The sequence below is a fragment of the Chenopodium quinoa genome, unplaced genomic scaffold (genome assembly GCF_001683475.1).
Source record: "Chenopodium quinoa cultivar QQ74 unplaced genomic scaffold, ASM168347v1, whole genome shotgun sequence".
In the NCBI taxonomy this organism is placed as follows: Eukaryota; Viridiplantae; Streptophyta; class Magnoliopsida; order Caryophyllales; family Amaranthaceae; genus Chenopodium; species Chenopodium quinoa.
In genome coordinates, this window is record NW_018743285.1 from 1,475,194 (window position 1) to 1,542,211 (window position 67,018).

Here is a 67,018-nt window from a genome sequence, read left to right on the forward strand (position 1 = left end):
TAAAAATAAATAAATAAATAAATAAAACCCCATAACATCCGAGGCAACACTCGGATCACACACTAGTTATACAAACAGTTGAATATAATTATCAAATTAAAGAGTACAAAGTACAAACTAGCAATCTGGGGCATCGTCCGGGACACACACTGGTTACGAAATTATATAGTTCAGGCTTCTAGTGTAAGACTGAGTGAGTAGGATCAAACTTTGGGAGTACTACTGCGAGTCTGAATATAGGATCGATTCAGGCTGAGCAAGTTACATACAGTTAGTTCTGGATTCCCGTTAGGAATTGTTATTAGCTAGACAAGTTCCGAGTGGGAACTTATGGGGTTCGATCATAGTAGGGGCCTAATTATAGTGAAATAGGTTTTTAGAAAACTCCCTAATAGAGAAAGACTATACTTCTAAAATGGCCTTGGAAGGTTTCCTCGTAAAATTTGTTGTTTTCTCATTTAGTTCGTTTACGCTTTTATTTTAATTCCATGAAAATTGGTCATATATGTGTTGTAAATAAGAGAGGTCTAATACAAGTAGTCAGGAAAGAAACAAGTAAAATAGTATAGAGGAAATTCGGTGTGGCGTGATAAATCACTGCCTTTGAAAACGAATTCTGGCAAAAGCGGGGTGCACGAAAAGGGAGTTGGTATGACTTTTTGAGTGGTTTAGCAATCTCTGTACATAGTTTGTAATATTTTTATTATGTTTTTAATTATTGAGCATATTTTAAAATAAAAACAACTTTTTTTTTACCAAATACCCCTAAGTTTTAACTTTATTCATCAAATACCCTCAAAATTTTTTAAATTCACCATATACCATTCTGTTTCATGAAAATATCACAACATGCTCTTAATGACTAACGTCGTTAACTTCGTTAGTCATTAAGGTTAATTGTGCCACGTGGTAGTCTCTGATTGGTTCTTATTAATATTATTTAAATAATTAATTATAAAATTATATAAAAAAAAAACCACCACCCTCCCACCCACCGCCCCAGCCAACCTACCCCTGCCCCCATCCCTGTCGGTGCCGCCTCCTTCCCCTAAACCATATACCCCATCCTGAATTTCCCCTCCCTCCCCTTAAATTTGCTGCCACTTTAAACAAGTTTGCTCACCACCGACAATAACATCTCACACAACCTCCCTCGCAAATCACCTCCTCAGAAACTATCAACACCAGACCCACAGTGTAACACCCCCAAATATCCACATACAGAAATACTAGTATAATACGTATAATTTTACCTTAGAGATAAACTTAGGCGTATTACCGCCGCGTGATTACGCAAGGCTACTCAAAATACTCAACTCAATAACAAACTGGCAGCAGAAAACTCAACTCTTCTTTTATTAATACTTATAAAATAGTAATCATTGTTATGAGTACTCAAAATAAAGACAAAAACCAACATTCCTAAACTAGGTGAAGAAAATTTCGGGACTCCCATATGCTCATTCATGACTCCACCTAAAAATAGTCAACATTTCTTACCATTAAGGTAAATAGGGCGAACCAAAACAAATACAAAATACGGATTAGCAAAATATGTTAAGTACGATAAGTGCAAGATAAGTAAACTCAATTTATTAGAAAACATGCTTTTAAAACCAATCATGAAATTCCAATATTTATTTCAATAACTAAAACCTCATAATTCAAAACCAATTCTCAAGATTCTCAAAATAATTCCAATAGCGCAGCTCAATAATAACTTGAGTAATAATTCAAGTGATAATAATCAATTCCTTTTTAAAACCCAATTCCTCTCCTAAGTGTGCTCACCCCCCCAAGTTAGTAACTTTATGTAGAAAGGCTATCCTTGAGGAAAGACTAGGTCATACAAAAGTCCATAGTCTTCTCAATTAAATCCGCATAGTGGGATTAATATAATCATGCTTGTAAAGCTTTAATAAATAATTCAATAATTCTCATGAAATTCCTCTTTGAATAAATCAACCTTTATAATAGGTCAACTCAAAGATCCTTTTTATTCAATTCAACATGCTTTCTAAATCAATATTTTAATAATATTTGAGAATTGAATCTCAGGTTAATAACTTTTCAAAAATCAATAACTCTTCCTTTTAAGATCAAAACCTTTTATTTAACTCAACAAGCTTTTCAAATCAATTCCTTTATTTAAACATGATAAGTAATTCAAACCATTCAAAACATGATATTAAAATCAATCCTTCAAATATACTTATTAAAACATATATTAAAATCAATACCTCCAAATATACTTTATTTTATAAATCATAATTCAAATCAAGTTAATTAAATCACCAATAAAATCATATGAAAACCTGCTATTATAACTTATCACTTTCAAAGAGCCACCTAAACGTACCTTGATTCCGAATCTCAATCAACACTTTGCACATTCAAAGTTCAATCACGAATACACCTTGCAATAAAGGTAACCATAACATTATCACAACATCCTTAGACATAAACCCATAACTAATGTGTATGGACTATAAAACACCTTTAAAAATAATACTTTACTATAAGTATTTATATTTAGAAAACTAACCATGAAGATAATGAAGGAATAGAATTAAAGATGATTGAATTTGCGCTGGAAAGAATAGGTAGAATTGCAGATGTCATAACTCCTTCAATATAACTTCGAATTGAGTGATTCTTGAGCCTAACCTCAAGGATTTTACAACAGGAGCAATCTGTTGTTAAATAAAAAAGCCCCAAATTTGACCAGAAGTGCCCGAAAATTGGCTTTAAAGGTATACGGGCTGATTATTTATAAAAAGAGTAGAAGAAAATAATGAAAATGTTTAGGGAAAATAAAATTAAGAGAGAAGAAGATAATTGGGTTTTGGTGTGAAGAATATGAGAGGTATGAGGGGGTATTTGTTGGCTTGGGCATGAAAGAATTAAGGTAAGATTTTGTAGGAAGAACTATGGTAAATTTAGTTTAAGGAATTACATGGAAAAGAGAGTTTAAGAGTTAAGGAAGGTTTAGTTTATGGTGATTAATTAAGAAATAAAGAATTAAGGTAAGTAGCTTGATCATGAAATGGAAGATGACAAGTGAGCTTACTTGGAGAATATAATAATCAAGAAGGATTTAAGGCAAATAAATTGTATGATCAAATCTTTGTGAGATGTAAAATAGGAATTAAAGACATAAGGAATTTAAGGAAGATAATTAAAATACAAAACTACCAAAATAATTAAACCAAAATTAGCATAAGGTGGCCGAAAACATTGAGCCTATCTGTAGACACCTGATTGTGACCCCAAAAACCAAACCCAGTGATGAGTACCTTTCACGTTTTGATTAACGAGTTTGGTAAAGAGTTGAAGAGTCTCTTGAAGTTTCCGTAAGCCTTGACCATGTTCCTAACCTCTCCTAAATTTTTTTAATCCAAAATCATTCATTTCGTGTCTTTAAACCCAAAATCATTCATTTCATGTCCAACTCATAAAAACGTCCAAACCTGATTGCTTTGGTCCATAATTCCGGTCCAATTATTGTTTAGTTGGATGGGGCTTGAAAAGGGCTTTCCAATGATATATTATAAGCCCAAATCCAAATTATAATGAATAAGTTATGGCCAAAATACTAAACCAAGCCCAAACCGGACCTAGGTACACCTTACCTATGACCCAATGATCATGTGAGGGTCCAAATACCTTATTCCCAATCCTAAACCAATTAGGATTCCTTAGGAGCTTCTAGAGTCCTCTAGAAGATTCTAAATTATCCTTTTTGAAAAGATAGAGATTAAAGAGTTCGAGATTGAATAAACTCCTCTTTTTTATAATCCTTGTTTTATTCGAATTTAAAGATGTTCAAGTATGATTTTCGTGCCTCATAATTTTTATCCAAATATTAGATTATTGGATAGACCTTGAAATTATCTTTCCAATGATATATTATAATCCCAATTCCGAGCTATAACAAAAAAGATATGAACGAAATACCAAATCTATCCAAAATTGAAACTATTGCACTATTTTGGTCATATATTTTAATCTACAAAAGATATCAATCTGATTCTAATTGGGTTGGAAATTAGACTTCTAGAGATTTCCAACAATATATTATTTATCTTATTCCAATTTCTGGATCAAAAGTTATGCTAAAAACAAAAACCGTAAAAATTGTTGTATATCGCGCCGCGACGTCCCGACACGCCGCGACAGTACCGACGCGCCGCAATGGACTCTGACGAGCCGCGATACTCTTATCGTGCCGCAATGAAAATATTTGTATTCCGATTTGAATACGGATCTTTTTCTAATCATTCGACTCTCTTTTTCCCCTATAAATAGAGGTCATTTTACCCCGTTTCAAATCATCAACAAGCTTGATCAATACCAAAAATCATCATCAATACCCTCTCTAATATTCTTTCTCTCTCTCTTAATTTCTCATATTATTAGCCTAACCTAAACACATCCCAAACACACATCCTTGATACTCTCTTCGATCAAACACAATACTTCCTTCACGAGAGATTCGAATACTCCTAGCCATCCTCGACGTGAAAGGTTGATAATTATGAGGGTTTGGTCCCAAATCTATATTTCAATTATTGTTTGATTTATTTATTTGATTTAATATTTATTGAAGTTTATTAAAGTGTGTATTGTTTTGATAGAAAGAAATACGAGACATCAAAGTAAGTAATTCGATTACTTAATTATTCTTTTGATATAGAAATCATGTTAGGATGTTGATTTTAATCCCTAGTATCATGTTAGGATGTTGATTTTGTTTCCTAGTATCATGTTTAGGGTTTTAACTAATACTTCTAATATCATGTTTCTAGTATTATGTTTAGGATAAAGCTTTGATTGTGATTTTTAGTGACATGCTAGGTGTTTCGGGGTTTTCTGATGTCCTGCGGGAGAGTTACAATTCTGAGATTGGAACCGGACGCCTGTACCTGCAAAACAAACGGAGACTCCGAGTGATTGGAGTTCCGCCTCCAACGGTCAAGTTAGTACTTGTGTAAGGAGTAATTAATGCGGAATAATGTTAATGTGTCTCTCTAGGTGAGAGTCTTAATGTGCGTAATCCCCCTTAATGAGGATTAATGAAGGTATTTATAACCTTGGGAAGCGTGCCAATTTCTAGGTTTGGGTTAAACCTAAGGCTGACTGGGCTTTTTCCAAGGATTGGGCCTAGGTGGCCGATTATCCCATGTGTCATGGGGAGGACACGTGTTGTGTCGCAATTGGTCCATGGTGGACGAATCACTGACTAACACGTGGCAGGCTCCTATTTGCCCATGTAAAGGACACGTGACGGAACCTGATTGGTCCACTTGTCAGATAGTGATTGGAGGGAAAAATCCCCTAATCATTTGCCCCTCACAGATGGCACGTGACTGGACACATGTCACCTGAGACAGGTGTCGGATCGTAACAGGCGACGGCCTGCTACATGTGTCATTTGGTGAAAGGCCGAGAGTCTTTCCCGCTCAAATTTTGAATTTGGAAGTGACCCTTCGTCTTCTCATTTTGCCTATATAAGGGCGTGTTGACTTCAGATATTTTCACACTTGAGAACATTTATAAGAGAACACTCGGATCCCTGAACCTGCTCTGACATTTCGGACATTTCCAGCCTACCGCCTGCTCTGACAAGTCGAGTGATACTCAGATTACTTTTCAGATCTTCATCAACTTCCCTCTCGTTCAGGTAACCGTCTGTTCTCTCATTCTTTTTCTTTTTATTTTTTCTTTTTGAAATGGCACCACGGAAGCAACGACACGACCTAGGTTAGTGATCAGCCGGTCCCCGGGGACGGCTGAGTCTAGGACTAGGAGTGCCGCCTGCCCCTTTTCGAACCAATCTTTGTCCTTTATACAAAGTCCGACTGTCTCTGTGTCTATGCAAAATATAATGGCCAGAACAAAAAGAACTGCTAGGATCACAAATTCAGACGGCTCCTCCTACCAGGTGCCGATTAGTGAGACACCTGACCAGGCGCCAGATGTTGAAGTGGACCAAGGCGGCTTGACCGCCGACAGCTCTGAGGGAGGGGTCAAGGTGATCCCTTCCCATTTTACCGTAGATATGTCTACATATTTTCCCCCTCCTGTTGAAGGAGAGGAGGCGGGCCCCTCTAGGAGAGGGGAGGAGTCGTCCTCTTCGGACTCTTCAGAGGACGAGTCCGACTCTAGTTCATCCGGCCATCCTTCTCTAGACACAGAGGAGGGACACAACCGCCTGCAAGAGGCGAGACTTTCTCATGCAGTAGAGAAAGGGGACAATTGGGCGGAGCCATCCGCCACCTATAGAGAGCAAAGCACCCCTTACTACTGCACGGTTCCAAAAGGCCGGATCAAGGCCATGCAGGAGAAAGTGGGGAGCTTTATTGCGAACCATATAATGGGCCCTGGATTTTTAGTTTTTATGCCGGATCCGGAAGACACAGTCGTCTGGCCGACTGGGACCAGTTACGATAGCGCCTGCTTCGGCTGCGATGAGGCGGCCATCAGAGCTGGGCTGCGCTTCCCCATACATCCGGCTGTTCAGGGGATCCTGGACGGTTATGAGTTGGGGTTATAGAAACTAGCCCCAAATTCCTGGTTCAACGTTCTCGGCTATGTAGCCGGGTGCGAAATGTACGGGGTGGAGCCAATTTTCGAGGCTTTCGCCCATATGAACTATCTCAGCCGGACCCCTAAGGCAGGCGGTACCGGCTGGTACCAATTGACGAGCCACAGAGGCTACCTCATGACGAGAGATAAAGAAAACAAATGGAAGGATTGGAGAAGCACCTTCCTCATCATTGAGAGTTCAGACAAGGAGCTGAACCAACGCTTTAACAGGTGGAACCGAGACCCGCCTCTTCTTTCAGGCGGTCGCAGCATGCCGCCTGTTCCCCCAAAAGCTAAAAAAGAGATCCTAGACCGAGGACTCTTTAAAGTAGAAAATAGGGTCGACTCTACTACAGGGGTACGAGAGCAAGTACCCATGCACTGTGTCCCGAGATTTAAATGGCTCTATGACGAGTACTTCCTGGCCGCTTGTGGCCTCAGCAGTCAGTGCTTAAGAGGTAGCCGCCCTGTTGAATACGCGCCTTTGTGGAAATTATTTTTATGAACTTTCCTAACTTTCGCATTTATTTATGCAGCGGAAGCCATGAGCAAGATTACCGCCTCCAAGACAACGGCTGCTATGTTGCGTGCATCCATCATGTAGCAACACTCTCCAGCTGACTCTCCTAACGAGGAGACGCCCTTAATAAGCTCCCAGCTTTCGCCTTTCCCCTTTTTTTTAAAAGTTGTGTTTATACACATACTAACCATTTGTGATGTTTTTTTTAGACGGGCACACCAAGAACTTCCTCCTCCCAACAGCCAGACTCCAAGGCCCGGAAGACAACTGTGGCGAGTACACCTGGTTCTGCCAGGAAGCAGGCGGCTGCGGACAAACAGCCGGCCACTCCTTCTCAAACTCTCATTAGGCCGCCTAGAAGTATGAAAATGCTCTTCTAGACTTTGACCTACTTTTCTTTCGACTTGTCTAAAATTCTTGCTCACTCTTGATTAGGGCTGGCAAAAACTGACCCGACCCGAAAACACGACCCGAATCCGACCTGAAAATAGCGGGTTTGGGTTGAGATTTCTGACCCGAAAACTTAAATGGGTCGACACGAACCCGACCTGATAATTAAATGGGTTAGGTTAAGGTTGAAATTTTCAACCCGAAAATGACCCATCTAACCCGAAAAAAAAAAAAAAAAAAAGAACGAACAAGAAAAAACGAAAAATAACTCTTAAGCCCAAGCCCAAAAATCCACCTAATAAAAGAGAAAAACCCTAAAACCCTCACATTCTCCTTCTGAAACAGGCAAACAGCCGTTTTTCAGTTTCTTCCTCTCTCCTTGTCTCATTGCCTCACTTGTGTCTCCTTCACTCCTTTCCTTCAGTCCTACAATCATTCCTTTAACCTTCTCCATCATCTCATGGTAATTTTCCTCTTGAATTTATTTACATGCTTTCAGGTTTTTTTTTTTTTCGTTTTTAACATGTTAATTTTTGTTTAATTTCGAAGTCATTTGCTGTTTATATTCGAATTCATCATTAGTTATTAATTTTTTTACATCTAGATGTTCTTAGCTTGTATTTTAATATCTAGATCTACTTGTTTGATTTGATATTTCTTATATTAAGATGGCTATTTATGAAATTGGTGAAAATTGCATCTACTTTCTACTACTTTGTCGTAGTGTTTATGGTTTGAATTGTTTTGGAATTGAATATACATATTATTGAAAGTTGATTTTGTATTTTATATAATCTAAATTGATGACTTGAATATTTATTAATGTGTTTTTGTTATTGTTTGCAGGAAAGAACGAACAGCAAACCAGCATGTGAAGGATTTTGAGAAGTTAAAATTTTGTTGTAAATTTAAGTTTCAAATCCCTTTAATTGGAAGTTTTGGTTGTAAATTTATTACATTTAAATTTATTTATGATTTACAGATTTAAAGTTGAGATTCAACTTGTATTGATTTCTTTTTGTTTTTAAGATTTTTATTGGTGATAAATTTTTCTTTAATCTACCCAAAAAAAAAAAAAAAAAAAAAAAAAAATCAGGTTGAATAAGGTCAACTTCGGGTTGACCCGAACCCGAATAAATCAGGTTAGGGTCAAGAACTTCGACCCGAAATGCTAAACAGATCAGGTTCAGGTCAGGGGGTTTCAACCCGAACCCGAAATGACCCGAACACGAATATGACCCGACCTGATCCGTTTGCCACCCCTACTCTTGATGCAGCCAGCCCTCAAGAACCGGACCTGGTCGAAGTGGCCAAGTCCATGATAAAAGTCGTCCCTCCAGCAGAGAGAGACGCGGTCAGGGGTGTCGGCACCCTTGACCTAGATGGCATTGCAGGGCTCCTTGCTGAGTTATACTTGGCATATTTTCGTTGTTTAATTCCAGGACGCCTGCTTTTCATTTGAAATCTGACGCCTGTTTTCTTTTATTCAGTCCCTGCTTCGAGTAAACAGCCTTCGCAAACCCATTAGTGCGAAGAATAAAGAGCTAAAGGCTGCTAAGGCCATGGCCGCCTCTAACTGTGATAAGGCAATGTTTCAAATTGCCCAAAATGAAATTTTGACAACTGATATTCTTTATTATCAGGCGCAGGCCACTTCTGCTATCAGGACCTAGTTGGAGGCGGCCTAGAATAGAAATAATGAGTTGAAGGCAACCATCTAGAACCTCAAAGCCGAGCTGAAGCCTCTTAAGCAAAAGATGCTCCACTACGACACCTTGGAGAAATCCTTGGAGCGTGTGAAGGAGCGCCTGGTAACCTAAGAGAAGAGCCTCACTGAAGAGCTCACGGCCAAAGCTGAGCAAGAGAAGAAGGATTTGGTTCGAGAAATGATGGAGGACTCGGCCCAAATCCAGCACATGACCTGGACTCGCCTCTTTCCAAACACCGACTTTGCTTCTTGGGAAAAACAACTTCGCCGATGCTCTGAAACGTACAACCAAGAAGTCCTAGCGGCTGCTGAGGAGGAGGCACTAGAGGAGGAGGAGGAGCCGGTAGTGGCCCTGGTGCCGAAGAGGGGGCGGCTGATGCCGAGACCAGCAATAATGCTTGTCAGAAGCAGGCGTCTCTTGATGATCAGGTGGCAGTTGTTGTTGAAGATCTGCCCCCATCTTAAGCTTGTCTTCTTTTTTCTTCGGCCTGCGTGCCGCCTGTTTCTGTTTTACCCGACTAAGGGGTCAAGGTCTGAATATTTTGCCGGACTTTTATGGCCGGCTTATTTTTGTGTCTTTACCCGGCCAAGGGGCCGGGGTCTTGAATATTTGTGCCGGTCTTTATGGCCGGCTGTTAATAGAATTTCGGCGACCATCTTTTTAGTTCGCCTTTTTCTGCCAAATTTCGAATTGTGCTCTTATTTTATTTTTGCCAAGTGTCGAAACTCTGATATCCGCTTGCATGTCATACCGACTGTTTTGCATGGCCGATAGTTGTAGACAGGTACAGGTACAATGTAGGAGCTGCCTGTGCCCCTGGACGACTGATTGGCTATTTCCAGGCTAGGAAATCAGTCGGCCATTTATCCAATCAGTTTATAACGTATTTTGATGACTGGTTCACCTTTAGACAGGCGGTTATTGTTTAAGTAGAAGAGGCACTAAGCGGCGTAGGCCGGCTGGTCCCCTAACCCAATTTTGTTGGGTTTTAACTTTGGTGTGCTAACTTAGTCAGAACAGGAGATATATGAACACCTTTATTAGTTTCAAACCAAGTTTTAAGGAGTGACTATAAGTATCATGAATGTTAGTCGCTGCCACTATTGTTTGAGTAGTAGAGGTACAGGCGGCGGAAGCCGATTGGACCTCTTTATTCGCCAATGTTTGTTGGCTATTAACTCAAAGGGTACCGGATGTTCTTATCCCAAGTAGTACAGTCGGTTATCTGACAGAGATGCTAACTGCAAACACTTGTTGGACCAGTGAGAGTTATCCTTGTCTTAGAAACGGCTACGTGGTTGTCTTAGTTAGACAGTCGTATAGGTGTCGTGTAATTAATTTATAGAACAATGTTCCACCCAAAAGGGAGCTGCTCTCTGCGACGAATTTCATCCAGATGGATGTCGCCGAACGCCTGCTATGATGTTGGGACAGGTCGGATTGGTTTTAAAGTTGGATCAGCTGGCCTGGCGCCTGGTCTGATCATTTTGGCCATAAGCCTGAACTATGTATAGGAGAGTAGGCGGTTGTATAGAACAGGCGGCATGCCCCTCTTAATTAAACTTGTAAATAAAAACTTGGAGAATAGCCGACTGTTTTACCAGTAGGCATGCCCCTCTTTGTACAAAATAAATGAAGTGAACTACTGGACTTATATTAGGTAATTCTCGGCTATTTACATTATTCAAAAATAATACTTTTTGAGATTATCTATATTCCAGGTTCGAGGCAAGGGCTGCCCGTCTGGTGTTTCCAGACGGTAGGTGCCGTCCCGGACTTCTTCATAGATTCGGTAGGGTCCTTCCCAATTGGGAGTTAATTTTCCGGACTCATTAGCCCTACCGACTGCTTCCATCTTTTTGAGTACAAAGTCCCCCACTTTGAGTGGATGCCTGTGTACTTTTTTGTTATATGATCTGGTCATTCTCAGGCGGTAAACTTCATGGCGCAAGGCTGCATTGCCCCTCTTTTTTGGGAGTGAGTCCAGAGTCAGACGCATGGACTCCCAGTTCGCCTCTTCGTCGTATAACATTACTCGAAGAGTCGGCTCGTAGTATTCAATTAGGAGAACAGCTTCCGCACCATAGGTTAGGAGAAATGGAGTCTCTCCCGTTGACCCTTTTTCAGTCGTCCTAATGGCCCAGAGAACAAGTGGTAGTTCATCTGCCCATAGGCCGCCTGCTCGTTCAATCTTCTTTTTGAGACCGTCTAAGATGATATTATTGAAAGCTTCTACTTGGCCGTTTGCTTGTGGACGACCGACTGATGCGAAGTAATGTGAAATACCTTGGTCCCCCAACCAGCCTTTGAGAACAGGCGTCTCAAATTGGGGACCATTGTCAAAAATCATGACATGGGAACCCCAAACCGAGTGATGATATTTTTCCAGATGAATGAAATCACATCCTTCGTCTTGATTCCCTTGACAGCCTCTGCCTCTACCCACTTAGTAAAGTAATCGACTGCCACAAGTATGTACCTCCTGCCGCCTGTAGCGGGCGCATAGGGACCCAGAATATCCATGCCCCACTTAGCAAACGGCAGTGGGCTATGGATAGCACTGAGATCAGTAGCCGGACGGTGAATTAGCTTGCCAAAATTTTGACACTTGTCACATTTTTTCACCATCTCCATTGCATCTGCTTCTAAAGTAGGCCAAAAATAACCCTGCCGCCTTTCCCGTTGGGCAAGCGACCTGCCGCCTACATGGGAAGCGCAGTAACCAGAGTGAAGTCTTTTAGGATCTCTCGTCCTTTTTCTGGAGTAACGCACTTCAAGAAGGGTTGGAGGTACCCTCTTTTGTGAAGCTCTCCCCTTATCATTTCAAAACTGGACGCTCGTTTTTTCAGTGTGGCCGCCTGGTGATGATCATCCGGCAGAATACCGTCTGTTAGATAGGCCCTGATTGGATCCATCCAGGTTGAGCTTCTGTCTAAAATTCCAATAGGGTCTTCCTCAATGCTTCTTTTCTCCATAACCTCCTAGAAAACGGTTCGTGGAGTATCACAAGAGGCTGAGGATGCTAACTTTGAAAGAGCATCCTCCTAGTTGTTTTCAGATCTTGGTACTTGAGTCAGATGAAAGTCTTCAAGGGATCCGACTGCTTGTCGTACCGCCTGGAAATACTTGATCATTGCCGGATGGGTTGCTTTGTATTCGCCATTGTACTGACTCACTATCAATTGTGAATCAGAGCAGGCGTCTATCTTTCTTGCCCCAGCCGCCTTGCACATGCGGATTCCGGCTAGTGAAGCTTCGTATTCTGCCTCGTTGTTCGAAGCTTGAAAATTTAAGCGTAGAGCATACTCGTACCTTTCACCCTCTGGCAACTGACATATGACGCCTGCTCCACAACCATTTGAGGTGGAGCTCCCATCCACATATACCTTCCAGACTTGGTCTGGAATTTGAGAATCAAGGGGACGAGTCAACTCTACAATAAAATCAGCAAAGGCTTGCCCCTTTACTGCTTTTCTGGGCTCGAATGTGACTTCAAGGCTCTGAATTTCTATTGCCCATTTGATCATCCGACCTGACGACTCCATGGTTGTTAGTGGCCGCTTGATAGGTTGATCTGTATATACAACAACTGCATGTGCCAAGAAATAGGGCTTCAATTTTTTGACGGACATGAAGAGAGCAAGACCGAACTTTTCCAATAAAGGATATCTTAACTTGGCATTTTTCAGTACATGACTGACAAAGTAGACCAGGAGCTGGCAGCCGTCTCTTTCAGCAAGAAGGACAGCGCTTAAAGCATGATCAGAGACGGCCAGGTACATGTAAAGCACTTCTTTGGGAAAAGGACTGACCAGCCTCGGCAAGGAGTGTAAGTGAACTTTCAATTTTTGGAAGGCCGCCTCAACATTCCGCCCCCATTCAAACCTTGCCTTCTTCTTTATGGCCTGGAAAAAGTAAAGACACTTGTCGCCTGATCGACTTAGAAATCTTCCCAAAGCCGCCAGACAACCTGTTAGCTTCTGAACCTCTCGGACGGTACGAGGCGACTGCATGTCGATGACCGCCTGCACTTTCTCTGGGTTCGCCTCTATTCCTCTCTGATTGATGAGGAATCCGAGAAATTTCCCAGACTCAACCCCAAATACACATTTCTTGGGATTGAGCATGACATGGTGCCACCTGAGTGTGGCGAAAGTTTCTCGGAGGTCCGACAGATGATCTATCTGAAGTTTAGACTTAACAATCATATCATCAATGTATGCCTCGACGTTCCTCCCAATCTGGTCAAAGAATACAGTATTTACCATTCTTTGGAAGGTGGCCGGGGCATTCTTCAAACCAAACGGCATGACCGTGTAGCAGTATAACCCTTGATCAGTGACGAAGGTCGTCTTCTCCTGATCTCTCTTCCACAAAGGGATTTGATGAAAGCTAGAGTAGGCGTCCATAAAGCTCATCAAAGCATGGCCGGATGTTGAGTCAACCAGATTATCAATTTTGGGCATAGGGTAACTGTCCTTGGGGCACGCCTTGTTTAGATCCGTGTAGTCTATACACATTCGCCAGGTACCATTCGGCTTTTTAACAAGCACAACATTTTCAACCCAATCTGGGAAGTAACATTGCCAAATGAACCCTGCATCAAGTAGTTTCTTAACTTCGGTTGTTGCCGCCTGACTTCTCTCTTCGCCATGGTTCCGCTTCTTCTGCCTTACCGGCTTCTTTTTTGGATCCACGGCCAGTTTATGTACCGCCAGGTCAGGACTGATGCCTCTGGAAATCCTCACCCAGAACTCTCAGAGCAGTCGTCCCAACCTTGACTGTTCGGTCATGGCGCGAGTCGTCCAGGATCAGGTCGGTATGCTCACTAGCCAACTGAGGGCGGAATTCGTCTGACCGCTCCTCTGCCAATGATTGCTATCTTTTCTCTTTTCTTGCGGCCCCCAACTAGGCAGCCTTTCTTTTCTTGTCGCCTGCTACCTGAGCAGGCACATTCTCCTTAACAACGTCAAGGTTTGCTTTTTCACCACTTGACCCAGCGGCCATGACAGTGGGTTTGATATCCGAGAGGTAGCACTCTCGGGCCATCTTCTGATCTCCCCTTAGGGAGCCGACTGTTCCATCATCCCTCTCAAATTTGAGCAACATAAGAGACGGGATTATGACAGCTTTTGAATTATTCAGGGTTGGTCGTCCCAGAATCATGTTGTAGGCCGAGAGTTCCTCAACTACCAGGAACCGGACTACCATGTGACGACCTTCCCCCTTTTCACCAAGGCGAATGGGTAAATCCACTCGTCCTACAGGGTGGACGACTCCTCCTCCAAACCCTACTAGAGGGTGGGATACCGGGTGTATGCAATTAGTCTGGTATTTGATCTTTGACAGACATTTGCTACCGATAAGGTCGGAGGAACTACCGGTATCTATGAGGATGCGGTCAACTCTTTGGTTGTCCACTTTGCATTCAATAACAATGGGGTCGTCATGCGGCCCCCTCACCCCTCCTAAATCTTCTTCTGTGATGACAATTTCAGGAAATGAATTTTTGGAGGGCCGTTCTTGGTGAACAGAATTGACGTCTGGCTGCCTGATATTGTTTTTATTGACCCTAATAGTGGGGCTGCCTCCTGAGAAGCCGCCTGCAATTGTATAGACGACTGCATCATCTGTATCAGAACTGTCGGCCTGTTGGTTCTTTTTGGCCGACTGCTTATTCTTTGAGGAAGTATTCCCCTTAGATTTCTTGACATAGGAGTCAAGATCGCCTTGTTCAGCCAGGCGGTCTACGTACCGCATGAGACTGATACATTCGTTGGTTTCATGACCAACATCTTCATGATAATGGCAAAACTTATCTTGGTTCCGGTTGCTCGCGGAACCCTTCATGGGGGCCGGCTTCTCAATTGAGATCCGTCCCTTGATTTATTTTAGGATAGCCTGGCTATCCTTGTTGAACGCATACTTTGGGGAGTATGGTTTGAACTCTTTCTTCTTCTTCTAGGCCGGCTGTTTAGAGGAATCGGCCGCCCAGACCTCTTTTCTCTTCTTATCATCTTTGTTGGACGAATGCTTTTGTCGCCCTTCTTTTTTGTCGGACCTCCGTCCATCCGACTGCTTTCCAGTACTATAGAGATCAGTCGCTTGTATATAGGCTCCTGCTTCGATCAAGGCTTCTTGAAGAGTCGCCACCCTCTTTCGAACCAAGTCAAATTTGAAGGTTGACCCATCCTTGAGACCTCTGAAAAAGTCAGTATAGGCCACCTCATCCGGTAGCCCTTGAATTTGTATCCTCATCAGGTTGAACCGCCTGATGTAAGAACGAAGCTCCTCCTTCTCGCCCTGTTAAATCGTCCCTAAATCAAGGGTCGTCTTCTTTGCAGGTATGTTCATGGAAAAATTGGAGGTAAATAAGTAAGCAAGCGTCCTGAAGTTGTTCACACAACCAGTCGGCAGGTTGCCGAACCATTGTTGTGCGATTCCTTTAAGAGTCGCTGGGAAACACTTGCACCAAGTGGGATCATCCAACCCTTGGAGGTACATTAGGTTGGTGAATGCCATCAAATGGTCTTCAGGGTTAGAAGTACCGTCATAGGCGCCTACTAACACATTTTTAACTTTGGCCGGCTGAGCGGCTTCAGTTATTTCCTTGGAGAAAGCCGACGGTTGTTCTCTAGTCTAAGCAACCGTAGCTGCCAGTCTAAAGGTTGGACAATTTTCCCGCCTGTCCTCCAAACAGAGGTGGCTATAGAAAATATTGTTGTTGCGGTACAAATGGTAAGTTTAGTACCGCCTGGCCGTTATGAAAACCAGACCAACGGGAGGTACCGTCTGTCTGACTCTCATGATTTGACTGAGCATACCTCATAGAGGTATTACGCAAACTATCTTGAAAATCTGACGTAGAGGCCGACTCTGACAGTCGATCGTTCTTCTTCTGTTCTAACAATAGCCGAGCGTCTGTGTATGTTTTCTTCGACCCATCCGCCTGTATATGACGAACGGGCTTCCGCTTTCCTGGAGTAGGAAAGCGGTACTTTGTGAAATCAAGCACAGGCGGCTCCCACTTCCTAAAGTTAGGATGAGGGGTCGCCTCTCGTCCTTGAACAGGCTTCCTCTTCCTTGAAGAGGAAGGTTTGTTAGCCGATTGCTCCTTGATCAGAGCAGGCATCTTTTTGTTGATCAATTCCTAAATCTCTCCCTTGAAGCCCCTCATGAAGGTCATGAGTTCGTTTCTTGTAATGGGAGCAGATCCTTCAGCCGCCTGATGCTGATCAGGCGGTGCGCCGACTGGATCACTGAGTCCAGTTTGAGGATCTTCCCGTTCTCTCCTTTCGGTGTGACGGGTACGTCGGGCCCTTAGGGTCCCGTCTGAGGCTGTATGTGCTTCAACTTCAACCTCATCTTCGATATCATGATCCGACTGAACTTGAGGGTCGTCCAGGGGACGCCTCTCTTCTGGAGTCGGTACAAACGTGGATGCTATCTCAAAAGTACTCTCCCCACAGACGGCGCCAAAATGTTTCGGGGTTTTCTGATGTCCTGCGGGAGAGTTACAATTCTGAGACTGGAACCGGACGCTTGTACCTGCAAAACAAACGGAGACTCCGAGTGATTGGAGTTTCGCCTCCAACAGTCAAGTTAGTACTTGTGTAAGGAGTAATTAATGCGGAAGAATGTAAATGTGTCTCTCTAGGTGAGAGTGTTAATGTGCGTAATCCCCCTTAATGAGGATTAATGAAGGTATTTATAACCTTGGGAAGCGTACCAATTTCTAGGTTCGGGTTAAACCTAAGGCTGACTGGGCTTTTTCCAAGGATTGGGCCTAGGTGGCCGATTATCCCATGTGTCATGGGGAGGACACGTGTTGTGTCGCAATTGGTCCATGGTGGACGAATCACTGACAGACACGTGGCAGGCTCCTATTTGCCCATGTAAAGGACACGTGACGGAACCTGATTGGTCCACTTGTCAGATAGTGATTGGAGGGAAAAATCCCCTAATCACTAGTGTTTCGGGGTTTTCTGATGTCCTGCGGGAGAGTTACAATTCCGAGACTGGAACCGGACGCCTGTACCTGCAAAATAACGGAGACTCCTGGTGGTGGGAGCTCCGCCTCCAACGGTCAAGTTAGTACTTGATTAAGGAGTAATTAATGCGGAAATTAAAGTGATTGGGTCTCTCTATGTGAGAGTGTTTAATGTAGGTAATCTGCTTTGTTAGCGAGATCAGCCGGTTATTACTGTGTGTAATTAATGTGTTTTTTCGTAATCCCCCTTAATGAGGATTAAGGGAGGTATTTATAACCTTGGGAAACGTGCCCATCCTAGGTTTAGGTTAACCTAGGGCTGATTGTGCTTCCCTCGTTAAGGGAGGTATTTATAACCTTGGGAAACGTGCCCATCCTAGGTTTAGGTTAACCTAGGGCTGATTGGGCTTCCCTCGGAAGTTGGGCCTTGGTGGCCGGTTTCTCCATTAGGCATGGAGTATGCCACATGTCATGACATAATAGGTCCAAGGTGGACGAATAAGCGCGTGCCACGTGGCAAGCCCTGACAGTTCCAACTGGGGGACACTTGGCAGGACCTGATTGGCCCACGTGGCGCATTCCGATTGGTGGGAGCAAAATCCCCTAATCATTTGCCCCTCACAGGTGGCACGTGACTGGTCACGTGTTACCTGTGACAGGTGTCGCACTGTAACAGGTGACGACCTTCTACAGGTGTCAGTCGGCGAAAGGCCGAGAGATTTTCCCGCCCAAATTTTGAATTCTGAAAGTGACCCTTCGCCTTCTCACTTCGCCTATATAAGGGAGGATTGTCTTGAGTCATTTTCACACTTAAGAACTTTGAGAGAGAACATTCGGACCCCTGAACTTGCTCTGAAATTTTGGACCTTTTCTGCCTACCGCTTGTTCTGACAAGCCGACTGCACAGGATTTTCAGCACTTCATCAATCGTCACTCGTTCAGGTAACTGTCGGTTCTCTTACTCTTAATTTTCTTTTTATTTTTTGAAATGGCACCACGGAAGCACACGACACGACCTAGGTTAGTGATCAGCCGGTCACCGGGGACGGCTGAATCTAGGACTAGGAGTGCCGCCTGCCCTTTTCCGGACCCATCTTTGCCCTTTATACAAAGTCCCATCTGTGTCTATGCAGAGCAGGATGGCCAGAACGAAAAAGACTGCTAGGATCTCAAATTCAGACGGCTCCTCCCACAGGGTGCCGCTTAGTGAAACATCTGACCAGGCGCCAGATGTGGAAGTGAAACAAGGCGGCCTGAAAGCCGGCAATTCTGTGGGAGGAGTCATAGTCCCCTTCCCATTTAACAGTTAACAATTCTGCTCCTTTTCAAAGAGAGGAGGCGGGCCCCTCCGGGAGAGGGGAGGAGTCGTCCTCTTCGGACTCGTCAGAGGACGATTCCGAGTCAAGCTCTTCTGGCCATGCTTCTTTGGACACAGAAGAGAAAAACAGCCGCCTGCAAGAGGCGAGACTTTCTCACGCAGTTGAGAAGGGGGACAATTGGGCGGAGCCATCCGCCTCTTACCGAGAGCTAAATACCCCCTATTACTGCACGGTACCTCGGGGCCGGATCACAGCCATGCAAGAGAAAGTGGAGAGCTTTATTGCAAACCACACCATGGGCCCCGACTTTCTAGTGTTTGTGCCGGATCCAGAAGACACAGTCGTCTGGCCGGCTGGTACCAGTTATGATAGCGCCTGCTTTGGCTGCTACGAGGCGGCCATCAAGGCAGGGCTGCGCTTCCCATTACATCCGGTTGTTCAACGGATCTTGGATGGGTATGAGTTGGGGTTATGGTAGTTAGCCCCAAACTCCTGGGTCAACGTACTCGGCTATGTGGCCGGGTGCGAACTGCACGGGGTGGAGCCGAGCTTCGAGGCTTTCGCCCATATGAACTATCGCAGCCGGACCCCTAAGGCAGGCGGTACCGGCTGGTATCAATTGACAAGCCACAGGGGCTACCTCATGACGAGAGGTAAAGCAAACAAGTGGAAGGACTGGCGGAGTACCTTCCTCATCATTGAGAGTTCAGACACTAAGCTGAACAAGCGCTTCAATAGGTGGAACAGGAATCTGCCCCTTCTTGCAGGCGGCCGTAGCATGCCGCTTGTTCCCCCCAAGGCTAAGAAAGAGATCCTTGATAAAGGACTCTTTAAAGTAGAGTCGAGGGCCGACTCTACTTCAGGGGTACGAGAGCAAGTACCCCTACACTGCGTCCCAAGCTTCAAATGGCTCTACGACGAGTACTTTTTGGCCGCCTGTGGCCTCAGCAGTCGGTGCTCAAGAGGTAGTCAGCCTGTCGAATACTCTGTTGTTCCATACATTTCTTGTTATGAGTTTTATTAACTTTGCTGTTTGTTTTTGCAGCTGACGCCATGAGCAAAATCACCGCCTCCAAGACTGCGGCGGCCATGTTACGGGCCTCCATCATGCAACAAGCTTCAACCGACTCCCCCAAGAAGGGGGCACCCTTGGTGAGCTCCGAACCTTTCACCCTCTTTTTGGAGTTGTGTTTATGCATATACTGACTTTTTTTTTTTTTTTTAGACGGGTGCACCAAGAGCTTCATCTTCCCAACAGCCGGTCCCCAAGGCCCGGAGGACGACTGTTGCGAGCTCTCCTGGTTCTGCCAGGAAACATGTGGCGGCTGAGAAACAGCCGGCCACTTCTTCTAAAACTCCAACTGGGCCGCCTAGAAGTATGAAGTTGTCCTTGTAAATTTTAGACTCGCTCCCTTTTTTACTAGGTCTAATCCGTTTGTTTATGCTTGATGCAGTCGGCCCTCAGGAGCCTGACTTGGTAGAGATGGCCAAGTCTATGATCAGGGCAGTTCCTCCAGCTGAAAGGGTGGCGGTCAGGGGTGTCGGCACCCTTGACCTAGACGGGATTGCAGGGGTCCTTGCTGAGGTATACTTAGCATATTTTTGAGTATTTGAATTTCTGGACGCCTGTTTTCTTTTTTGTTTGGAAACTGACGCCTGTTTCTTCTTACTTAGGCCCTGCTCCGAGTGAACGGCCTTCGCAAGCCGCTTGACCGGAAGAACAAAGAGGTAAAGGCAGCAAAAGCTATGGCCGCCTCCAGCTGTGATAAGGCAATGTTTCAAATTGCCCAAAATGAAGTTCTGACCATTGATATTCTTTATTATCAGGCGCAGGCTACCGCCGCTGTTCGGGCTCAGTTAGAGGCGGCCCAGAAGAGGAATGGCGAGCTGGAGGCGACCATCACCAATCTCAAGGCCGAGCTGAAACCTCTTCGCCTAAAGATGTACTCATACGAAGCCTTGGAGAAATCCTTGGCCAACGTAAAAGAACGCCTGGTGACCCAAGAGAAGAGTCTTACCCAAGAGCTCTCGGAAAAGGCCGAGCAAGAGAAGAAAGAGCTGGTCCGGGAGATGATGGAAGACTCCGCTCAAATCCAGCGCATGACTTGGGGCCGCCTCTTCCCTAATGCCGACTTTGCCTCGTGTGAAAAAACGTACCGCCAGTGTTCTGATACATATAATCAAGAGATCCTGGCGGCTGCTGAGGAAGAGGCGTTGGAGGAAGCGTTGGAGGAGGAGGAGCCGGTAGTGGCGCTTGTGCCGCTTGGGGGTAATGCATCAAAAAAGGATGCAGCTGAAGCCGAGTCCAGCAAGAAGAGTGCTGACCAGGCGGCATCTGCTAATATTGAAGATCTGCCCCCTTCTTAAGCTTTATGTATTCTTTCCACGGCCTGCGTGCCGTTTGTTTTGTTTTTACCCGGCCAGGGGGCCAGGGCTTTGAATATTTTGCCGGTCTTTAATGACCGGCTTCTTTTTAATGAATTTTTGTTTTGCCTCAAATTTGTCTAAGTATTCCATATTCTAATATCCAATTGTTCACTAGTCCGACTGTTTTACATGGCCGATAGTTGCAGACAGGTACGGATAGTTAGTCACGCCGCCTATGCCCCTGGACGACTGGTTGTCTGTTTCCAGGATAGACGATCAGTCGGCCATTTATCCAATCGGTATTCGAACTATTTTAAGGTCTGGATCCTTTTTAGGCAGGCGGTCCTTCCATTTGTAAATTTAACCAAGTAGGAAAGTGGTCTGACCAAGTAAACATGAGTGTTACCTAGTCGCCAAGGAACTGAGTAGTAGAGATAACAAGCGGCGGGTACCGGTTGTTTCCCTTTATTCGCCAATGTTTGTTGGCTTTTAACTCATAATTTGTTAACCTAGCAGGAGTAGTGGTTGAGAGCCCCTGTTTGCTAAAAACAGGCGGACGACTCATACCTTTTAGGCTCCATACTAAGTTTGAGGGAGTGACTATAAGTTAACATAGGAGTTACTTAGTCTCCGTCACACTCTAGATTGAGTAGTAGAGGTACCAGGCGGCGGAGGCCAGATGATCCCCTTGATTCGCCAATGTTTGTTAGCTATTAACTCAATAGGTTACCTAGTAGGAATAGGGGTTTGAGTGCCCCTGTTTGCCAAAAAACAGGCGGTCTACTCAAACCTTTTAGGTTCCATACCAAATTTGAGGGAGTGACTATGAGTTAACGTTGGAGTTACTCAGTCGCCGTCACTCTTGCTTGAGAAGTAGAGGTACCAGGCGGCGGAGGCCGGCTAGACCCCTTGATTCGCCAATGTTTGTTGGCTATTAACTCAAGAGGTACCCCCTGCATTTATCCCAAGTAATACAGGCGGTCATCTGACTCAGATGTCAACTGCTACCACTGGTTTGGTTAGTGATACAGTTATCCTTGTCTCAAAAACGGCAACGTGGTTGCCCTTGGGGACAGTCGTATAGGTGCCGTGTAATTAGTTTATAGAGCAATGTTCCACCCAAAAGGGAGCTTCTCTCTGCAACGAATTTCATCCGGAGGGATGCCGCCGGACGCCTGCTATGATGTTGGGACAGGTCGTATTAGTCTTGAAGATTTGATTAGTTGGCTTGGCGCCTGGTCTGATCATTCGGCCTGTGGCCTTGGTTAGTTCTTGGTGAACGTAGGTGCTAAGTAAGAGGAGGGTAGCCGCCTGTTAGGAACAGGGTCGGCCAGGCCCTAATCTTTTTTAGCCAAGTATAAGGGGGGTGGCTGTGTGTTTGGAACCAGTCGGCCCTCTTCTATGGAGAGTAGCCGAATATATGTCCAGACGGCATGCCCATATGGTGAGAAAATGGAGAGTAGTCGTTTGTAAAGGTACAGACGGCATGCCCCTCTGAAGATAGAGTGAAAAACTCAATGGAGAGTAGCCGACTGTAAAGGTACAGACGGCATGCCCCTCTGAAGAGAGTAATAATACTCAATGGAGAGTAGCCGACTGTAAAGGTACAGACGGCATGCCCCTCTGAAAATAGAGTAAAATACTCGATGGAGAGTAGCCGATTGTAAAGGTACAGACGGCATGCCCCTCTTAAGTAAGAATAAAAATTAAACATGGAGAGTAGCCGACTATTTGTTAGTAGGCGTGCCCCTCTTAGTACAAAATTGAATAGTAAGTATGCAAACTTTTATTAAGTAGCTCTTTACTATTTACATCATTCAAAAGAAATATTTCTTAAGATTATCTACATTCCAAGTTCGAGGCAACGGTTGTCCGTCTGGTGTTTCCAGACGGTAGGTACCGTCCCTGACTTCCTCACAGATTCGGTAGGGTCCTTCCCAGTTGGGAGTTAGTTTGCCAGACTCATTAGCCCTACCAACTGCTTCCATTTTTCTAAGTACAAAGTCCCCTACTTTGAGTGGACGCCTGTGTACTTTTTTGTTGTATGATCTAGTCATTCTCAGACGATAGATTTCATGGCGCAAGACAGCATTGCCCCTCTTTTCAGGAAGTGAGTCTAATGCCAGGCGCATGGCTTCCCAGTTTGCCTCTTCGTCATATAACATTACTCGAAGAGTCGGCTCGTAGTGTTCTATTGGAAGAACAACTTCCGCACCGTAAGTTAGGAGGAATGGAGTTTCTCCAGTCGCCCCTTTTTCAGTCGTCCTAATGGCCCAGAGAACATGTGGTAGTTCATCCGCCCATAGGCCGCCTGCTCGTTCAATCTTTTTCTTGAGACCGTCCGAGATGATTTTATTAAAGGCTTCTACCTGGCCGTTTGCTTGTGGACGGCCGACAGATGCAAAGTAGTTTGCAATTCCTTGGTCACCCAACCAGCTTTTGAGAACAGGCGTCTCAAATTGGGGACCATTATCAAAAACCATAGACATGGGAACCCCGAATCGAGTGATGACAGTTTTCCAAATGAATGAAATTACATCTTTCGTCTTGATTCCCTTTACAGCCTCCGCCTCTACCCATTTAGTGAAGTAGTCAACGGCAACAAGTATGTACCTCCTTCCGCCTTTAGCAGGCGTATATGGACCCAGAATGTCCATGCCCCACTTAGCAAACGGTAGTGGGCTATGAATGGTAGTGAGGTCAGTAGCCGGACGGTGAATTAGTTTGCCAAACCTTTGGCACTTGTCACATTTTTTCACCATCTCCATTGCATCTGCTTCCAAAGTAGGCCAAAAGTAGCCCTGCCGCCTTGCCCTTTGAGCAAGCGTCCTACCGCCTATATGAGAAGCACAGTAACCAGAGTGAAGATCGTCTAGTATCTCTCGTCCCTTTTCTGGAGTAAAACACTTTAAGAAGGGTTGAAGGTACCCCCTTTTGTGAAGTTCTCCCTTTATCATTTCAAAACAAGTGGCTCGTTTTTTCAGTGCTGCCGCCTGTTGAGGATCATCCGGCAGCGTACCGTTTGTCAGATATGCCCTGATTGAATCCATCCAGGTTGAGCTTCTGTCTAGGATTCCAATAGGGTTTTCCTCGATGCTTCTCTTCTCCATTACTTCCCAAAAAACAGTTCGAGGAGTATCAGAGGAGGCGGATGATGCTAATTTTGACAGTGCATCCGCCTGGTTGTTTTCTGATCTCGGCACTTGGATCAGATGGAAATCCTCAAGGGAGCCGACTTCTTGTCGGACCGCCTGTAAATACTTGATCATGGCCGGATGGGTTGCTTCGTATTCGCCATTGTACTGACTCACTATCAATTGTGAATCGGAACAGGCGTCTATTTTTCTTGCCCCTGCCGCCTTGCACATGCGGATCCCGGCTAGTAAAGCTTCATATTCTGCCTCATTGTTTGAAGCCTGAAAACTGAAGCGTAGAGCATACTCGTACCTGTCGCCCTCTGGCGACTGACATATGACGCCTGCTCCACAACCATTTGAAGTAGAGCTTCCGTCCACATATACCTTCCATACTTGGTCTGGAACTTGAGAGTCAGGAGGACGAGTCATCTCTACAATAAAGTCAGCAAAGGCTTGCCCCTTCACTGCTTTTCTAGGCTCGAAAGTAACTTCGAGGCTCTGTATTTCTATAGCCCATTTGATCATTCGGCCTGACGACTCCATGATGGTAAGTGGCCGCTTGATAGGTTGGTCTGTATACACGACGACTGCATGTGCCAAAAAGTAGGGCTTCAATTTTTTAACAGCCATGAAGAGTGCAAGACCATATTTCTCCACTAGGGGATACCTCAACTCGGCATTTTTCAGTACGTGACTGACAAAGTAGACCGGGAGCTGACAGCCGTCTCTTTCAGCAAGGAGAACAGCGCTTAACGCATGATCAGAGACGGCCAGGTACATGTAGAGTACTTCTTTGGGCAAAGGGCTGACCAGCCTCGGCAAGGAATGCAAGTGAACTTTCAATTTCTGGAAGGCGGCCTCAGCATCCGGCCCCCATTCAAACCTTGCCTTTTTCTTAATTGCCTGGAAAAAGTATAGGCATTTGTCGCCTGATCGGCTTAGAAATCTTCCCAAGGCCGCCAGACAACCTGTTAACTTCTGAACCTCTCGGATGGTACGAGGCGACTGCATGTCAATGACCGCCTGCACCTTCTCAGGGTTCGCCTCTATTCCTCTCTGATTGATAAGGAATCCGAGAAATTTCCCAGACTCAACTCCAAATACACATTTCTTGGGATTGAGCATGACATGGTGCCGCCTGAGTGTGGCGAAAGTTTCTCGGAGGTCCGACAGATGATCTTTCTGAAGTTTAGTCTTGACAATCATATCATCAATGTATGCCTCGACGTTTCTCCCAATCTGATCAAAGAATACAGTGTTTATCATTCGCTGGAAGGTAGCCGGGGCATTCTTAAGACCAAACGGCATGACCGTGTAACAGTATAACCCCTGATCAGTGACGAAGGTCGTCTTCTCCTGATCTTTCTTCCATAAAGGAATTTGATGGAAACCAGAATAGGCGTCCATAAAGCTCATCAAAGCATGGCCGGCTGTTGAGTCGACCAGGTTATCAATTTTAAGCAGAGGGTAACTGTCTTTGGGGCACGCCTTGTTTAAGTCTGTGTAGTCTACACACATTCGCCAGGTGCCATTCGGCTTTTTAACAAGCACCACATTTGCAACCCAGTCTGGGAAGTAACATTGCCGAATGAACCCTGCATCAAGTAATTTTTTAACTTCGGCGGCTGCCGCCTGACTTCTTTCTTCGCCATGGTTCCGCTTCTTTTGCCGTACCGGCTTCTTTTTTGGATCCACGGCCAGTTTATGTACTGCCAGATCAGGACTAATGCCTGGCATTTCATGGACTTCGAATGCAAAGATGTCCTTGTATTCTTTCAATAGTTTGTGAAAGTCGTCACCAAGGTCTCTCAGAGCAGTCGTCCCAACTTTGACTGTTCGGTCAGGACGTGAGTCGTCTAAGATCAGGTCCGCATGCTCACCAGCCGGCTGAGGGCGGAACTCATCCGACCGCTCCTCTGCCAATGATTGCTATTTTCTTTCTTCTCTTGCGGCCCCTGTCTGGGATGCCTTTCTCTTCTTGCCGCCTGCTTCTTGAACAGGCGCACTCTCCTTGACATTGTCAAGGTCTGTTTTTTCACCGCTTGACCCAGTGGCCCTAACAGTGGGCTTGACATCCGAGAGATAGCACTCTCGGGCCATCCTCTGATCTCCCCTTAGGGAGCCGACTGTTCGACGGGAGGTGCCGCCTGACTGACTCTCATGATACGACTGAGTATGCCTCATCGAGGCATTTCGCAGACTGTCTTGAAAGTTTGAAGTAGAGGCCGACTCTGACAATCGGTCACTCTTCTTCTGCTCTAGCAGTAGCCGAGCGTCTGTGAATGTTTGCTTCGACCCGTCCGCCTGAATATGACGAACAGGTTTCCTATTTCCTGTAGGAAAACGAAATTTTGTGAAATCAAGGGCAGGTGGCTCCCGCTTCCTAGATTTAGGATGAGGAGTCGCCTCTCGCCCTTGAACTGGCTTCCTCTTCAGTGAAGTGGAGGGTTTCTTAGTCGACTGCTCCTTGACTGGAGCAGGCGGCTTCTTGTTGATCAACTCTTGAATCTCTCCCTTGAAGTTCCTCATGAAGGTCATGAGTTCGTTCCTTGTGATGGGAGCAGACCCATCAGTCGGCTGTTGCCGAACAGGCGGTGCGCCTGCTGGCTCACTTCCAGTTTGAAGATGTTCCCGTTCCCTCCTTTCGGTATGACGGGTACGTCGGGCCCTTAGGGTCCCGTCTGAAGCTGTGTGAGCTTCAACTTCAAATTCACTCTCGGTATCATGGTCCGACTGAACTTGAGGGTCGTCTAGGGGACGCCTCTCTTCAGGGATCGGTACAGACTTGGATGCCATCTCAGAAGTACTCTCCCCACAGACGGCGCCAAATGTTTCGGGGTTTTCTGATGTCCTGCGGGAGAGTTACAATTCCGAGACTGGAACCGGACGCCTATACCTGCAAAATAACGGAGACTCCTGGTGGTGGGAGCTCCGCCTCCAACGGTCAAGTTAGTACTTGATTAAGGAGTAATTAATGCGGAAATTAAAGTGATTGGGTCTCTCTATGTGAGAGTGTTTAATGTAGGTAATCTGCTTTGTTAGCGAGATCAACCGGTTATTACTGTGTGTAATTAATGTGTTTTTTCGTAATCCCCCTTAATGAGGATTAAGGGAGGTATTTATAACCTTGGGAAACGTGCCCATCCTAGGTTTAGGTTAACCTAGGGCTGATTGGGCTTCCCTCGGAAGTTGGGCCTGGGTGGCCGGTTTCTCCATTAGGCATGGAGTATGCCACATGTCATGACATAATAGGTCCAAGGTGGACGAATAAGCGCGTGCCACGTGGCAAGCCCTGACAGTTCCAACTGGGGGACACTTGGCAGGACCTGATTGGCCCACGTGGCGCATTCCGATTGGTGGGAGCAAAATCCCCTAATCAACTAGGGTTTGTTATTAATCCGTTTAGTATCATGCCTAGGATCTTACTAATCATGTTTTGATGGTGTTATTATGATGATGATTGTTGTGTCAATTATACATTGCTTGATTATTCATGATTTATTGTTATTGCTTGATCACGCCCTTTCTTGCAGGATTAAAGGGAATTTGTACTTGAAATCACGCCTAATAAGATAATTAATAATTTGATTTAGGCTAATATGATTTTAACTCAAGTGATCACCAGTAATGGATTTGATTGTGCATTAATAATCAACTAGCGTAGATTAAATATGCTTAGGATTAATTTGATGTATGTATGTTGATCGAAAAGCACACATGAATATCATAAGAATTAAGTAGAGGCCGATTTAGGGCGGGTTCAATCTTTTTTAGGTTAGATTCGTACCATCATCCCCGAAAATCCAGTCATGGTTTCGGACCACTATGGAGTTAGCGATCTCCGTGATCGTGAATGGGGTGTAACTTTCACACCCGTGAACGATTTACAAGTTCCTAAAACTTATTGGCGACTCTTTTATCTCTAGCTTCCTTCCCTTTGGACGCCACCATGCTTAAAAACATGATCACAGTGGGGCTCAAAGTTGAGTTTTGAAAAATTCCCTACACTATCCATGCTCATATTTTTGGACCTCATTGCTTAGGTTTAGGAAATAATTTGCTAGATTGTAAGGATTAATTTGATTGTGTAAATAATATATTTTGTAGAAAATAATTAATTAGAAAATATCAACTTAAAACTAGCTTAATTAACTAAGAAAAATCAGATTTTCTACATATATATAGGGATTTGCTAGAATGAGAAATGAGAATATAACAAAGGAATATTTTCTTTTTAAAAAATTATAAAGTGGGACATGTGTCAACTTTTAAGTGGTTTCATTTTCTCATTCTCATTCTAGCAATTCCCTATATATAATAAATCTTATCCAAAATAATAATTGAGTTTTGAAAATATTTTTGGCGCCAAAATCAAATATCATTTTGTCTCTAAAATTCAAATAGAAATAACTTACTAAAATACCCTTTTTAGAAAATAATAATAAATTAATTATTTAAAATTCGTCTAAAAAATATGGGGTATTACACACAACCACCACCTGAACGCAGCCACCTTCACCACAATTACCCAACACACCACACAAATCAAGCTCCCTCCACCCAGCTCGTAAAAACCGTCTCGCTGCCCCCGCACTACACTCCATCAGCACCGCCACACACAAATTCAACGCCTACCGCTAGCATCTTTTCACCACCATCGCTGCCTAATTTCGTCAATTCTGGCGTCTCTCAACCTCCAATTCGAAAAACAACTGCAGCAATTCGGGTGATTAAGGATTTCAATGGTTTTTAGACGGAGGGGGAATTAAGGTGGGGAAATGGTGGTTTAGGGGGAAAGGGGGACGACATCGGCGCAAGGCTTGGAGGAGGTGCGGCGCCAGCGCAGGGGAAGAGGGAGGGGGCCTGAGCGCCGACGTGGGTGGGGCAAGTTGGGGGCGGTGGGGGGCGAGGAGGATGACTGGGCTTGTGGAATCGTGGTTTTTTAAAAAATTTGTTTTAATAATTTTTTTAATTAATTAATTAATTAATGAAATAATTTAAATAAGAACCAATCAAAGACTGCAACGTGGTATATTTAAACGGAATGATAAACAGAGTTAACAGAAAATGACATGTGGTGACATTTTCGTGAAACTTATGTGTATACGGTGAATTTGAAAATTTTCGTAGGTATATGGTGAATAAAGTTAAAACTCATGGGTATTTGGTGAAAAAACCGTAAAAACAATCTTTATCACTATTAATTATAATTTTCTTAGGAGATTGTCTCTAATAAATCAGCTTAGTATAAGTATTTAACCAATCAAGGTGGGCAAGCATAGACAAGTAGAAAACATGTTTTACCATGCTACTACCATTGGATATGTACTCGTAATTGTTTGCTTCATTTAACTATTTACACTATTTATAATTCTATTTTAAGTCAAATTTGTGGTTTATAAATAATACGGAGTGATATTCTTAATCATGTGGAGTATTGGAGTATTGTAAGATTCTTTTAAATTCGTATTTTCTAATTGTATTTTATTTTATTTTTTTAATTGCTCATACTTATTGATATAAGAGTTATTTGCAAATTTTTACATGTCCGAATTGACAAAATTTGATAAAAGAAACATGCCAACTAATTTAAAGTGCATAGAGTATAACATAACAAGAATGAGTTCTATGGCTCAACCCAATATGCATGGCATATGTACTACTTTGCAATAACGACATAACAAGAATGAGCTCAACCCAATACTTCGTGATAAGGCTATGTTTAGTTTGCCTTATTATCTTTGCATAGTCCATATCTAATTTGATTTGAAGTTAATCAATCACTTTATTATCTTTGCCTATCAACCAAATACTCTGGAGTATATGATTTTATATGATCTGATTCTTTAATTTTGACTAAAATTTGATTTTCTATGTACAGTAATATATAAGAAAAACACATATCAATGAGATCGTATTAGATTTGTATAATTTATATTTTCTAAATATATACTATAATTTTCTTTTAAAAAAATACAAGATATTGAACAATAAAAAATCACATCTAATACTAAATTGTTTAAATAAGGTGAATAACGACGTTATGAATTAAACATAGGCCTTGTTTGCTTGACAATTGACTGATACGCTAATGTCTAATGGCTATCTGTTGTTCAATTGACTGGACCCTTAGCTTGACCCCGCAAATTTTAAGGTGTATCATGGTGCACCTAAAAATAGGTGCACCACGCCTATACTTTTGAACATTTAGTAAAAAAAAAAATCTGAACAATTGCAAATTTTGAACATTTAGTAAAAAAATCTAAACATCGTAAATTTTGAACATCAGGTAAAAAATCTGAACAATCGTAATGCACCACGCCTATACTTTTGAACATTTAGTAAAAAAAATCTGAACTTTTTGAACATTTTGTAAAAAAATCTGAACATCACAAAATTTGAACATTTAGTAAAAAAATCTGAACAAACGCAATGAACCACGCCTGTACTTTTTAACATTTAGTAAAAAAAAAAAAAAAATTGAACAATAGCAAATTTTGAACATGTAGTATATTAAATACAACACTATATAACAAATATCAATTTTTTAAAAGAAGTTTGTATGACTCTTAATCATTCAATAGTTTTGTAATATAAATTGAACATTTACCGCATATAAAATGAACATTTTTTTATAAAATATGAACATATAAAATTGCATGTTTATGTTCAGTTTTTGTGACGTGTTCATATTATTTTACAAATGTTCATTTTTCTAAAGTGTTCAAATTTTTTTACTAAATGATCAAAAGTGTAGACTTGATGCACCATGGACGACCCATGGTACACATAGTAACTACCATTGACTCCTAGAGCCTTGACCACCTAAGTCGTAAATGGAGCTGTGCAACACGTATACATGTATGCGGGCTGAGCAAAACTACCCGAAAAACTGAAAACCCGATTCGTAATCGTTTTAAAAATAAGGGTATCCGATCCGATAACCATAATGGTTCGGGTACCCATTCCAATAATTTGTTATCAAGTATAGTTATTGGGTATCATTTTAAATTAACGGTTACCCGATCCGATCCGATAAGCAATTTTTTGTTTTTTTTTTCCTACTTAAATCTATTTTTCCAAAATTTAAACTCTTACTTTACATCATAATCACTTTATAATATCATTGATTAATAATATTATTAATAATTTGGTCAAAATCATGTGGTAATGTGGTATTGTCGTTAATTAGTGTTAAATGATATCATAATAACTACATAATTAAGCTTAATTATCATTATTGGATATCTTATTGGGTACTTAATAACCGATCCGAAAATCCGGGTACCCAAACTTATCGATTCGGTTTATAAATATCACTAGATATTAATGATATTAGTTATCAGTTATCCGAATCGTTAATACTAACGGGGCGGGTACCCGTTGCATGCTCACCCCTCATGATTTGTACTCCCTCTGTCCCTAAATTTTTGCCTCATTGCAAATTTTGCCCCATTGCAAAAATTTGGGTCAAATTTTATAAACTTTGACCTTAAAATACTCTTATTCTATAAGTGATAAAATAAACATGTGAGATCTTGTTGGATAGTCTCATTGTACATTTTATTAATATTTAGTTTTTATAATTTTTACACGTGTGAAAATGGTGATATAACCGTTTTAAGACGCTTGTTGAATACCGCAAAAAGTCAAATAGGGCAAAAAAATTTAACGACGGAGGGAGTATCATCTTCTTAAAGAACCCTTTAGAACCTACACTCTAAACTTCAAACTACAGGCTCTCCTAAAAATTTCTTCACTATTCTCTACTCTACTAGTCTACTCAACTCTACTCATCATCTTCTGAGTCAATCAATTTTCTCATTTCAAATTAACCCTGAATTTTTGAGAGAAGAATTTAGCAAAAATGGCGGAAGAATTTTCACTGGACTTGGAAGAGCTTCACAACTTAGAAAAGGTTCTTCTTCATCTTTCTTTTTAACAAATTTCCGATGTTTATATGTTATTTGGGTTATTGTGTTTGAATTTATGATTTTTCTTTTTGAAAGAAATACAAGTAAATAAATTGTTTGTGTCTGAGTATTGTGTTTGAAATTTCAATTTCAATTTTTCATATATTTTGTCCTGATTGCTGTTTACATGTATTTAAACTACAATTGAAATGAAATTTGCTTTCAGTTTCAAAGATGAATGCAATTCAAGCTCAGATTAATTTTGAAGTTTAAATATGATTTAACAATGATGGAATCAATTCTTGCTTTTGAGGAAATCAAGAAAATGATTGTGAACTTCTCTATGCTTTTGTTCATATATTAAGATTTGTTATTGATATAATATTCAATTTTTAGTTTGTATAGATGAACAGTTTAAATGCCTTGTTACTGATTTGAAGTACTGCTAAATTTGAATGGTCAATTATAAATGATTAGTTTAGATTGTTAACCTAATGGTTAAGAACTTGTTATTTGTCAACTTACTTCAAAAACTTATTACTCCATACTTATTTTCGTCAAAATCGAACCAGACCGTAAATATTCTAATCTTATCAGTCAAGAACTATTAATATTCATTTACTTATTACTATATATCTCTAATTGCATATTGATAATTTTTTTGATAAATATACATCGTGCACATTGATTTGAATAATAAGTTCCCACATATTAATGTTTTTTCTTATACATTATTGTAAAATAGTGGTTAAAGTTTAGTCAGACTATATTAAGAGTTTCAGATTAGAAATTTAAAAATTAGACCACACCACACTGTCCTTAATAAGTTTAGACCTGAACACCTTATTGATGGCTTTTGTCATTTGGAGACATTCGTGGAGACAAGTAGAGTTGAATGAAGCATCTATTATAAATAATCTTGTAATAAAGAATGCTTTTAGATTTGATTGGGTAGATTGAAGTGACATATTTTCAGTCTTTCGGATATTAAAAGGCTTTAGATATAGAATTTTAATGCCTCTTGTACATTACTATCGGACATTCCTTCCTATAATCACTTTCTTTTTCTACAGTTTGGGATATCATATGTTACTTTTGTACGTTGCAATTTTCCTCTTACAATGTAAATGTTATCAAACTTGAGTCTTATTTCTGCTCTGGTAACTGAGTTTCACATGATGACCCAGATCAATAAGTGCTTTTCTTAACCACAGTCCGAGACAGCTTTGGTGGCTGACATGTATTCGACTTAATCAAAGAAAGTGCCAAAGTCTGCTGGTAATTAGAACACCTTGAGAATATATTTGTATATGGGAAAAAAGTATGTAGCTGTGCAAACCCAAACATTGCTATAGTAGTCAGTCAATGCTTCATTTCCTTCCACTTGATCCCTCAATTCTATTTTTCTTGTGGAATTGGATATAGACCATATTGTGTCACTCTGTCAGATCCTCTTCACAATTTTAAATGGTAGATTACTGGGTGAATTAATGGAACAAACAAAACTCCTATAGATGTTTTATTTCTAATTCACATGGATATTTTCATTAGGATATTTAAGACAGATTTCTTTTGGTTAACGAATATTATTTCCTTGGGTTTTCATTACTTGAATGCCAAGTGCTTCATGTTACTATATCTGTCATCTGCCATGGTGGAGACTATGGAGACCGCCCCATGAAAGAACAAGCATGGCTTAGTCAACACCGGCTATGGATCCTACATTGGTGGGAACCATGGATACCCGTGGCCATGGGATGTGTGCTTTGGAAGGACCTTGGGAAATAGGATGGTCTGACCATGACTATCTTAAGAGGACCATAGAAGTAGGGACTCCTTGACGGTTAACTTAGTCATTGCGGGAAGCATGCAGTTGCTAAAAGCTTGCATCATGGATTATTTACTTGTTAAATATGTTTATTGGCTTTATACTCCCTCCATTCTTATTGAAATGTTATTCAAAGATAGATTTCTTGTAAACATCATTATGTTAATATGGTATCATCTGGGCCTTTCTCTTAGTTCAAACTGTGTGCTAATCCATGTCCACACAACAATTTATAAGAACCAAATTTTGATATTTGTATAGTGTTACAGGCTGGGCAATGTTGCTTAAACTCAAGTACCCATGTCCAACATGGGTACGTGTCAAGTGTCCGACTATTTTGTGTGAAAAATTCATGATTTTGGTCAAAAATGAAGGAACAAAGTTTCCTACCTATATCCATGATTCGACATGGATACTTGATGTAATATGAAGAATCCAAGTATGCTACAGAATTCTACATATAGAATTGAGATTTGAGAATATATCTGACTATGAGTGCTTTCTTTCAGCTGTTGCAAGCATTGGCAAAGTATGGGGTATGGAGTTAAGAGTTGTGAACTTAGTTACTGCTTGTGACCATACTTGACTGTTGAAGAGTGTATATTTGTACTATCATTATCATGTATTGAAAATAGCCATTTTCTGGGTAGCTGAAGGCCAATGTGTGATTGGGCAGTAGCATTCGAAAGGTCGAATTATAAGATTGCTTTCAGGAATTCAGGGGCTATCATTATCTACTTTATGTCTTTCATCTTGATATTTTACCTTATACACAGTTTAAATGACCTTCTTGGGAAATCATGAATACAAATCTCAAATTATCTTGATAGCTAAATCATCATTTAAAGGTAATTTGCTTCATTTACTTTTGCTTCTACAGTCATTAGATCTTTGTTTTGATTCTGATTGTCTATGACATTTTTCGTGCATAGTTGTCAAAAGAAAAAGCTTCTTCTTCAGCTCCCCAGCATCATACTCCAATTCCTGTGGCGACGACAAAGGTGCCTTACTCTCCAACACAGACTTATTCTACTCTTTCATCTTTCAGCTGGGGACAGGACTATGATAAAGTAAAGGTGAGAATCTGGACTTTGTTCTCAGGGTAAAAAAATTTGATAAACCTTATGCCACCTCATAATAGCCCAGCTTTGTGCTCTTTATTTATTAGTAGTCCTAACCTAGGTCTCGTAGATGAAGAGTAATTACAAAAAAATTTCTGTTACACCTATTGATCTCTGACCAGTTACTTTCAATATATGACCCTCAAGTAGTTGACCCAGATCTTTCTAAATCTGGATACTGATATTCATATCTGCATCTTGCAGATACATCTGTCTCTAAAGGGAGTGCAAGAAGAAAAGATGGAGAAAAACATAAACCCAAATTCTATTGAGTTCAAGTTTCATGATGTTCAGGGGAAAAATTATCAATTTGCCATACCCAAATTGAGTAAAGATATTGTTTCAGACCAAACCAAGGTCAAAGTCAAGCCCACAAGGGTAATTGTACATTTGGTCAAAGCTTCGAAAGGGAAATGGCAAGATCTGCATTACAAAGAGGACAAGGTAATTTTCTGTTACTATGATGTAAATTACTCCCTCTATCCCAAAATATTAGGCCATAATTTTATGCTCCAAAATCATAGGCGACTTTCTAAAAATTTTAAGCTGACTTTTGTACTGTCTCATATTAGCCTTTTGACTTGTTTAATAGACAGTATTAACTATATCTTTGTAAATAACTTATATCATACAATTCATGGTATGTTGCTCCTTCCCTAACCATGTATGAATTAACTTTTAAGTGGTGATCAATATCCACGATAAACTTGAAATACTCAGGGGGTACACATGCTATAATCAATGTGGCATGAGACTTCCCTTGTCAAACTATATGTACACATATTACCATTATCCTCATTTTATATTGCATGCCATTTGGGCTGTGAATGATATTTTGTTGACTAAGAATCTCAAAGTACAATGGTGGTGAAAGTTTAATTCAATTTTATGAAAATGATTTCCAATCAGTTAAAGTTTTAATATTTAAGTATTGTTATGTGTGGTTTTCTTATTTATTTGGTTTTGGTTAATGCAGCTGAAGCCAAATCTAGACAAGGAAAAGGATCCTATGGCTGGCATAATGGATCTGATGAATGTATATTCTAATCTTTACATTGTTGTATATTATGGTGCTGATTAATGGGCAATCCTGCTAGCTATACTGTTGTTCTGGGCTTGATTTAGTGAGATTACAGGAATGACTTTGAATTATTTCTGAAGTTCATAGACTTTGATATTTGCATTAACATGTACTTCCTCAATTTTGCAGGATATGTATGAGGAAGGGGATGAGGAAATGAAGAAAACCATTGCTAAAGCTTGGACTGATGCAAGATCCGGGAAGACTGCCGATTCTCTGAAGGGATACCGTTGAAGATCTGTAGGCTATCAGAAAGTGCATAGGCATCAGTTAGGGGATTCTGATCCATTTTTGTCACAGTATCTGGGATTTTACTTGCATAAATTTCTAAATTGCATCCTTGGGCTCTTAGCTTAGACATACTCTGCTTTCTGGCTGTCTTTGACCTTGTTGAGGGGTTTGAATGGAACTGGGGTAGGGATTCTGCGTTGTATCTAGGCTACTTTCATAATGCTTCTTTGCCATTTCGTTCAATATGTTTGTTTGAAAGGTTTGAAACTTTGAAATGTCTTTCTCAACTTGCTCCTTATTCACCACATTCTACAGGTACAACTTTGCTAAATCGCCTTTGGCATGCATGTAATGCAAATAGAATATGTTGATACTTCATATGACATCAACATGTACATCTGTTTCTTTACTTGCAACAAAGTGAGCTGGAACAAAATTCAAGGAATAATAGATTTGTAGTCAAAACGACAAATTGTTTCATGTCTAGTGTCTACCCTGTCTCATACAACCAATGATGTGTCTTATTATTCTCGTATAATATGTCACTAATTGAAGCCCGTGCGATGCACGGTTTGTTTGAATTTCTAATCAAATATTATTTTGTATTATGTGATAAATTTGTTATTTTATTTGTTGTATGTAGTACATTATTTAATATTTTTATTGTAAAATAAATTGTGAATTTTCTCTCATTTATTATATATTTAAATAAAATTTCTAATCTCAAAATAATACTTTATACTTAATTAATTTGAACTTTAAAATCCCATTCGCTAATTTTGCTTATGTGAATTGATTTTTTTTTTTTTAGGATAAACTTTTTGGCTTGAATGTTCATTAATACGATTATGTAATGCAGGATATTTAGACATACGATATCTAATCGTTTATTTATAGAATAGTGTACTTTTTGTAGTTTTGTTTGTAAATAGATATCTATATTATTATTGACTTGAAATTATTGTTATTGAACCTTAATAATTTTTACTGAGTTGAAAGTATTTTTACCAAATTAAAATTATTTTTACTGATTTTCTATTATATTTTTAACTAAATTACATATTAATGGATCTTATAATAAAGAACTTTTTGAAACGAATTTTATGATGAAAATAAAATCGAGTTATAGAATACTGTATTTATTAAAAGTTGTGATTAATTTTGTATATATGAAATATTAGAAGTATAGTGATATAAAACTCTATACAACATTTTTATTTTATAAAATATATCCAAAAATCCGTACTTACATGGTGCAACAACACTTGGCGAAAAATTGGAGAGTCAAGTGTCATTGTCTCGTGGTCTGGCTGCGAGACCGGCTTTATTTATTAAAATGATATGATATGATATTAGATTTTGTCGTTCTTTTTTTTTTTTTTCCTTTTTTTTGACAAGGATAGAAGGCGAAAGTAGATTAGTGGACCGAACTACTTCCCAAATTTCCAATGGTTTTTTGTTTCAATCAGATTGTCATGATTTAGGAGTAGCTCCAGTGGTTTTGGCTTCTGCTCGCCATCATTAAACTAATACCTTGTCGTATTGTATCATTATAATGTTAAATATTGTAAGATTTGTTACCATCGTCCAAAGGTATATATAGCAATGGCACTAGGTGAGGCAACCCGAGGTATTGCATGGCTCATGGCTCAGCGCATAGGCGCTAAACTTCATTGCGTGATAGGGTTCTGGCTCAGGCTATGCTTGGCTGCCCTTCTGAATATTGCAACAAGTATCATTACTAGTGGGCTAAATTAGTGTCAAGCTTAGACAACTCTGGTGCACATGGACATATGTAAGTCACAACACGAAACAGAGCAATCTTTGCATCTATCTAGTTGAATTAAAAGTGTAGTGAAACGGCCAAAGAAATGAGAACTTTACCTGAATCTATAATCTCAAATACACCAAGTAAAAATCACCAAATCAAAATCATGCATAGCCTCAGGTAACATGAATGATTTCATTTTTAAAAACAGTTAACAAATAAATATTCCAACACCACAAAATCATCTCTACTGTAGTCGATAATACTTATAATCAAGTTAAATAACATAACATAACAAGGCTTTGAGCGGTAAGATTATCATCATAAAACAATCCTCAACATGCTGTAGTTCGCCTCCCCTTCCAAAGGTTGGACAGGAGACAAGCTCACGCTCCAAAACAAAAATGCAGCCTATCCTTGCAAAAATTGATGCATGAAAGCTCAAAATCTCTCTGCCAGTCGTGCAGTTACTGCTCTAAGCTTCGAATAAACCTTTCCAGCAGGTGACCCTAATATTAGGCTGCAGAGTGAGCTCCTCGCTACCTTAATGTTTGTACAAGACCCCAAAATGTGAATCTTTGAGTCTGCAATTACAATGCGAGTCCTCGTTGAATTTTCAATGGCAAACTTTGTTTTACCACCTTTACCAGAAAGCCTTCCAATAGCACGAGATTTGTGGTCACCTTTAAGTGTTTTAACATCCTTGATCTCGAATGACTCAACATAAAGTTCATCTACCCTCAAAAGGGCAATTGCATCCGTAACATCAAACCCAAGCATGAAGGCATGGACAAAATCAGCACACTTCTGCAAGTTACTTACATCAGGGGTGTCAGCCCTTGTCTTCAGCTCAACCTTGCGATCTTTAAGATTCATCCTTACGTCAATTTTCATCTGTTCGTAAATTGGGTTGTAGATTTCCAGCCACGCTTTTTTCAAGGGCGTGTAACGATGAGGAGGAACACTCACCTTTCTGAATTGTACTTGACCATCAGACATCTCATGAGCCCTCAAAGCCCCAAATTTGGGCCGTGATGGAAGAGAAGCAGATGCTGAGTTTGATGTCTCAACTTCCATGGCATTCATGTTTGTTTTTCGTTCTATTTCCACTGCTCCAGAGAAAAACTAGCAAAAAAACATATCACAACACCATTCAGTTTAATATATCGCCAACAAGTTTTGCCAAAAAAAATAATTATCATAACAAGACACAAATTGATACTCCAAATATAAAATCTATCATCAAAGCAAAAGATGGTATACAATTCCACAGTGATCCTAACTTCCTCAGCCCTCTTGAACATTTCAATATACCAATATGGTATCAACCAGCAAAAGGAGAAAAGCTCCAAGAGCATAATTTGAACAATTTTAAGCACAACAGTAACAGGACAAGCAAGCGATGTCATAGCTTTGAAGCTACTTTCTTCAATTACATATCTTGCTCATTTGATCTTAAGATAATTATATCTTCTAACTCAACCTATTTCTATTATAAACTAATTATGTTGCTACTGTACGCTTAAATAGAGCCATTATCCTAACACACATTCAATTGTCACAAGTATTCATTTGTTTCAGGAGTATCCAACTCTATATACAAGATCCCAATCCAGGAAGCGGAACTGAAGTAAAGACAAGTTGCAAGATATGAAAGGTGAATTTGAACTGACTTTCCTTATTTTAGATTTAATTCAGTTCTTGTCACAATTAAATTAGAGATAGAGTGATACTAAAACCTAGATTTATAAAATTGATATTCGATTATTTAAAAGTAATTTTCTTAAAAAAAATCTTACCTAAGGAGCTGCTTGAATGGAGGAGAGAGAGCTCAAAAGCCGCTTCAATGGAGATTTCAGAGTACGCTCTTCAGTAGGAGAAGAGGTCGGCCAAAGAGAATGTGGGAAATTACTGACTAACTATTTATATGAGGCTATAACCTAACTCGCCTAACAAAATCTCTCCTGTCCCATAATATAATTTTGGTTTGATATAAATATTGAGCATTAATAAATACGAGTAGCACTTACATACTTCTATCAACTTTCTTAATTTCCGTGAAAAAACTCAAATAGGTGCTCATTGGAAAAAAGAAAATGTTGATGAAAAATTAACACTGATTACACTAATTTACGCGTAATTTTGTCATGAATTTTCAACTTAATTTCATTTTAGGAAGTATATTTAATGCTTATACATAGTCCTTACCCTATAAAAATTATATTAAGACGAACTTAATAACATCTCACATAATCATATTTCTTTATACTCCGTACTTCATATCAATGAAATTTATCAATCAGATATCAGATTTATTGTTCGTTGTGTTTAATGTTTGACTATTAAAAAATAATGGTAATTATATAGGACGGAGGGAGTAATTTAGCCATTTTAAATTATTCACAAAAATAACTACATATCATTTTTTATTTTAAATGTATACTTCATTATTCATTATGTTTCTTCTATGAGCAACTTGAATTCTATTAATATAATTTTCATTTTTACCAAACTACATATATACAATCTTACACTTTTAGAGAATCTACACTAATATGATTTAACATTTCCACAACATTGCACATAGAAGGACGTTCCTTTTGCCTTTGGTTAGTGCACAAATTGGCAATCTTAAAAAATTCATAAACCTCATCTTCTCTCAAATCTTTCCTAGGTACACTAATGTCTAATACCTCAACATGTTTTCTTTCACCTATTTTTTTCTTAGCCCACTCCAACATCCAAATCTCACGTCCGTCCTCCCGAACAGGCAAATTAGGTCGCTTGCCTGTCGCCACCTCGAACATCAAAACTCCGAAACTGTACACATCACCTTTCACAGTAGCAGTCGGGTAACCCCCTAGGTACTCTGGAGGCATATAACCCATGGTCCCGGCGGCTTGGGTGGAAACATGGGAGTTAGCCCCTTCAATCCTCCTAGCCAAACCAAAATCGGCAATATGGGCCTCAAATTCATTATCTAATAACACATTACTAGCCTTAATATCTCTATGTACAACTGCAACATCTCGCCCATGCAAAAAGGCCAGCCCATTAGCCACCCCTTTAATAATCTTAACCCTCAAATCCCAAGACAAAGGGACCCACCAAGAATTAAACGACAATGATGACATGTCTTGTAACCACTGGTCCAAACTCCCCTTCTCGACAAATTCATAAATAAGAACTCGATCCGAACCCGACACGCAATAACCTAAAATCTTTACAATATTCCGGTGACGAAGTCTCCCCAAGGTTTCCATCTCCGCCCGAAACTCACGAAGCCCTTGGAAAGCATCCTCGCCTAGCTTCTTAACCGCGACAGTGACACCGGAGGGAAGCTTAGCTTTGTACACAAGGCCAAAACTACCATCCCCAATGATGAGCTTGGGGTCAAACCCGTTCGTAGCTTCAAAGAGCTCAAGCATGGAGAGTTGGCGAAGAGCCGGGTCAAAGGAGGTGGAGATATAGGGCGAACCATCGACGGGTGGCAACGTAGAGTGCGACACGGGGAGCTGGCTACGAGGGCGGCGGTGGCGCTTTTGTTTGCATTTAACGCATAGGATGATGAGGAGGGGGAGAGAGATTAGAATAATACAAGATAGTCCTGCAATGAAGAATACAAGACGTTGATCCATTTTGGAGGAGAAATAAAAATGGAAGCTAAGGATTAATATTGTGTGAGTGAGAATGTTTTCAATCAAAGAAGTGATTAAGTAAAACAAGGGGAGGTTCTTGGAAGGTGTTAACTTTGACTTTGGAAGTCAACAAGTCAACGGTCAGTGTTGTACCTATTGAAATGATGACAAAAGTAAGTGAGAATTTAGGGGTAGTCTTTCAATTAGACTCTTTCACTTCGTAGAATAGTATATCACATTGTAACTTGTAAATAAGCTGTACAAGTATTAGTTTGGACCATTTCTATGTTTGTTCTATGGCTTCCTAAGAGCTTCCTAAGAAAATATACGTGTAAGGATGTCTATGAGTCAATATACTTGTAGATAAGTTTGGACATAAATCATTCACTAAATAAACAAATGTGGTTGAACAAAAACTGTAATTGAAGTTCATTAATAAACAAGCCTACCTTGAGCATTTGTGTTCTTAGCTCACAAACAACTCATTAGTTTTCATTTATATGTTCATTCTAGTTTTTTTTTTTTTTTTTTTAAAGCTAATTAAAAACCTGTTCAAACTCATATTTCAAATATAAAATGGCCATTATTTCATGAAGAAAGCAATAACACAATCGTCCAATACCAAATATATTGACAGTAATAGCTAAAAGCCTAAAAGTGTCATTACTATCATACATAATACAGAATTTACCCTACAAAATAATCACCCTAATTATTATACTCCGTATACTTCGTATGCTTGAATATCCAAGAGAACATGCAAATTAATTAATTCCATCACCTACATATGTGGTTATAACATACGAAATAACATTTATAAAGGCTCTATCTATTTATCGTCCTTGTCCAAAGGGTGAAATGGAGTAATCCAATTCAATGTTGGGTTGATTCGGCTTCATTAGGTTCGATTCAATTCGAGCTCATTGTTGATTATCAGGATGAAGACACTATCTCAAAGAAGACTATATTTCAACACGACTTGTTTCATTAATTCATACCGCGATATAGCTGTTCCAATCATCTAACAATGACACAATTTAACACAATTGTTCTACTCGATTATAGGAAAACTATATCAATTAAAAGGTACTGTAAATAACAATTTGTACGGAGTATTTAAATTTATTTTGGGCCAAAATACAAGTTAAAAAATCTTGTCTAATCTCAGACATCAAAAGTAGTGAAACATCAAAATATTCACAAGCTCCCAAGCTAAAATAAAATCCTTTTAATTAGAAAAGTCAGCACAACAAAAGAAGCCCAGAAAATTCAAAACAAGCATAAAATTCAACACAAATGAATCCCTGAAAATTGAAAAACTACTAAAAATTACAAAAGCCCGGAAAATTCTACCAAAAAAGAAATGGAGGGAGTATAATGGAACTTCATTATAAAGCCAATGAACAAGTAATCATTTATCGGAGAAATCGTTCCAAAACTTGAACAATCAAGCAAATTGATAAATTTACTAATTCTTCCTACACAAAATTACAAATCTTACATCTCATACTTCTAACCTCCTCTATTTTTCCTTAAAAAATAATTCTACTGGACAAGAATAATTGCAATGTACATTTGTCTAGTGTCTACTCCAACGGATACAAGTCAGATTGCCTACAACTACAACCGTTGGCAAACCTATTCCTCCTCCTATTCACTTCTCATTTTTAGTTTTTACAACTTTAATGTGAAAATTGAAGCTACAGGTTAGATTAACAGTATGCATGATATCATTGATTAGTCAATAGCATAACTCCGTTTTCCATATTGCTACCTGGTTGCCTGACGTCACGAGACTTCTTTGGAGCGCAAACGACATTCTTAGTGATAGAGAAATACAGATCAAATTCGGATTTCAATTTTACGCAGCTTGCATCTATCCACTTCTCTGCTACACTTGTTGGTACACTATCTTGTGTGTCTCTTTCATGTTCTTCAATAGCTGGTCTTATTTCATTGTACAAAGATTCAAGATTGGAGCTTGCATCAGTTTTCATTTCCTGCACAATAAACAAACAGTGAGACAAAAAGCCCGGAAAAAAATATATATCTACAGCTAGTTATGATAACTCAAGTTTTTATAAGCTGGTATTCAGAAACAGAATATACAACTGTAATTGCTAAATTTGGAAACGTAGGTTGTGGATGCTAGCAATAAGCTGCCTTCACACTTTGGGAGTGTACTAGTCATCAGAAATTGTACAAGTAAGAAACGGCTAGAACCACTAGAAATAACCTAATAAGGAACCCAGAAGACTACTAATCACTTGCCAGATTTACAGTCATATAACCCCAAAAAGAAGGTGAAAAAAGGCTGCAAAACCATGTAATATTATCAATAAAGCCAAAGACTGAACCCACATAATGTGGTATAATAATCATTGGTAATGCAGCCCTGATAAGCAAAGCAACAGTGACAACTCAGTATACATTCACATAAGGTTGGGTAGTCAGGATGAATAGCATCCCCACTCACCCGGTCACCCCCTAACCAATTTAAATTAGTAGAAAGATTTTTTGTAAATGGCCCACAAAAGACAATTTGTTTGCAAAGGGTATGACGAAGGCAGAAGTCGTGAAATCGTACACAAAAATAAGGTAGTAGTACGTTCGATTATTGTAGCCAAAATTTTAACATATACTCCAATGGAGCATACATATGAACTACTTAAGACCTAGAAATACTGCAAAGGCACATAGGCACCTAAAGTACACTCACACAAGAAAGGTAAAAACACTTCACTTTTCACTTAACATCATAGACGGATATGATAGAAAACCATCATGAGACTAACAAAAATTAAAAGAATGTGTTAAAACTAAAGCCTATTAGACCAGTCAGACGCAGCTATTTATGAAAAAGCCAGTCAGATCTCCAATACCTCATACATCAGGATCTCTTGTTGTGCTTCTTTTGCTTCTAGAAGGGAGACAACATACTTAGCATTAAATTCCTTTTGTGCCAAATTTTTAGACTTTCCCTTGGGCACACGTTTTAGCTTCTTCTTAGGTAGAGGATAGTTTCGGGAGATGGATGCAAGACCATTTGCTGGAAGAGAAGCAAGTGGATCAATATTCAGCAGAGTAGAATCAATTATATGATCAGCATCCATCATAAATTCAATTTTGGAGGAGTTTGTACTTGTAACCGTTTGCATTGAAGCTTCATCTTCAGCTGAGTCATACAGAGGAATTTTCTCAACGGAGTATCTGTGTAAAAAAGCTGACAGGTTAATGTCTAAATACATTATTTGACACTATCATATCGCCAGAAAGGAAAAGAAAGGGAAAACAAAACCAGTAAATTACTAGCTAGAAGACATAGACCTACACAAAAAGGTAAGGACCATAATTGCAGGCCTAGGGCGGGGTTCCAATAATCAACTTTAGGTACTAATCAGTGTAAGTTTGGAATATTCCAGAAAACCTAGATTTAAAGATATGTCAGCATGAAAAATAAATTAAGAAAATTCATATGAAGTCTTTTAATGCCTATTTAAGTCCTGGAGGGCAGTAAGGAGAAAAAAGATAGCAGCAGTTGAAGAAAATGTTGAATAGAAGCTTCAAACTAAAAAGGAAAAATGAGAAACAGATCGAGCAAGATCACTGGAAAACAATTTTTTCAACTTACAGATTTTCAGATTAGATATATGCTACATTAAGGGCATGCTTGGATTGAGGGAAATGTATTACTAGTAGGGTAATAGAAGTCAAACTAAGCAAAACAAAAGTAAATAGGGAAGGAAGAGATAGTGATGGTGTGCTTGTAAGAAAAATTATATAGTGATGGTGAGGTATGAGGTGAAGAAAGAGGCTCATTATGGGGGTAATAGTTACACTAGGGGGAGGGTGTGTAACTATTACCCTCATTATGAGAGTAATAATTCCTCCATCTCTCTCTTTTCCTCATGGAACAACTACCTTATGGCATTTGTAAACACCATACCTTCTACAACACCAGCTCTAATTACTTATGTTTTTTCAACTTATATTATCCCCTTAATATATTACCCCCAATCCAAGCATGCCCTATGTAAACACCATACCTTCTACAACACCACCTCTAATTACTTATGTTTTTTCAAGTTATATTACCCCCTTAATATATTACCCCCAATCCAAGCATGCCCTAGAAAAAATGGACAGTTGAAAGCTGCACACAAGACCGGCAGTGTCTGTAATCAGATGTTACCTGTCATCATCATCTTCCCACAGATATGTGTCTTCCTGTGTGAATAAGAGAATGAAAAGATTAGCTTAATAGAGCAATATAAGAACCTTTACATATGGAAGTTATATCAATCAGAAATGCAAAGATACAAAACTGGTGATGCCCCTACACTGACATGTATTGCATCTTGCAAAAATGCATCACTACATCAGAGCATCTGCAGTGGAAAAACTTCGCCCCCTCTTATTTCAGAATAAACAGTAGAATAAACCTGTCCTATTTACGTCTAGGCATCGCCTGATATGGGTGAATTTACCAAGATAGTTTATACGGAGCCAATTTACTAGAACATTTGTGGCTAGCTGATATGAATTACATATCCTACAACAGAAAACTTGCCTATATCCATCCAAGAGATCTGAAACATCCCATTTTGTTGATATTATTTATAAACTACTGCGTTTTAAGCATTCTTTCAAAATATATCTGAAGTTCAAATACCATGAAATCAGCTTATGCTTGCGACACATGAATACTAGACAAAGGGTATAGCTCAACATTGCAATCATAACCAAATCATCACTTAATTTACCTGAAAACCACGGGATTTTGCCCCGAGAAATCCAGAACAACTAGCAGCACCACAGAGACAGCGCACCTTTGCACCACCATACCATTCAAAGTTGTAATCATATGCTAGTTCAGTTCCAACTGAAATATCGTGCTTTGCAAATATGCCAACCCTTATTTCCCCCAACACTGTCCACTTCCTTGTTTCACAATTTGGATGACTGTGAAATCAAAGTAAAAGAGACAAGGCAGTAAGAGGATTATACTTGGGTTGTACAAGTCACAAAAACATGTCTAAGTCTCACCATGAATGATTGATGAATCTAGCGAAGCTTCCCTTCCTAGTTGCATCAATAGATTCGAAGGCATTAAGAGATATAATGTATGCATCCTTGAGACCTTGACGCGAGAAAAATTCGAAGTTTTATCAAGCAACCTCCAATCAACAACAGCAGGTTTTTAAGGAACTTAAGTTCAAATTTAACAATCCAAAGATAAAAACATACCTTGGGTTTCATAAGCTTGAGCTCTACTCTTAGCTTCTTTCCATGAGATTACTTCACCACAATATTCAATGATGAGCTGTCCAGCCTGAGGGATTGAGCCAAGGAGTTAGATGAACTGAAAAATGAGATTCTGGTGGCACTTCATTGACACCAAAGTATAACAAATAACTAAAGCAAGTAAGAGAAACTGCACATACATTTAATTACATGGATTATCTACATACATTTAATTTCATGGATTAATTATACAGATATCGAGTTCCATCATAAATTCACTTTACAAAAATCAATACAGAAAGACATAATAAAAAGTGCCGGGACATCAAAAGCAATAGAGCAACCTCATTCTTAGGTAGGAACACTTTCAAGAGTTACACGCAGAAAAGGACTCACTGGTCATCAGGACCCGGTCATACAGCGTTGGTAAAGTAGCTTTAGTAAGTACCTGAGTAAGTCAAAAGTAAAATGATGGAAAGCTGTTTAAGCTTTAAAATGAGCAATACCTTAATTTCCTCATCAGCAAGAAGACCCCATCCACGACCATTGGTTGTGAATAACTTGGTTTTTGCATATTCACATTTCTGAAACTTCTGTAAAGCAAATGCATATCAGGAATTGAAAGAGGAAACAGAATTTTGTATTATGGGCATACATAGCACAGATAATTCTTTAAGAGACTTGTTAGCAATGATAAAAGCTGACTGCACAGTACCAACAAAAGAAAGTTGACTACGTAACAATTTCTAAGAAACTTTGTAAAGGGATTATAAGGGGATAAATTACAGCATCCCAGCAATGCTTTACATCATAAAATGAAACTCAAAAACTCCAATACAATGGCACCAAGGGGAAGCGTGCCCATCATTAGTGCCATTATGATTAAAAAAAAATTATCCTGCGCAGTCAGCCAGAGTATTTCCTTCCCAAGTTTTTCAAACTCTTTTTTTGTTCCAGGTGAGCGGATACGCTTATTTTAGAAGCCCAATTTGGAATGTAGAAGTAAAGATATCACAAACAAACATCCTAATGACATAATAGACGACGATGGGAAGCACAGCAAATCACCTGATTCTTACAAACTACACCACAAGGGCAATAACCAGGAGTGCACTCTGTACTGGTATGTACATTCAGACATCCATCACCACAAGCACTCTCAGGGTCACTAGGATTGAATTTGCATTCACAAATGACAATATCTTCCTCTTTCTGCTTCTTGTGCCTAAAAAACATATAAAATGTTAATGGTAAAAATTGATTGTCACAAAATAAGAGCACAAACACATGGATAATAATACCGAAAATGACGATAACAACGAGATAAGAAAACAGTAGGTACCACTACCAAATGCCTGGTCAAAGAGGATCCAATAAGTTCAAACAACAAAGTTAGCCATACAAACTACAAAGTACAATTGAAAATGCAACAATTTATCACTAATTTCACAACTGCAGAGGTCAATTTATCTCCCATTCAATCCAAATACATTATAGATAAAGAGAACATAATTCTCTGTAACAATTGCACTTTGTTGAACATGAAAATGGATGTCTATGAGTATCAAATTGAGAGGTCGCCAATAAGTGAGAATGATTAGAGAGGAATTTAAAACTTGCAACTTTAGACAAGTGATATACAAGTAAGGTTGTTAATATGCAGCTTGTAATTCTGTTCCTGTCATTACATCCTTGTTTCTTCTCCTCACAGCTTCACACCACAATAAACTAAAGATTTTTCCAATTTTCCTTAGATGAAAGACAGATATAGACCATAAAATAGTCATGAAGTGAGTGACCAACTAACAAGGGGCACCCATCACTACATAATTTAAAGGAAAATTTGTCAAAAATAAAACGACCTTTTGATTATTCCAAATAAAACGACCTTTTATAGACATCTGCCCAAAATAGAATAAAAAAGCGGTAACCTGTTTAAAAGGTTAAACCCGAACACGTGTCATACTATGATAGGTTAGGATTATTTTTACATTTTTCTTTTTTAAAAAACTAATTTTAAATTTAAAAAAAAAGAAAAAAAATATATATTTCTCTCTCCTCCCCTCCCCCTCCCCTTCAGCAATCTTCCTCCCCAACCCGCCGCAGCCACCATAACGCCGACCCATTCCCAGCCTGTCTTCCCCCCAGCCACCCCTCAAAACACCCACAACCAAGAAATTCACCCCACAACCGTCCTATAACCCATCCCGCAGCCACCCCATCCCCCTTGAAACCATCCCAAAACCCCCCTCATCCAAGCCATACAGCCCGAAACAATCCCAAAACTCCCTTCACCTACCCCACACACCCCGAAACAACCCCCTTAACCAAGCCCACAAACCCCAATTCGTAACCCCTGGCGAAAAGGGTTGGAGTGGCCATAATTTTGAGCGTGTTTCGAGGGTTTATACTTGGGTTTAAGGCAGTTTACAGGTTGGGTTTTACAGGTTAGTTTCGGGTGGCTGGGAAGAATGATAGGGCAGCAAGCGGTGAAGGTGAAAGGTGAAATAAGGGTTCGATGATATGGACAACGGTGGGGGTTAAGTTGGGTCCGGCGATGACGGGCACGGCAAGGGTGGGGATTGAGGTTCGTGGGCAGGGGGCTGGTGGTTGAGGTTTTTTTTTTTTTTTTCTCTAGTTAAAATCATTTTTACAAAAAAGAAAAATGTAAAATTATTTATTTTTAAAAAGCCACCAATTGCATTGCAACACGTGTCACTATTAACCTACTAAACAAGTTACCAACCGGTCATGTTCTATTTTGGGCAGATAACCATCAAAGGTCATTTTATTTTGGAATAATCCAAAGGTCATTTTATTTTGGGAAGTCTGCTCAAAGGTCATTTTATTTTTGACAATTTTTCCTAATTTAAACTAATTATTGTAGGAGGGAGGCAAAATGCACTTTCACAAATCATTCAAAATCCACAATACCATATTAGGTCATCACTCCAATGTCCCTAACAAGACCCTAACCTAGGATGAGGTGAGGGAATGTAAAAATGCAGCCTTAATTGCAGAAATGTTTTAATGTAAAATTCTTGATCAAAGGCAGCTAACCAAACTACTAATTCAAAGCACTCAAAAAAAATGTAAGAATGGATAGAATCCTGTGTAATAGTCAGCTAAGTTATCACTGTTCGATTCATTGTAATGAAAAGTTGAAATATTGCCATCAAAAGATATAGAATCAGCTGCAGATATAGCGAGATCACAGTCAAATCTGCGGATATATCTGCGGCAAACACAACAAATTAGAATTCTATAATAAACATTTTTATTTTCCACAAGGCTCCATGGAAATAAAAGGTTCACATGAAAGGAATGCCACGTTTGGGTGAAAGCATTTTATTTATCCATAACTCAAACAGTAAAAGCTTTTGGTTATATGTGTCCTCCAGGATCCAGTTACGGAGCCACAACAATGTGTACATGATTCCATAAGAATGCCAAATGCATCCAAAGATTCTCCTTAAAAATTCTGTTTACACAAGGGACAAGATTTGGGACAAAGGGAGTAGCATTTTCTTCTAATTCTTAGAAACATCCAATCTAGCAATTACCATTTTTCTATTATTGATAAGTACAGTTCCAGAGTCAATTTGCCTAGTGATAGATGAAAATTGGTGCTAAATATTCAATGCATTCATCAGTTAAAAACTTATACATTCTACTAACAAGCAGATTATAGTCCATACTTTTCTCTTCTAGCACATTAAACAGTTCTACAAGTGTCCCTCCTTGGCTCCTTCAATGAGGTGATACAACCCGGGATACTTGATAATGTTCATCCAAAGCATTTTAGGAGGAGAGAAGTTCAGGGTAAGATATCAAGGGGGGAGGCATACAAGGTCTTAGGTAATAGCATCTCTTAAAATTTTTTTTTTTTTTAAAAAAAAAAAGTGTAGCAAACAAGAACAAGTACAAGATGGCTAACAATAGGGTGAAGAAAACAATTGTATCAGCCAAAACTAGGGCATATTAATATTAACTGTTATACTTAAGATTGGAAAAAAAAGGAGAAAGGTACACATTTAGATTAGTGAGGGCTAGGATGTGTGGAATCATCAAACTTGATCAGGTGAGATGCATCAAAGATGAAAAGGGTACAACACTATGTGAGCTTCACATCAAGGAAATATGGCAAAGCTTCTTGATTGGCCTAAATATAGACACATCAGCCCAGATAAGAACAGTGATAGGACCTACTTTAAGTCCATTCCTTTTCACAATAATAACAAGCTTACAGAACAACAATCCAAGGGACATTACCATGGTGTGTGTTATTTTCTGATTGCAGTTTCAGTGTATGAGATTCCAAGACTAAAGAAGGTGCCAATGACAAGTTAAAAACTTGGGAGGGAAACCTTAAAATCAATGGATTTCTTGTTTTGAAGATTTAAAAGAACTTGAGTAAGTTAGAGGACATGTGGGACAAACCTTTAGATATTACTGGAGAAGATAATAAAATGAAAGTACAATATCTCAAATATTTGGGGTTAGATACTTATATAGGTAATGGAGATGGAGTTCATGGGTGTTGGGTGCCTCCTATGGAAAATGCCTAATAGGTTCTTAACCATAATAAATACCAATAAAAATCATGGGTGTTGGTCATATTATCCTCAATAGAGCACAGGCAGACTCATTATGCTCAAGCTCATGTGAGACCATGCATTAAGAGATGGAGTCAAGAATGAAAGGATAAGAGATAAGGTGGGAACAGCTTCTATAGATGAAATGATGCTATAAACAAGACTAAGACGGTATGTATAGGTTAAGAAGAGAAGAGGCAAAGTCAGACGAAGAGGGATCTAGCGTTGCTAAAGTTTACATAAAACATGCCCTATATAGAAATAAATAAAAATTAGGATTCGACCATGATATTTCCCCTTTTCTCTTGCTTTGTAAGTTGGGGGGAATGATTATGGTAAGTAAAGGTGAAAGGATTGTAAGAGAAGAGATGATAAACCCAAGAAGAATTGAAATGATAATAAGTCTACTTGTCAAAGACATAGTCCTTGATAGGAACAAATGGGATATCAAATTGATGTAGTTAATAAGAAGGAAAAAAAAAAAAAAAAAAAAAAAAAAAACACAGAAGAAAGAGATTAAGATAGTTTGGATATATTAGAAGGAGGTAGCTAGATGCCCTTACTAGGAGGATTGATAAAATCTACTTTAGGAATTGCAAGATTTATATAACTTGAAATCTTGGCAAAATACTTCTTGTTAAGTACTACACTCAGTGAATGAGTACACTTATTCAAGGACCAATAAGATAAGATCACACCAGAAACATTTGGACTTCAGAAGTTCAGATTAGAGCTCTGTATCCCCAGAAATCTGGAGTGATAACCCTTATCCAATAATAGATAATTCCAAATCCCATGCAACAGCCAATATGTCTATTCACCTCTCTAGATGGAAGCCTACCTTTTGTCCTTACTTAGGATACTGATATTTGTTGATCAAAGTTTAAAAAGCCTAAACAACTACTGAAGAAGAGAAATCACATCATCTTTATTAAAGTCCTTACTTCTCACCATACTCACATCATCTCCAAATTAACAATTGAGCTGCAGCAAAGCATACCAAATGCTTTTAACAAAGAGCACCAGTTAAAACATACTCCTTCCTTCCCTAAATATAGTTCTCAATTGGAAAATAACATGGGAATTAAGAAATGGAAGGAGGAAATACTAAAAGTACATGGGAAAACCAAATTGATAATCATGTACAAAAAAGAAGAGAGAAAAATGTACTATTTTACTATTTTCAATGAGAAAAAAATATTAAAATAAACAAGTGGAGTAATGATACACAAAGAATAAGAAAAATTAGAGGGAACTTTTGGCACTTTACCTAATAAAGACAAAAAAAAATTGATGGTAAATGGGTGATTTCCAAGTAACATTAATTGGTAAAAGAGGATATGGGAACTGTATTTAGGACCACCAAAAATAGAAATGGGAACTATATTTAGGGACGGAGGGAGTAATTACTAAATAAATTTTCCGAAAATCTCTAGACTTCTTCAACCATGTTCATTTAATAAGTAATGCCTATCAGCAACATTCTTTTCCATCTCACTATACGAGTATACAATCCTCAACCCAAAGACTAGAATCATCTTGCATTTTCCATAAGTAAACAAGTAGTGCAACACATGTGATCATAGTAGTGTTACCTGATTCATCAGTATGAGATTCAGTACAGGTTTGTAATTTACTACCCAATTAATTATATTGGACCAAAAAAAGCACCAATTCACTAGTATAATTCTCCTTTCAGTTCACGGGGGGTGGGGTAAATCAGGTAACAATTGGATCAAAGAGGATGAGGAAATTCAGATATTATTTCATTTGGTGATGTTATAGTTCAGGGTGCATTTCAGCTTTACTATCATGTGAAAAAAATATAAAGTTCAGTTGGAGAGGATTTCTTCCAATCCTACTTGTAGTCCAACAAGTTTACTCTCTTAAATAAAAGTCAAAATTGTAGGATTTGTTAATCCCCAATAAAACAATTTATTTTTAGTATAGTACTTAAGTAATTTGGAGATTGCATATCAATGTCTCACTTTACAAGTAATTACACCCTAATGAGAATAGATATTTCTGATTTTCCATCAAACTATCTCTGTCTCTCCTCCAACAAACCATTCTCTATCATGGGCCATGGCCACCACTCATAGCTAGAGCCACCGCGTTTCTGAATATGTGACAAATCTAGGCGAACATGGCTAGAAAATCAATCATTTCCTTTACATATTTTTAGTATGTAATAGCTACGTACCTTACTTACTATTTTAGCCTAACACTTATCAACCTATTAGGTAAACCATTAACAAGTGACAACTACCCCATAATAGCCAACCATTACCAACATAAATAAAAGTTAATAGCTAGTAAAACAAATAGACCGGTGAATATACCCAAGTAAGCAATAATTGTAAGTTGTCGCATTCCAAAGGCAACAAGGCATGTGGAGGTGGAGGGTGAGGTGATGGACCATGCAGTGTGGAGGTATGTAAAATGGAGAGGTGACTGAACCTTTTTTGGAACTCCTTGATCACATTGTCCATGTGGAGGTGGAGGGTGAGGTGATGGACCATGCAGTTTCTTGTCCATGGACAATGTGATCAAGGAGTTCCAAAAAAGGTTCATCCCATTCAAGGTCGAAAACCACGTAGCTTGGAATTTAATCTATTAACATGCCAAATTACAGATTCCTTTGTTCAATGAATAATCTATATAATTCATGGAACCAAACAAGAATTGCTTAATAAATGTCTAATTTACCAAATTGCGATGATACTCAACATTATGGGCCTTCATCAACATACATTTAAAGATGAATAGAATAGAGCCAAAATATCTCACTTCCTATATGAAAATTCGTTTTGATCAATGTGTATGTATCCGATTTCTTGGCAGGCCTGTCCCTGAGCCAGGGCACGATGGGAGGCCGTCCCCGGGAGAAAAGATCCATTTTCATAGTTCCGTCCTAGCATCAAAGGGTTATGAACAAAATCCTGCAATCAATATGACCCAATTATCAAATTAGGCTAGAAAAATTGCATCAGGCCCGTCCCTGAGTAAGGGCAGGAGGGGCGGCAGCCCTGGGCCCAGGGAAAAGAGCTCTGATTTCATAGTTGAATGCTAACATTAAAGTGTTGTGCAATACATTAGCAACCAAATTTGATTCAATTATCTCATAATTTTAGGGATATTTGATTCAATTATCTCATAATTTTAGGGAAATTAGATATGATGATAACAAATACAAACAACTTACCTCAGAAGCTGCTTCAATGGGGGATACAATAGCTAGATTCAACGGAGAACGGCAACTGCGCTTCAATGGAGAACGTTGATTGCGCTTCAATAGAGCAATTCAATGGGTTGGACGCCTTGGATCCCTATTAAAAGCCATGACCCATGACCCGCCACAGTTATTAATGGGTTAGATTCGTCTAATAAATAAATGGGCTGAGTAAACTTGTTTTAAAAAGTACGGAGTATTAGTTTAACTTTACACTTCCATTTCTCAAATACTATATTCACACACCAAAACTTATATAATTTGTTTGTAAGTTTTTTTTTTATTTTTATTTTGAAAACGGCTGAAATTACATTAATTAAAATGAGTTTACAACAAACGAAAGGAGAGTATGATAACATAAGTCAATTACAAGTTATCATGTCTTAAATGTGGTTAGGATGAGGTTTCATAAAAAAAAATGTGGTTAGGATGACTCTTTTGTCGTGGCCATTATGGGCAAATTAATTGTGTCATGTGAAGTGTGAACTATGCAATTGTATAGGTAGTGTTACCTTTGCGGTTTTAACATTAGCTGACGGTCACATACATTTTATTATAAATACAGTTGCAGACTAGCAAGTGTAGAATTGTATGAGTTAGTTAATTGTATGAGTTGGTTAGTGTTCTGTATAAAACAGAAAATTATTAGTGAATAACTTTAGAAGTGACCAACTTTAATACTTTTTTTTTTTTTTTTTGAAAAAAAAACCCATCTAGATCAACTGAAGAAATTTCCAAAATGCGAGGAGGGATTACATCACTCCACACCCATTGGCCAAACTCCCATGGTTGAAAGTAAGTCAATTTGTGTGCTACATTTACCCCATCGCTTTACAAAAAACCATGAATCACTAGTAAAATTAGACGGAAAAAAAAAAATCTAGAATATCCTTTATAATCAGATGAAAGGAATTGGAGCCATACAAATGCTTCCTCATTGCCTCAATCACCGCCAGAGTATCACTATCGATCCCAATGCAGCTCATACCCTTGTGTCTCGCAATCTTCATGCCCCAAAATACCGCTTTCACCTCTGCAATCTTAGTCTCTCATTTTTCACTCCACTACACCGTAGCTCTCCAAAGCACCACCCCCTCACTATTCCTGTAGACTGCACCCAGCCCCGTCCCCACCTCCCCAAAACACCAGCATCAACAATAATTTTAACCACACCAGATGCCGGAGGACGGAGACCTGCCCACAGAGACACTCTTTCCACCCCTCCATTCCCCATGTTATTCAACTTTCCCACCTTTAATCTTCAAAGCATAGGCAACAATTTTCTCAACATTCGGATTTTCACCCTCAATCATCCATTTGTTCCTTACACCGCACATAGCCCAACACATGGTAATTAAACTCACCATATCCTCTCCAAAATTACCAAAACAATGTTCCCACCAGTCATCCATACTACAAACACTAGTAGAAAAAAAGAATTAGGCAACCCCCCTATGGCAACGGTTCATGAAAACCGTTGCCAACTTGCTGTGAGCGCCATTTTAAAAAAAAATAAAAAATTTGGTTACATATTGGCAACGGTTAACCGTTGCCAATTGATAAAATTTAAAAAAAAAAATTAAAAGGGGTAGATTGGCAACGGTTAACCGTTGCCAATTTAAAAAAAAAAATTTCGGGTTTTTGAATGCAAACAGCAAGACTGTGCAAACGTTCTTCTTTCACCTCCAAAAACGCGCGCCTTCCCTTTCCCCAAACCATTCCTCCATTGAATTGAAGCTTCCATTGAAGGGGTTTGTTCTTCTGCCTCCCTCAAGCACGCACTCCCCTGTTCTTCTGCCTCCCTCAAGCACGCACTCCCCTGTTCTTCTGCTTTCACCCCTCAAGCACGCACGCACTCAGCTCTTCTCTTCTGCCTCCCTCCATATATAGCAGCTCCTCCATTATTGAAGTATGCAGCAGCTCCTCCATTGTTATAGCGCTCCTCATTGCTAGGTAAGTCGTAATAGCTCTCCTCCATTGTTATGGTTTTTGAAGAATTGGTCTGTAAATTAGTTAATATTGACAAGTTTCTTGTAATTGTTAGGGTTTGTCAAGAATTGGTCTTTTGTGTTAGCATGAATTGGGTCTGTGATGTTGGAACTTGAATAGAGTTATTTGTAGTTAGACGTTCCTTGGTATTGAAAAGATGATATACCCTTGTATCTTATTACTATAATTTGACAGATGTTTGTGATGATACCATGTCTATCAAACTGGCTTCGAATGAATTGAATGAAATTTTAGCAATGCACCAACTGCCCTCAACCTTGTTGCTGCTTTCATTGTTGAATTTCAGCCAAAGACATGGATAGAAAATAGTTGTTATTGTATTTAGTACAAGCTACATTTACCTATATTTCTAAATTGTTATGAGAACTTTATTTATCATCACTAATAAAGTTGAGAATTTTATTTTGTTTATAGGATAATTTAGTCCTTTTTATTTAAGAGAACAAAGTTGAGAGTTTAGGGTTTAGGGTTTAGGGTTGAGAGTTTAGGGTTGAGAGTTTAGGGTTTAGGGTTTAGGGTTGAGAGTTTAGGGTTTAGGGTTTAGGGTTAAGGGTTTAGCGTTAAGGGTTTAGGGTTTAGGGTTTAGGGTTAAGGGTTTAGGGTTTAGGGTTTGAATATACTTTTCTTTATGAGTTGCTTCTCACTATATATATGCGTGTTTCAGGCTAAGAAATGGGTGTCAAGGGCTTCTAGGGTAAGATCATCAGTTTGGAGAGTGGGCGGAAAACATCCTGGTATGGTATCTTACTCTGACTGTCCTTGTTCTTGCATTGCTCACTAATATCATTCTTATCTTTTCCCTTAATCTGGTTTTCTATTTGTGTTCTATATAGGTTACACTGAAAAAGATTATCAGGAATTTTTAGGCGAAGCATAGACCTTGGCATTGACCTTCTATTTGAGAGTGTTGAGCCTTTATAGGTACTCAGGTATATATATATATATATATATAACTTTATGTGCTTTAAATAAGTTCTTGGCTGCACAATTTTGTGGAGATGGTGTGTGATATAACTTTGGTGCATCTTCTATCATGATGTGTGATTAAACCATTGGTTTTTAATTGATTGCATGTATCATCATATGCCTAGATACCCGTTCAAGGCTTTCTCATTAGGAGAAAGTCTTGAATAGTCCCCGGTTGGGACTGTTCTTGAACGTTTACTCTCACTTAGGTGGTGAATGTATGTCAGTTTTTTCGATTTTAAGGAACATCTTGGCTTAGCATTTCCTGGATCACCATGTTCTCTAGGTACATATGTGGGTAAGTAATTGCCTACGTCGTGTACTTGGAGAACTGGGGGGAAATGTTGCCGGATTTTCCTTAAAATTGGAAATCTGATATACATTCACTAGTGAGAGTAAACGTTCAAGGATGGGTTAGGTTGGAGTGATAAGGACCCTTTGGAAGCATATATGCATTTTTGTATCTATATGAATGTTATATGCATGTTGTGTGTTTGAATTTGATTTGTATATATAATAGATGTAGCAATTATACATTATTCGTAATATGTTGCCATGTTTAGAGACAATTTACTTAATGGAGAGGGATCGTGGATGGATGTATGGTAGACGTGATACATTGGAATTCTTTAATGGGGTTCAAGAGTTCTGCGAGACGGCTTCATCTTATCAGCGCAGAATGGGTTTTAAGTGCCTCTATTGTCCTTGTGTTGATTGTAATAATGTGAAGGTGGTCAATAGTGTTGATATCATTAGAGATCGTGTAGTTTGTTGTGGGTTTAGGGTTAAATATCATGTGTGGATTTGGCATGGTGAAGAAGGAGAGTACAGTGGGGATGTTATTGGGTATGATGTGCATGATGATAGAAGCAATGATATCCGTGTGGACGAGGAATACAAGAATGATGAACATATTGATGATGATGGTGCTGAGGAGGGATTTGAGGATGATCATGTGGATGAGGTTGAGGATGAAGGTGTGGATGAGATGATGTGTGGTTTTGAAGGTGACGTGTTTGAGTCATTATCGGAGGCTTCTAAAAAGCCTTTGTATCCTGGGTGCAAAAAATACTCCAAACTATCAGCCGTGCTAACTCTTTTTAACATTAAGTCGAAGCATGGGTGGACGGACAGTAGTTTTACTTCCTTGTTGAGCGTGTTAAGTGAGATGTTGCCAGATGGGAATGAAATTCCTAAGTCTTACTATTACGCTAAGAAGCTCATGTGTCCATTTGGTTTGGAGTATAAGAAGATACATGCATGTCCTAATGATTGTATTCTTTACCGAAATGAATATGAAAAATTGGAGGAGTGTCCAAGATGCAAGAAGTCGCGCTACAAGCGCAAGAGTTGCAATGCTGGTACGAAGGGACCTCCTGCTAAGGTGTTGTGGTATCTTCCCATAATTCCTAGGTTTAAGCGTCTGTTCTCTTTACCAAAAGACGCTAAAAACTTGAGGTGGCATGCAGAGGGAAGAAAGAAAAACAGAATGCTGAAGCACCCAGCCGACTCCCCGCAATGGAAGAACCTTGATATGAAGTTTGGGGAATTTGGTGATGAAGTCAGAAATTTAAGGCTTGGTTTGTGCACGGACGGGATGAATCCATTTGGCACTCTTAGTACCTAGCACAACACATGGCCGGTACTTTTAGTGATCTACAATTTACCTCCTTGGTTGTGCATGAAACGGAAATATGTAATGCTTTCACTCTTGATATCGGGGCCAAGGCAACCTGGAAACGACATTGATGTGTATCTTGCGCCATTGGTTGATGATTTGAGAAAGATGTGGGATGAAGGGTTTCCGTGTTTGATGCTCATAAGAATGAGATGTTCACATTGCGTGCAGCTCTTATGTGGTCCGTTAATGATTTTCCTGCATATGGAAACTTGTCTGGGTATAAGAATAAAGGGAAAAAGGCATGTCCCATTTGTATTGATGATACGCCAAGCAGACGCCTTGATCATTCTTTCAAACAGGTGTATTTGAGGACAAGAAGGTTGCTCAGGCGCGATCACCCGTACCGTCGGCAGAAAAAGGCTTTCGATGGGACGGTGGAGGAGGGGACTGCTCCTAGGCCACTGACTGGTGAGGAGGTTTACGCTTGGGTCAAGGGTGTACGATCAGTATTTAGGAAATCTGAAAAAGCGACGGAATCAGTTGATCTCTTTAAAAAAGAATCAATCTTTTGGTTGCTCCCGTACTGGAAAGAACATGACGTTAGGCACTGTCTTGATGTAATGCATATAGAGAAGAATGTGTGTGACGCTCTTGTGGGAACGCTGATGAATATTCAAAACAAGACAAAGGACGGAAAGGGTACACGTTTAGATTTGGAAAAGATGGGGGTGCGTCCAGAATTGTGGGTTCAGCAAAGGGTTAGTAAGGGAAAGGAACAGGATAAGGAAAAATAAATGGGTTCGAAAAAGGGAAAGGGGAAGAGCAAGGGAAAGGGAAAGGCCGCGGATGCGTCGAAGAAGAAAAATGAGGGAAATGCCAAAGAGGGGAAAGCCTATTTACCTCTGGCTTGCTACACATTGTCAAGGGTAGAAAAACGGAGGTTTTGTGAATGTTTGTATGGCATTAAGGTTCCATTAGAGTACGCATCTAACATGAAAAGATTTGTATCCTTAAATGGAGAATTGAAGCTGACAAGTATGAAATCCCATGATTGTCATGTTCTGATGCAAGTTTTTCTACCAATTGCAATACGTGGTATTTTGCCAAAGCACGTGAGGGAAGTTATTACAAGCCTCTGTTCGCTTTTCAATACAATATGTAGCAAAGTGCTTGATCCTTGTACCCTTGATGCTTTACAGGCGGATGTGGTTGTGACTTTGTGCAAATTTGAGATGTACTTCCCGCCCTCGTTTTTCGACATAATGGTGCATTTGATTCTTCATTTGGTGCGTGAGATTAAGTTGTGCGGTCCAGTGTTCTTGAGGTGGTGCTATCCTTTTGAAAGACACATGGGTACATTGCAAGATAAAGTTAGGAATCGGGCTCACCCAGAAGGAAGTATGATTCAAGGGACCGTGGCCGAGGAGATTGGTAATTTTGTGGCCGACTATATAGCCGTTGCTGAACCTATTGGTATTCCTACTTCTCGACATGAAGGTAGACTTGATGGTCATGGCACAATCGGGTCGAAACGAATGTCACCTGATCGAGAGAAGTTCTTACAAGCACACCTATATGTGTTGCACCATGTTGCAGATGTTCACCCATATTTAGACGAGCACATGGCTAGTTTGCGTGATGAGTTTCCGTCGAAAGGTGAAAGGGCACTGATGCAGTTGCACAATAAGAAGTTTGTGAGTTGGTTTCGTGATCGAGTGATGGATGGAATGGATGAGAGTGTCACAGCTACAGTAAGGTGGCTTGCTTATGGTCCTAGGGATGATGTTCGCTCATTTGAGGGATATGACATAAATGGGTTCACATTTTGGACTGAGCGTCAAGATTTGAAATCGTCCTCGACCCAAAACAGTGGTGTAACGGTTGTGGCATCGTCAAGGGAGTTTGCAAGTGCTAAGGATAAATCACCCGTTGATGCAGAGTTGTCATACTACGGTCGAATTCAAGAAATATGGGAGCTTGATTATTGTGACTTCACGATTGCTCTTTTCCGGTGTAAGTGGGTTGATAATATCAGGCGTAACGTCAAATTTGATGACTTTACTCTTGTAGATCTTGGTAACCTGAATGATAGTGCGGAACCATTCATCCTTGCATCTCAAGCTAAGCAGGTGTTTTACGTATCTGACCCTACCGACTCAAAATGGTCTATTGTGCTAGCCGGCAAAAGAAGAATCCTTGGCGTTGGGGATGTCGAGGATGAGGAAGAATATGATGCCTTTGATGACTCGGCACCTTTCACTGTTCCTAGACCTGCTGTGCCAAATGAGATAGACGACCAAGCCAATTACATGAGATCAGACCACGATGAAGGAATATTAGATTGAGGTACTATATATTTTCTGTTAGTTTGAATTGCAGGCGTAGAAAGAATAAAAAAATCACATTTTAGGTGAAAATGAATGAAATTGTTAAATTACTTGCCCATTTTTCTTATATTCTTTTAAATGAATAAAGTAACTTGCATCACCATTTTCTATGTTTATTTGTATTATAATTCAGCAGCTAATAACGTGTTATGTTTGGTAATGACAGGTTTTAACATCTAATGGCGGACGATCGATTCCGTGTTCGAGTTGAGGATGTTGAATCTAACTCAGATGATTCATCTAATGATGGGGACCAGTCGTATGATGTGAACAAGGAAACTGATTTGGGTGAGCCAGAAGATCAGGCGCAAGATGTATTGGAGAGAATGATATATGACTTTGAAATTGCAGCTGAGCAAGCGCCTCCAATAGATAATGCCATTATGGAGCCGTTTTGTGAGGATCAAAGTGGAGGGGGGGTGCAGGCACCAGCGAAGAAAAAGCAGAGGGGTCCGACGACAGCTTTCAAGAATCCTGTCGGTCCTATGGTCTTGGAGTATGACAGGGTAGGGCAACCCTCAGGTAAATGGCGTTGTCAGTATGCTGGTCAAGTTGGGATTTATGCGCGCAAAATCCCCATTACCCCTTTGTATGAGCGACGTACCTACAGGCTTGATTGACACGTTTTGGAATTATACCAGGGTAAGTTTGATTTGATGTGATTATTTATAAACAATTTCAATTTATTGTTATGTTATTGGAAAACTAATAATGTTTGTTATTTGTGCTTGCAGAGTCTATTTAACATTCCAAATGAGTACGCCAAGCGAAGGGTGTTTGAATCCTTACTTGCGGCAAGATTCTGAAGCTTCAAGTGTAACTTAGTTTGTCGGTTTATCACAAAGAAACTTGTGAGGAAACCAAAGAACAAGAAAGGAGGTGGAAGTGATGATGATGTCATCGATGAAGAGAAACTCCCTTGGCAAATATGGCCTAGCATATCGAAGGATGATTGGGAGGCTTTCGTTCATCAAAAATGTAAAAAAGAAGAAATTGTAAGTTTAAAGAACTATGATGAAAATTGTGTTGTAATTTATCATCTTTTTTATTAGTAATGAAAACTAACATATATATCTTTTTATGTAGGAAATGAGGGAGCAGAATTCCAGGAATGCATTGCAAAAGCAATACCACCATCATATGGGAGCAATGACGTATGATGAATGGAGGGATACGTGGGTGAGTGAAGGAGTATACCCCACTGCGCTTCTAGGGTCCTCCATAGCGCCGTCTGACTCCACGACCAGTACTTTGGTGAGTCGTGCTGGGGATTTCTTTTGCTCTATGCATTCGCGGGACAAGAAGACCGGAAAATGGTCCATCAAGGCTCCGGAAACCAAAGAAATGACAGATAAGCTAGTAAGAAACTATGAACTAGTGAACTACATTATTCATTTGCATGTATATCACTTTATATAAACACTTACTTCATGTTGCCATTTTGTTTTTGCTACAGCTTGAGTACACTGGAGAGCTTGTTGAAGACAAGCTCGTCCCGACTGTAGAGAAGGATCCCTTCACCTTGGCTATGGGAAATCCCTACCATCCGGGACGGGTATTAGGTGCTGGAGGGAGCTTGCTAGGATGGGATAAGGTAATGGGTCCCGAATATACCAAATCTGGAAGATCCCGAGCAAGTGTGAACTCGCCACAAAACTTCGATGCCACAGTGACATCAATTAAAGAACAAGTGCGCAATGAGATGCGTGAAGAGTTCAATGCATGGGCGAAGCAAATGAATTTGCCGACCTTGCCCTTTTCCTCGACAACACCGGCCGACTCAAGTAGCCACCCACGAAGAGAAGGAGAACAGGAGATAAATGCACGCGAGGAGGTACGTGATTAGAATTCAACTCTATAAGTTTTGATATGTTGAGTTACGTGGGTACGATTCTAATTAATGTTTCACTATCAATACACTATTGCAGATTGGTACTCCTTCACATGCGAACTCAAGGGGGCTTGATACTCTGACACCTCATGACTTTCCTATTCCACAGGTGATTTTTTACTTGTTTGGATAATGATATTGGTTTTTGGAGTGTGTTGTGAAATGGTTAAGTTGGCTGTGAAATGGTGTTTCTTCGCTGTGTTGTGTTGTTGGTGTTGCTTTAATTTGTTGATGTGATGTGTTGTTGTTGTCTGCTACTCCTTCTCTTCATTCTCCTCCTCCTTCTCCTTCTCCTCCTCCTTCTCTTTCTCCTTCTCCTTCTCCTCCTTCTCCTCCTCCTCCTCCTTCTCTTTCTTCTCCTCCTCCTCCTCCTTCTCTTTCTTCTCCTTCTCCTCCTCCTCCTCCTTCTCTTTCTTCTCCTTCTCCTCCTCCTCCTCCTTCTCTTTCTTCTCCTTCTCCTTCTCCTTCTCTTTCTTCTCCTTCTCCTTCTTCTCCTTCTCCTTCTCCTTCTTCTCCTTCTCCTTCTCTTTCTTCTCCTTCTCCTTCTCTTTCTCCTTCTCCTTCTCCTTCTCCTTCTCCTTCTCCTTCTCCTCCTCCTCCTCCTTCTCTTTCTTCTCGAGGAGGCTGCAGCACAGCGAGGAGGCTGTAGCTGTGCAGCACTGCAGCAGCTGTGCAGAAGCTGTGCAGCAGCTGTGCAGCCTCCTCGCTGTGCACACGCTGCCCTTCCCGCCCAGTTTCCGTTTTTTTTTTTTGCACTCGTTTTGGTTTTTTTTTTCTTTTTTTTTGTTGCGCCTAAGATACTTAGTTATGAATATTTATGGCTTGAAACAACCTAAAAAAAGCAATTTCACAAGTTTTAGGTTCATTTAGAGTGTTTACGGCTCGAAATGGCCTAAATGAGTTCTAACTTGCCCATTTTCCATGATTTTAGCTCAATTCTTGATTTAACTCCTATATTACACCTAAGATACTTAGTTATGAATATTTATGGCTTGAAACAACCTAAAAAAAGCAATTTCACAAGTTTTAGGTTCATTTAGAGTGTTTACGGCTCGAAATGGCCTAAATGAGTTCTAACTTGCCCATTTTTCAATATTTTTGCTCAATGCTTGAATTAACTCCTATATTACACCTAAGATACTTAGTTATGAATATTTAAATGAAGTATCTTCCTAATTGGTGCAGGAAGAGACCCGTTGTGAACTTCTTCACCCGGGCGAATCATATGATGGACCTTTGAAAGTTGTTGCCTATGGTAGTGCACAACCGGCCGAACAAGGTACGGTCCATATTCGACCTCTTCTGCCTGAGCATTATTCTGTCGGGATCCATTCTGTGGTTCCCGGGTTCGAGGAGATCTTAATACCTGTGCCCGTGGAGGAGGATAAGTTCACTACACTCTGGGCAGGAAAAGGTAGTTTTGTGCAATGGCCATCTGCTTGGATACAGTTGATGAACCAGGTAATTAAGATTTAGATTTCACGATTTAATCTTTTCTTCCCAAGAGTTGGATGGAAATCTTTTCTAACTATTTATATGATTTGTCTTATTAGCCATCGAAGAAAAGCCAAACTCCAAAGAAGAGGGTGGAGGGGCCAAACAACAGGAGTGAACATGGCTCGGTGAGTGGAAGAGCGTCGATGAAGAGCCCTTCACGATGTTCAGCTACGCAAGCTACTCCATTAGTTGAAGACACGGTGCTTCAATTGCTATCTCAGGAGTTAGCTTATTTGCACAACCGTGTTTGCGTGTTGCCTAATGACAACCCCATCCAAATCCAACTTCCTAAAGAAATGTTCCACTACGATGATGATGCAACGGCATGGCTATTCAAAGAAGATGTGAAGAATTTCTAAGTGGTGCAATGCTTAACATTTCCCTCATTCAAATATCCATGAGGTAATTCAACTGGTACTCAATTTATATTATTCAGTTTAGTGGTGTTTGTCGTTTGGTTTTTGATTAACATTGTGTTATCATGCATGCAGAGCACTCCAGGAGCAAAATATGGGAGCTTGAATCTCCTTGTCAAGTTGGATAGTTGTGCCCTGAGCAGATGTCCACTGCTAGAATCGTAGGTAACTCCGCTGACGTGTTGTACTATGCTGAACGGGGTATCAGGCAATCAGTGAGTGCGGGAGACAAGTTCATATTCGTCCCATACTATGAGGAGTACGTCTGATTATGCTAGTCAAGTTCATTTGTTTTCCAGTTTATTTGTTGTAATAGGCTAACTATTGATTTGTTTGTCTCGTGTGTAGTTATCATTTGACCCTACTTGTGATTTGTGTTTCCAGTAACACAATCTTCTAATTTGATTCTGCTCGGTTACCTCAAGTAAGAAAGCGCCTCGTGAGGTCCATATAGCAAAAGTAAGCATCTAGTTTGTTTCACTTCTGATTATTCATTTTCATATCTTAACTCATATGTATTGATTATACTAGTCAAATTTGAACTTATAACTTTGATTTTTGTAGTACCATGAGAAGATAAATCCTCGATCTCCTCGAGGTCCTACATGGAAAGCACCCAAGTAATTCACCATGATGTTGTGATTTTCTTACTTTACAATGCTTAAGATGTTGCTTATTTGCTATGCATTTTGATTAATGTGCTTTGTTCCTCATGCTAGTGCGCACAACAGGAAAACGGAGTTGACTGTGGCCTATACGTGATGAGATTCATGTATGACATAGTGATGAGTCATTGTACGACACGTCAGCTTGAAGAGGTATGCCATTTTGGTTTGAAATTGCGTCCCAAAACCTCTTACTTGCTCCTTTCTTGTAATCTCAAGCATTAGTCACCTATAACTAAGTGATAATGACATTTTTTAACTAGTTATGAGTTCAATAGACAAGAAATGTAGAAAATAGGCATCCTAGTAGCCAAAATGGCCTATTGAGCCATTTTGGTTGAAATTGCGTCCCAAAACCTCTTACTTGCTCTTTTCTTGTAATATCAAGCATTAGTCACCTATAAATAAGTGATAATGACATGTTTTAACTAGTTATGAGTTCAATAGACAAGAAATATAGAAAATAGGCATCCTAGTAGCCAAAATGGCCTTACTTGAGCCATTTTGCTTGAAATGCGTCCCAAAACCACTTACTTGCTCTTTTCTTGTAATCTCAAGCATTAATCACCTATAAATAAGTGATAATGACATGTTTTAACTAGTTATGAGTTCAATAGACATGAATTGTAGAAAATAGGCATCATAGTAGCCAAAATGGCCTTACTTGAGCCATTTTGGTTGAAATTGCGTCCCAAAACCTTACTTGCTCTTTTCTTGTAATCTCAAGCATTAGTCACCTATAACTAAGTGATAATGACATGTTTTAACTAGTTATGAGTTCAATAGACAAGAAATATAGAAAATAGGCATCCTAGTAGCCAAAATGGCCTTACTTGAGCCATTTTGGTTGAAATTGCGTCCCAAAACCTCTTACTTGCTCTTTTCTTGTAATCT

The 67,018-nt window shown here is 39.9% G+C and overlaps 4 protein-coding genes across 5 annotated transcripts; 1 reads left to right on the forward strand and 3 right to left on the reverse strand.

Moving 5' to 3' along the window:
• Positions 1-31,739: 31,739 nt before the first annotated feature.
• LOC110735677 (calcyclin-binding protein-like) lies at positions 31,740-36,501 on the forward strand. Its single transcript, XM_021915864.1, has 5 exons — positions 31,740-31,938; positions 34,694-34,837; positions 35,087-35,326; positions 35,859-35,918; positions 36,093-36,501. Exons 1-5 carry the CDS (start codon positions 31,888-31,890, stop codon positions 36,195-36,197), a joined length of 600 nt encoding a protein of 199 aa, XP_021771556.1. The 5' UTR covers positions 31,740-31,887; the 3' UTR covers positions 36,198-36,501.
• Positions 36,502-38,110: 1,609 nt separating this feature from the next.
• Positions 38,111-39,898, reverse strand: LOC110735676 (RNA-binding protein PNO1-like). Its single transcript, XM_021915863.1, has 2 exons — positions 39,762-39,898; positions 38,111-39,087 (listed from the first exon to the last, which is right to left on the reverse strand). The coding sequence occupies exon 2, from the start codon at positions 39,046-39,048 to the stop codon at positions 38,404-38,406; it is 645 nt and encodes a 214-aa protein (XP_021771555.1). The 5' UTR covers positions 39,049-39,087; positions 39,762-39,898; the 3' UTR covers positions 38,111-38,403.
• Positions 39,899-40,382: 484 nt separating this feature from the next.
• LOC110735675 (brassinosteroid LRR receptor kinase BRL1-like) lies at positions 40,383-42,123 on the reverse strand. The gene has a single exon (XM_021915862.1). The coding sequence runs from the start codon at positions 41,598-41,600 to the stop codon at positions 40,491-40,493; it is 1,110 nt and encodes a 369-aa protein (XP_021771554.1). The 5' UTR covers positions 41,601-42,123; the 3' UTR covers positions 40,383-40,490.
• A 904-nt stretch (positions 42,124-43,027) lies between these two features.
• Positions 43,028-56,098, reverse strand: LOC110735674 (histone-lysine N-methyltransferase ASHH1-like). Of its 2 annotated transcripts, XM_021915861.1 has the most exons (11): positions 54,645-56,097; positions 54,230-54,381; positions 47,913-48,069; positions 47,351-47,437; positions 46,848-46,932; positions 46,647-46,740; positions 46,364-46,562; positions 45,793-45,827; positions 44,743-44,810; positions 44,483-44,649; positions 43,028-43,600 (listed from the first exon to the last, which is right to left on the reverse strand). In XM_021915861.1, exons 2-11 carry the CDS (start codon positions 54,358-54,360, stop codon positions 43,331-43,333), a joined length of 1,293 nt encoding a protein of 430 aa, XP_021771553.1. In that variant the 5' UTR covers positions 54,361-54,381; positions 54,645-56,097; the 3' UTR covers positions 43,028-43,330. The 2 variants fall into 2 exon arrangements, with proteins under 2 accessions (XP_021771553.1, XP_021771552.1); XM_021915860.1 differs by having other exon boundaries at positions 44,483-44,810; positions 54,645-56,098.
• Positions 56,099-67,018: the final 10,920 nt, after the last annotated feature.

Bases quoted from the DNA above. Each gene is read 5' to 3' on its own strand.
- LOC110735674 (XM_021915860.1), bottom strand. From the start codon at position 54,360: ATGCTAGGACGGAACTATGAAAATGGATCTTTTCTCCCGGGGACGGCC. The intron at 48,070-54,229 runs GTGAGATATTTT...TATGTTTTTTAG, and splicing joins AACGAATTTTCATATAGGAA to GCACAAGAAGCAGAAAGAGG. The intron at 46,741-46,847 runs GTATGTTTTTAT...TCTCGCGTCAAG, and splicing joins TCAAGCTTATGAAACCCAAG to GTCTCAAGGATGCATACATT.
- LOC110735676 (XM_021915863.1), bottom strand. From the start codon at position 39,048: ATGAATGCCATGGAAGTTGAGACATCAAACTCAGCATCTGCTTCTCTT.
- LOC110735677 (XM_021915864.1), top strand. From the start codon at position 31,888: ATGGCGGAAGAATTTTCACTGGACTTGGAAGAGCTTCACAACTTAGAA. The intron at 34,838-35,086 runs GTGAGAATCTGG...TGCATCTTGCAG, and splicing joins AGGACTATGATAAAGTAAAG to ATACATCTGTCTCTAAAGGG. The intron at 35,919-36,092 runs GTATATTCTAAT...TCAATTTTGCAG, and splicing joins GCATAATGGATCTGATGAAT to GATATGTATGAGGAAGGGGA.
- LOC110735675 (XM_021915862.1), bottom strand. From the start codon at position 41,600: ATGGATCAACGTCTTGTATTCTTCATTGCAGGACTATCTTGTATTATT.